At 42.6% G+C, this 70,987-nt stretch overlaps 3 protein-coding genes and 1 pseudogene across 5 annotated transcripts in view; 1 reads left to right on the forward strand and 3 right to left on the reverse strand.

The window, feature by feature from the left end:
* The window catches only part of LOC120060423 (apoptosis-stimulating of p53 protein 1-like), a 43,076-nt gene extending 22,896 nt beyond the window's left edge, over window positions 1-20,180 (reverse strand). Inside the window, exons 1-4 of one of the 2 annotated variants that reach the window (XM_039009735.1) lie at window positions 19,794-20,180; window positions 11,754-11,901; window positions 9,033-9,152; window positions 6,644-6,714 (exon numbers count right to left, since the gene is read on the reverse strand). In XM_039009735.1, the coding sequence (XP_038865663.1) occupies window positions 6,644-6,714; window positions 9,033-9,152; window positions 11,754-11,901; window positions 19,794-19,802 (348 nt within the window). In that variant the 5' untranslated portion in view covers window positions 19,803-20,180. Of the gene's footprint in view, window positions 1-2,246; window positions 2,785-6,643; window positions 6,715-9,032; window positions 9,153-11,753; window positions 11,902-19,793 lie in introns of those variants that run through there. The other variant, XM_039009736.1, reaches the window with a different exon arrangement.
* A 6,332-nt stretch (window positions 20,181-26,512) lies between these two features.
* Window positions 26,513-29,279, reverse strand: LOC120059925 (annotated as a pseudogene).
* A 3,826-nt stretch (window positions 29,280-33,105) lies between these two features.
* On the forward strand, window positions 33,106-33,915 carry LOC120060042 (gap junction beta-4 protein-like). The gene has a single exon (XM_039009104.1). It carries the CDS (start codon window positions 33,106-33,108, stop codon window positions 33,913-33,915), a length of 810 nt encoding a protein of 269 aa, XP_038865032.1.
* Window positions 33,916-45,138: 11,223 nt separating this feature from the next.
* LOC120060425 (zinc finger MYM-type protein 4-like) lies at window positions 45,139-60,408 on the reverse strand. Of its 2 annotated transcripts, none has more exons than XM_039009740.1 (26): window positions 60,355-60,408; window positions 58,392-58,878; window positions 57,999-58,082; window positions 57,798-57,847; window positions 57,427-57,591; window positions 56,911-57,278; window positions 56,555-56,732; window positions 56,199-56,411; window positions 55,765-55,912; window positions 55,346-55,461; window positions 54,683-55,048; window positions 54,361-54,511; window positions 54,064-54,224; window positions 53,606-53,768; window positions 53,358-53,474; window positions 53,047-53,238; window positions 52,539-52,684; window positions 52,131-52,260; window positions 51,692-51,868; window positions 50,611-50,705; window positions 50,209-50,365; window positions 49,807-49,958; window positions 49,402-49,516; window positions 47,675-47,908; window positions 47,379-47,502; window positions 45,139-47,205 (listed from the first exon to the last, which is right to left on the reverse strand). In XM_039009740.1, exons 1-26 carry the CDS (start codon window positions 60,388-60,390, stop codon window positions 46,974-46,976), a joined length of 4,557 nt encoding a protein of 1,518 aa, XP_038865668.1. In that variant the 5' UTR covers window positions 60,391-60,408; the 3' UTR covers window positions 45,139-46,973. The 2 variants fall into 2 exon arrangements, with proteins under 2 accessions (XP_038865668.1, XP_038865667.1); XM_039009739.1 differs by having other exon boundaries at window positions 52,095-52,260.
* Window positions 60,409-70,987: the final 10,579 nt, after the last annotated feature.

A 70,987-nucleotide genomic window follows, 5' to 3' on the forward strand; every position in this document is an offset into this window, starting at 1 on the left:
GGACGGACAGCTGATCGTCCTCGCAATGGCAGACCACATGTAACAGCACCTGCACAGGATTGGTAATCCAAACATCACACCTGCGGGACAGGTACAGGATGGCAACAGCAACTGCCCTAGTTACACCAGGAACGCACAATCCCTCCATCAGTGCTCAGACTGTCCTCAATAGGCTGAGAGAGGCTGGACTGATGACTTGTAGGCCTGTTGTAAGGCAGATCCTCACCAGACATCACCGGCAACAACGTCGCCTATGGGCACAAACCCACCGTCGCTTGACCAGACTGGACTGGCAAAAAGTGCTCTTCACTAACGAGTCGCAGTTTTGTCTGACCAGGGGTGATGGTCTGATTCGCGTTTATCATCGAAGGAATGAGCATTACATCAAGGCCTGTACTCTGGAGCGGGATCAATTTGGAGGTGGAGGGTCCGTCATGGTCTGGGGCGGTGTGTCACAGCATCATCGCACTGAACTTGTTGTCATTGCAGGCAATCTCAACGCTGTGCATTACAGGGAAGACATCCTCCTCCCTCATGTGGTTTCCTTCCTGCAGGCTCATCGTGACATGACCCTCCAGCATGACAATGCCACCAGCCATACTGCTCGTTCTGTGCGTGATTTCCTGCAAGACAGGAATGTCAGTGTTCTGCCATGGCCAACGAAGAGCCCAGATCTCAATCCCATTGAGCATGTCTGGGACCTGTTGGATTGGAGGGTGAGGGCTAGGGCCATTCCCCCAAGAAATGTCCGGGAACGTGCAGGTGCCTTGGTGGAAGAGTGGGGTAACATCTCACAGCAAGAACTGGCAAATCTGGTGCAGTCCATGAGGAGGAGATGCACTGCGGTACTTAATGCAGCTGGTGGCCACACCAGATACTGACTGTTACTTTTGATTTTGACCCCCCCTTTGTTTAGGGACACATTATTCCATTTCTGTTAGTCACATGTCTATGGAACTTGTTCACTTTATGTCTCAGTTGTTGAATCTTGTTATGTTCATACAAATATTTACACATGTTAAGTTTGCTGAAAATAAATGCAGTTGACAGTGAGAGGATGTTTCTTTTTTTGCTGAGTTTATAACTAGGAATAAAGTGACAGATAATAAACAGTAGCAGCAGAATACATGATGAGTCAAAAATTTTGTGCAAAAGGGTCAATACAGAAAGTCCGAGTAGCTATTTGGTTGACTATTTAACGAACTATTTGGCAGTCTTAAGGCGTTGGGTAGAAGCTGTTTAGGGTCCTGTTGGTTCCAGAGCATCGGTACCGCTAGCCGTGTGGTAGCAGAGAAAACAGTCTATGACTTGGGTAGCTAGAGTCTTTGACCATTTTTAGGGCCTTCCTCTGACACCCCCTTGTATAGAGGTCCTGGATACCGTACGCACTACCCTCTGTAGCGCCTTGCTGTCGAATGCCAAGCAGTCGCCATACCAAGCGGTGATACAGCCAGTCAAGACGTTCTCAATGGTGCAGCAGTATAACTTTTTAAGATTCTGAGGGCCCATGCCAAATCTTTTCAGCCCCCTGAAGGGGAAGAGGTGTTGTCGTGCCCCCTTCACGACTGTGTTGGTTGTGTGCTCCACTACAGTGAATGGGGGCGTGCTTGGCCCTATATTTCCTGTAGTCCACAATCAGCTCATTTGTCTTGCTGACATTGAGGGAGAGGTTGTTGTCCTGGCAACACACTGCCAGGTCTCTGACCTCCTCCCTATAGGCTGTCTCATCATCATCATAGGTATGACTATAGCACTAGCTTAAATCATATGTCGTTTTAATCACACCCCACATGAATGGGGATCCTAAAGAAAAAGATGTAGGCTATAGAACATGTCTTACATATTTCAATTACACACACTAACGGGCAGCTATTTTTTAAATCAGTGCCATTTTACAATAATTAATTTAATTATGCAATTATGACATATTGCATGATCAGTAAAATCCAGAAAAATGCTGATATTCAAACATGTAATAGCCTAATCATCAGGGATTTGGGCATATCTTTATTCTTGCCTAGTTAAATAAAGATTAAATAAAATTAAATCAATTATATTATTAGCTTTTTATGCATGCCTTATGTTACCATTCCTAGCCTTTATAGCCTATTTGGCATACAATGAAATGCTATACAAACCAATAAAAACACATGAAAACATATAGGCAGACAATATGTGACCTGCCCGGAGAAACTTTACACCATGACAAAACATCACAGAGATCTAATTTAAATTGGTTTTATTACCTGGTGGGCGTCCCAGGTAATTCTGCAAGATCGCACCTTAATTTTGCTGCATTGTCCTTCAACTGTAAATTCCTGTACAGCCTCAACATGTTTCCACTCCATTTTTTTCAATCAAATCGTTCCTCTACTCATCCAGCCAACGTAGCCCCGGTCACCGAGCCAATGAATGACAATGCACCGATTCCTATCGCAACTTTCGCACTTGTCCGATGCGGTGATTTACGAGTCTCTTCCTATGGCTCAAGGAGCACGGTTTGTTATTCCCCTCGTGTCACGTTAGAACATGTAAACCAGCGTGCGCATTCCGTAAACAGGGAGGGCAAATCAAGTCCGTGACTCAGTTGGGATGAGATGGACCGGTATAGTTGTCACATCCATTTAGCCTGGCGAGTAACGGGTCACACTATATGTTCCTACAACAAACACCCCTAGCTACCTTTAAAAAAAATGTACGTTGGTTATAAGAACATCTCAAACATGTTTCAAAAGCGCCCATTCTTCGTCGCTGACGTGACTTTGTGACTGCGTAAGTTTTTCTCCCCTGTGAGGGATTTGTCCAATTTTGACGTGCCAGCAGTTCTTTTCACTCTCCCTCTCTCGCTCCTCCTCTCCTCTCTATGCTGCTGGAGCCGGACTGCAGCACGAGAACATCCCCTCCCTTTCCCATGCTCCTGCTGCCATAAAGTCTCTGCGCCACAGCTGTCTCCCGGACAGGTGCTGGGACCCTCCTGATAATGCACTTAATGGAAATTTAGGGGAAACAAAACCTTGTATTAATCTCGTGCCAATCATTCCAGCGCTTTCATGCATCATATTCTAAAATTGCTGTGATCTCAGAAATACAGATTACACTTCTTGCATAATAAATGTCATTCTCAATAGAACCTCAGAGTCAGTCTCAAACATAAATGGTATGTACAGTTGCTGCTTGCGCCACACACAAATCCCAATTCTAAGGACCTAATCATTATGACACCTAAACTGTCTTCAGTTTTGATTCCCCCACCCCCCCAACAAATGTACAATGGAAAAATAGCAGATAATAATCTTTATCAACAAACCCTTGACCTGTTTTGACATAATCAAAGTTATTCCCTAACCCAGCTGTTATTTCTATAATTACACACAGTTGTGCAAACAAAGGTGTCAGTGTCATGTCAGCCATAAGGGTCCATCCAACCACTGCTGCCTGAGCCTTGCTCTGTTGTAGCCACAGCTCACTCCCTTACAACACATCCAGTAGCAGGAGCATGTGAGGGTGGAGGCAGCACACTTCATGTCTAGGAGAAAGGGAGGAAGGAAATGAACATACAGAGAGATGTAGAGAGGGAGGATAAAGAAGAGGAGGAAAAGACACTGACAGACAATGAGATCAGCACAATGTGCTGGCGTAGGCAACTTCTGTTTCTCCCAAAGTTGCCTCTGTCTCCACACTGAACTTTCAACTTTCAGTGTGGTCGAGTTGTAACGCTCTAGACTCTGGACCACATATGCCCATCCACAGGGTTCGGGTCTCGGCTTAGCCCTTCCTACCAGTCATTCATCCTTCATTGTCTCCCCCCTAACATCTGCCTATACTGTCTGAAAACCCATAAAAAGATCAAAGGACGTTCAAATCTCCAATCTCCTTAAAAAAAAAGGATCGCTTGGATTGAGTTGGCCTACATATAACTGATAAGACACACACTTTCCTGACAGTGAACTACTCCACCCTGTGAAGACAATGACGCACAGAGAGATATGAGGTTGCTAAGAATCAACATAGTACAGTAGACTATACTGTCATTTTTTTTTTAAATAAACCACTGACAGCCAACCACGACAAGCCCATGGGTTGCAGCTTGAGTGCCCCTTGATCAGAAAGAGACACCATGCTACATGTTATCAATTAACCGTAGTCCTGAGTGTCTCAGTTGCTAGATCATAGTGCTGCAATGTCAGGATTCCAGTTGTGGCCACCCATACAAAAATGTTGCTTTGGATAAAAGTGTCTGCGAAATGGCATATTATTTATACACTATATATTCAAAAGTATGTGGACACCCTCTCAAAAGAGTGGATTCGGCTATTTCAGCCACACCCATTGCTGACAGGTATATAAAATCCAGCAGACACCCATGCAATCTCCATAGACAAACATTGTCAGTAGAATGGCTTTAATGATTGACTTTCAACGTGGAATCGTCATAGGATACCACCTTTCCAACAAGTCAGTTCGTCAAATTTCTGCCCTGCTAGAGCTGCCCCGGTCAACTGTACGTGCTGTTATTGTGAAGTGGAAACGTCTAGGAGCAACAACGGCTCAGCCGCGAAGTGGTAGGCCACACAAGCTCACAGAACAGGACCGCCGAGTGCTGATGCACGTAGCACGTAAAAATCGTCTGTCCTCAGTTGGAACTACTCACTACTGAGTTCCAAACTGCCTCTGGAAGCAACGTCAGAATAGGAACTGTACGTCGGGAGCTTCATGAAGTTGGTTTCCAAGGCCGAGCAGCCACACACAAACCTAAGATCACCATGCGCAATGCCAAGCGTCGGCTGGAGTGGTGTAAAGCTCGCCGCCATTGGACTCTGGAGGAGTGGAAAAGCGTTCTCTGGAGTGATGTATCACACTTCACCATCTGGCAGTCTGACGAATCTGGGTTTGGCGGATGCCAGGAGAACGCTACCTGCCCCAATGCATAGTGCCAACTGTAAACTGTAAAGTTTGGTGGAGGAGGAATAATGGTCCGGGGATGTTTTTCATGGTTTGGGCTAGGCCCCTTAGTTCCAGTGAAGGGAAATCTAAACGCTACAGCATACAACGACATTCTAGACGATTCTGTGCTTCCAACTTTGTGGCAACAGTTTGGAGAAGGCCCTTTCTTGTTTCAGCATGATAATGCCCCCGTGCACAAAGCGAGGTCCAAACAGAAATGGTTTGTCGAGATCGGTGTGGAAGAACTTGCCTGGCCTGCACAGAGCCCTGACCTCAAACCCATCGAACACCTTTGAGATGAATTGGAACGCCGACTGAGAGCCAGGCCTAATCACCCAACATCAGTGCCCGACTTCACTAATGCTCTTGTGTCTGAATGGAAGCAAGCCCCCGCAGCAATGGTTCCAACATCTTGTGGAAAGCCTTTCCAGAAGAGTGGAAGATGTTATAGCAGCAAAGGGGGGACCAACTCCATATTAATGCCTATGATTTTGGAATGAGATGTTCGATGAGCAGGTGTGCAGATACTTTTGGTTATGTAGTGTATTTACAGTAACCCCACCCCAGTAACTGTAACCTCAGCACACACACACACACACACACACACACACACACACACACACACACACACACACACACACACACACACACACACACACACACACACACACACACACACACACACACAAGTGAGAATCAGCCCCCCAAAATTATCTTAAAACAGTTATTTCATGAGATTGTTGTAATCCATCAGGACTGACTGATTAAGAGAACCAGTCCTGAATAAAAGCACTCACAACTAAAGGTAGATGCACTGTCGCTAAACGTGTTAAGTTACTAAGCTAAATTATATACAAGGTTATCTGCCTCTTTTAATACATTCATGGCGGAATCTGAACTTGAAGATGTGCGCATGTAACTCAAATCAAATTCAACTTTATTTGTCACATTCACCGAATACAACAAGTGTAGACCTTACCGTGAAATGCTTACTTACAAGACCTTAACCAACTGGCTGTCAATGAAGGACATAAGTGAACGTTTGAGTGACAGATGAGTATCTCAGATCATAAACTGTGAAACTAAATGCAATTGCTTTTGAGCACTGCCTGGGGACAGCATCTAGGGGAAATTGTTGATATGTGACACAAAAATAATAGCCAAAGAAAGCAGTCAGGATTCCAGCCTGGGTCAGAGATGCCAGACCGTAGTAAGTTGAGCTTTATCTCCTGTTTTCACATGGACAAACTCTGAGGGAACTGTAATCATGCCTGTCACTAAGCCTTCTTCTAATCCTCTGTACTCTACAAACAAAAACACACACACACACACACACACACTTACTTGAGCACACTAACACACACACCCACAGTCGCACAATCGAGCATACACACACACACACACACACACAAACACAGCAATGCACTCTCTGCCTCTCTCTCACAGTTAAAGACCCACTAAGAAAATCTCTTAAAGAGAGTGACCGAGGAAGTCCTTGGCATTACAGTAAAAACATTTTTTTTGGCCCTATGGATAGGAATTATTAAGACTTGAAATGCTAAATCATGACGCCCTACAGCTTTCCTTCCCATTCACAAAGCTAATGAGCAGGCAGGCATTATGCCAGGAAGTGTGTTTGTTTACTGCAGTGTGTGAATGTGTGCGTTTTGTGTGTGTGTGTTGTGTTGTGAGGACTTACCCTGTCCTCACAAGGCTGGTCTGAGCTCCCTCTACTGCCTTTGCTGGACTGGTCCTGAGAGAGCTGGCTCCCTGAATAGCAAAGAAGGACATTACATCAGACAACAGTGCACATAACCAGTCACTAACACAGTAGCGCAGTACAGCGTTAACAATATAGATTACAATGACCAATCAAGAATCTAGATCACACATGACTCAATAAGGAAACGCAGAGGTCTACAAATCATGAGGAGAAAAACACATTCCTAACAAAATGACGTTGACATACACCTACTACACAGGATAACAATTGCTTCAGGATACAGCCCAGGACAAATCTATCACGAGTCAGACATCTGATCACTATCACCACAGCCATACCTTCTAGGACAACTCACTGCATTGCGGTCTCCTAACCAACTTCCAAACTCCCCTGTCACACTAGTCTCAGACTGGATAAGAGCAGATGCCCGGCACGGAACAGTATAGTACAGCCCCCACAGAGCCCTCAGTCAGATAGTGATCTGGTCTAATGAGTCCAAACACTGAGCCAGAGCTGTCCAGGATCCAGTATTAAGTCTAATTATCATTGGTTGGTTCTCCACTGGGCCGGCGCGCCGTGCCATGTGACTCCAGTCCAGAGTCATAAGGGAGGGGCGTTTGTCCTTAACCGTGTGATCCCAAACGGTTCGTTTACCCAACCGTCCCTCCCTCAGGCACTCAGTCCAGTGTCCTGGACTCTCTATTCTCTTTGGTGAAACAGCCCCCCCCCCCCCCCCAACTGTGTCATCTATAAATAGCTAGATGTTTAATTCCCTAAATCCTGGGCCTGAATCACTATGTGGGTAATCCTGTCAGTCAGCTGCAAATACCTCAACCTCAATGGGCCGGTCCTCATTACAATGCCCCTCAGGCAGGGCTATAGGAGGTTCAACGTTAATGGGCCAGTCCTCATTACACTATCCCCCAGGCAGGGCCTTAACATGTTCATCCTCAATGGGCCGACTTGTGCTAATTACAGTACAATGCCCCCCAGGCAGGGCCTTAGTACAGTATGTTCAACACGGATGGGTTTCTCTGTACTTGACTTCAACCTCAATGGGCCAGACCTGTCCTCATTGCAATGCCCACCAGGCAGGCCTGTAATTAGGAATGTTCTCCTGCAACAGGGTAATCAAATTAAGATCCTACATCTGTAGCATGTTCCACATGGCTGGATTTCTCTTGCCTTGACTGTACTGTACCTCCCCCTCTCTCTGTTTGAAGATGGGCTGGGAGCCTCTGATACCTTATCCTCCCCTCTCAGGAAGTCAGTCTACAGTATAGATAGCTAACATGATAAGAACTAGTGAACAGTGGTAAAGCTCCTCTCTTTACTTAAGGCTAGTTCCAACTTCCCAGGCCTTTTTTCCACCCCTGGTTAGGCCCCAGTTCCCCAGCCCTCCACCCCTGGTCAGGTCCCAGTAAGGCATCAGTCCCCCTGCCCTCCACCACAGGTCAGGTCCCAGTCAGGCACCAGTCCCCTGCCCTCCACCCCTGGCCAGGCCTCCACCCTCCTTAACCCTGCAGGCCTGGGTGTCTCTCTCTCTCTGATCCATCTCAGGTGCACCGGTCAGAGGAGGTCACAGGCGAGGAGACCAATTAGCCACAAAAGAGATTAGTTACATAAAAGCCAGTCAGGCAGGCAGGCAGGCCAACCATTCAGAGCCATCACACACACACACGCACACAAACACTCAGCCACGTGGAAAGGGACAGACAGAGCCAGTTATGTGTCATGGAAAAACAGGATTGAGAGCTCTAACAGGAACTCGGGAGTCAAAACAGAAACACACCTTCCTGTTCAAAGAAACAAAACAAAAGCACAGAGTATGTCCCAAATGGCATTCTATTCCATTTATAATGCACTACTTTTGAGTACTTTTGACCAGAGCCCTATGGGCACTGGTCAAAAGTAGTGCAGTATTTAGGGAATAGGTTGCCACTTGGGACACAAAATTGAGCTGTTCCAGAATTGAGAGAATATACTGCTTTTCATGACAACCTTCTTTATGATAATGGCTTCTCAGTGAATGTCTGGTTTATATTATCTGATCTGTTACTAGCTAACTGAGAAACAGAATAAGTCTGCGTCAGAAATGGCACCCTATGTTCTATATGGAATAGGGTGCCTCTGTCCAAAAGTAGTGCACTCTATAATGAATAGTTTCACTTCAGGTACAAAGGTAGCATACTATACAGGGAATAGGGTGCCATTTAAGATGTAGCCTAAGTCATGGGTCAAGCCTGAATGTGCTGTTATAACTCCATGTCACTCATTGTCATGTTTGGCTTGACAATGACAGCAATGGTGTTGGCAAGAGCATAAACCGATCTGGGACCAGGCCTGGCGAGGGCCAGTCACCCACCCTGGTTTCTGCTCTCTGAGGGGGAGTCTTCGTGTCTCAGGTAGAACCTGACCTCCATCCTCCTAGAACCCCACTTCTGCAGGTGCTCATACATCAGGTAGTCAAAGGGGATCACTCTCTCTGAGGAGGACAAGGAGAACAGAGTTATACTGTAGTTATAATATATACAACACTAATGAGAGGATCACTCTATGGGAGGGAGAAGAAAAGAGGAGTTGTTGTTAGACACATAGACTTGGGTAATTATCTATTGGTGATTGTAAAGTGACATGGTGGGTTGATTGCCCCTCAGCCCTGATGATCATTAGAGATTAACTAAGTACTTTCTATTAATAGAATAGGATAAACCACATAAGCCCCCACAGCTATACTCTGGCACTGACGCACTGTATTGGATCGCGATGAAGAGAAATACCTGTCTTCGGTAAAGAACCCATGAAAGTCAGGCCAACCTTATTGAGACTGTAGCTAGCTACTCTATTTTCCCTCACTAGGGCATGTGTTCATGCGCTCCCTGGCCTGTGCAGCCGGGTTTGGGCTGTGAAAACATTGAAATAGAATTACGATTCCATTCAAGTCAACATTCTGTAATGGGTGGACCGGCGGCCATATTGAGTGTACCCATGAGTGTACTGTCAAATTGCTGTCTGCAGTCTGAGCTTCAAAAACAAAACTGCTGTGGTCTGAGGTGCTTTTTCTGTTCCAGTAATTCTATTTCTACGTGACGACAGGCCCACAGGCTATGTATGTAAACAAGCACCAGAGCCTGGAGGGTCATAGAGAGACATCCTGACCCACTTTCTATCCCGCCTCACTGTCTGTCTGGGACGTACAGGCTGCCTGAGACAAGAACATCATTGTTGTATGTCAGGGGCAGACCACCACTGCTTTTGTTCAGGGAGGGGAGAGGAGAGGGTCATTAGCCAAGTCAAATTTCTCAATGATGGCTGGCTGTCAATGTCTGTTTCCACATTTTGTTGTGTTACAGCCTGAATTTAAAATGTATTAAATTGAGATATTTTGGTCACTGGCCTACACACAATACTTTATTAATTGTTACAAATGAATACAAATGAAAAGCAGTCTTGAGTTAGTAAGCATTCAACCCCATTTGTTATGACAAGAATAAATACATTCAGGAGTAAAACTTTGCTTAAAAAGTCACATAATAAGTTGCATGGACTCTGGGTGTTTAACATTATTTTTTAACCTCATCTCTGTACCCCACACATACAATTATCTGTAAGGTCCCTCAGCCGAGCAGTGAATTTCAAACACAGATTCAACCACAAAGACCAGTGAGGTTTTCCAATGCCTCTCAAAGTAGGGCACCTTTTGGTAGATGGGTAAAAAGAAATAGACATTGAATTCCCTTTGAGCATGGTGAAGTCATTAATTACACTTTGGATGGTGTATTAATGCACCCAGTCACTACAACGATACAGGTGTCCTTCCTAACACAGTTGCCAGAGAGAAAGGAAACCACTCAGGAGGCCAATAATGACTTTAAAGAGTTACAGAGTTTAATGGTTGCGATAGGAGAAAACTGAGGATGGATCAACAACATTGTAGTTTCTCCACAATCCTAGTGGAATGAAAAGAAGGAAGCCTGTACAGAATAAAAATATTCTAAAACATGCATCCTGTTTGCAACAAGGCACTAAAGTAATACTGCAAAACAAATTGCAAAGCAATTCACTTTTTGTCCTGAATACAAAGTGTTATGTTTGGGGCAAATCCAAAACAACACATTACTGAGTAACACTCTCCATATTTTCAATCATAGTGGTAGCTGCATCATTTTATGGTTATGCTTGTAATCGTTAAGGACTGGGGAGTTTTTCAGGATAAAAAGAAATGGAATGGAGCTAAGCACAAGCAAAATCCTAGAGGAAAACCTGGTTCAGTCAGCTTTCAACCAGACACTGGGAGATTAATTCACCTTTCAGCAGGACAATAACCTTAAACACAAATCTACACTGGTGTTGCTTACCAAGAAGACAGTGAATGTTCCTGAGTGGCCGAGTTACAGTTTTGATTTAAATCTATGTCAAGACCTGAAAATTTGTTGTCTAGCACTGATCAACAACCAATTTGACAGTGCTTGAAGAATTGTGAAAAGAATAATGGCCAAATGTTGATCATTGCTATCCAGGTGTGGAAAGCTCTTAGAGACTTACCCAGAAGGACTCACAGCTGTAATCACTGACAAATGTGATTCTAACATGTATTGACTCAGGGTGTTGAATACTTATCTAATCAAGATATATTAGTGTTTTATTTTTCATATTTCTTTTACAAATGTAAGAATGTTTCTTTAGAGTATTTTGTGTAGATCGTTGACAAAAAAAAGACAATTAAATACATTTTATTCCCAGTTTGCAACACAACAAAATGTCGAAAAAGTCAAGGCACTGTATATCAAGACATTCAGTTGAATAGATTCATGCAAAACTTGGAAGAAATCACTATAAGTTAATTTTAAGAAAGTCATGAAGCAGAGACCAACTATAAAAAAATACAGTGCTTTGCTAAATATCTGTAAAGCTAAGATTTTCAACTTGTCACTTTGCTCAGTGCATTTAGAGCTTGTGACAAAGCTCAAAACCAGTCAGTCAGTGTAGCAATAAACCAGTCAGTTAGTTAATCCCAGAGGTTAGGGGTTGAATATTAGGTTAGATAGGTTAGAGGTCAGAGGCTAAAGATGAAAGCATCACTTACCTTTTCCCTTCCAGACCTCAGCCAGGTGACACCCGTTCTCTCCGGCCTCCTTACAGAACTCAACCACATTCTTACAAGTGGTCTCTGGGGTGATGGGCACCTCTGTCAGCATCTGCTGGCTGTCACTCAGGTACACTGTCAGGATCATCTGCATGAGGGAGACATAGAGAAATAGCTTGTTAAACGTACTATGTATCTCTGACAAAGCATAGCCTGGGCTCATACTGTATATGCCTTAGCAAACTCTTATATCGTAGTCATGAAGAGTTGGCTACAGCACATACATACCTGGGATCAAGCTACTGACTGGGATCAGACTACTGGTAATATCTACACAACGTACATATGCCAGGAATTTGAATGCATGTAACCCAGGGAGGAAAGCTCTTGAATTACAGGAAATGTCCCCTTAGCTCCGGTTGCCCTCTAACCTAAATACATTTCCATCAAATGCTTTGCCTTAAAGACAGAGGCACTCAGGAGGGAGAGAGAGAGACTATTGAAGACTGAGCTGAGCTATAAACATTAGAGGAGAGATATTACAAGCGCAAAGATATTACAGGCAGACTGCCAAACCAACATGCTTAAAGTAAGAGTGATTTGGTGGCATCATGACAAGTTTGCTTCCGTTAGTGCCTACAACCTATTGGTAAATAAAAACAAGATCGGTTATTGAAATTCCTAGCACAAAAAAAAAGAGGCAACACAAAGGTGTGTGTGTGTGTGTGTGCGTGCCTGTAATACAGTATTTGCTCTCAATAAAGAGTACTGAGAAACCACATATATAAATAGGATTTCCTGGTAAAATGAGAGGTGACGTCCTCATTTCCAGATTGACAATCTGTAGTAAACGGAAATGGGGGATAATCTGCTAAATTTAGGATTAATCTGCAAATTTGGGTTGCGGAATCCAAATATGTTCCTCTCTAAATGTCATACCCCCCTTCCTGCTGCAGCGGATACTTCCACTATAGGATTGACATAGACAGAGGTGCTTGACACTGGTCCCTTGGCCTGTATAAACCATCTGTATAAACCCTCTGCCTCCACTCTATAGTGGCTCAGCCCAGCCCCATAAACATGTCTAAACCACAGACACACCGACCGAGACAAGCCCTGCAACGGGGCCGCACGTCCAGTCCAAGATGTAAGGTAATCTCTCACTGCCAGAGCACACGCACAGACACGGACAGATAGATTGAGAGGAGGAATTCTGTAAGGCGCAGATTACAACATAGAGAGCACTATAATAATGAGATTATAAACATGTGTATGTCTGTGTCCACGGGGTGACAAGTGAAAACATATACCGAGAGAGAGAGAGAGAGAGAGAGAGAGAGAGAGAGAGAGAGAGAGAGAGAGAGAGAGAGAGAGAGAGAGAGAGAGAGAGAGAGAGAGAGAGAGAGAGAGAGAGAGAGAGAGAGAGAGAGAGAGAGAGAGAGAGAGCAAAAACAAATCCAGGAAGGGAAGGTTATTGTAGGGGGAAAAGGAGAAACTATGTTTTTCTCCGTAGGGATTGGCCTGTAGTAGTATCGACTATACAGAGAAAAAACATTCTATCAAACAAGAACCAACCAACCAACAAGGTTGAGAAAACCCAAACCAGTCCTGAACTCATCATCGGTGCTAAATATTCTCTTGACACACAGGAACGTGTTTGCCAACACGCATGCATCTGTGATCTACTCTGTCCTGCATCTCTTAATCTGCCCAGAGATGCTGTTATCTCTCAATGAAAGGTCAGAAACCAGACAGAAAAAAAGCTAAAAGAGGGGCTAAACCTACCTCTGCCTAATAGTATTAAACACTCACACTGAGCAGCCTACTACACGTTAGTTCTGCATAGGAGAGCCAGCCAGCCACACACAGTAACATGTTAACATTCATAATAAACTTTCACACAGTCAAGTAACATTGTATATCTACAAAAAGAAACCACACATACGCCTAACACCTAGAATCGAATCCCCTTGAAAATTATGTGCAAAAAGATACAATACACATTCATATGCATCAGCAACATTCTGTACTCAACCACATACATACTGTGCCTTTCCTGTCTCCTGTCTCCTCACCCGAACTACACTCATTCACTAACAAAAACATCAACAGCCCACCAACCTCTTAAACTTGCACAAACACTTAACATACAAGCACACTCTCCAGCTTCCGAAAATGACTCCTAGCCAGCTGTGAATGCCTTTTGCTATTTTAAGCAGCAGCACATGTGTACCGTCAGAGTCAGACTCAAAGCTGGACAGGACAGAACAGCGGCAGCGCCCACCTCCCAGTCAGCTCCAGCCAGTCCAGTGCTACAGCTATAACCCTGTGTCTGTCTGTCTGTCCGTCCGTCTGTCGGTTCACCTTAGCCGCCCTGCATGGTGTCTTCCTGCCCTGGTTTCTCAGCTGCTGTGGCTGCGGCCCGGGACGGACCCTCTGGAGCCAGGCCTTGTCCTTGTCCTTGGTTACACTAACCAGACTGTGCAGCACCATGCTGAAGAACTTCTTCATAGAGCCGGAGGGAGAAGACTCACACAGGCAGACAGATGGACAGGAGGGCAGGCAGGGCTGAGAGAGACTCACTGCGTGTCTGTCTGTGTGCACGGGTCTCCAAGTGTGTGCGTGTGGGTGACACCAGGCACAAGGCAGGAGAAGGGTAGGGGTGGGGGTGTCAGTGACTGAACGTGAGGAGCGTAGTCAAGGTGGGGGTGGTGATAAATGCAGCCAGAGCCAGGGCCAGGCAAGGGGTAGGAGTAATATAACGTGGCCGGCCCCCTTCAGAATGAGATTCCCTAGGAACAGGAACAGCCGTAGGGCTGAGAGAGATAAGAGGCGCCTGGTGACACTAACCAGACCAGGCTGTCACTGTCACAGGGCATCAATAGGAGGAACAGGACACTCAGTGACCACAGACACATAATCATCCAGCTAAACAACACACAGAAGCATCCAGGCTGTATCACAACCGGCCGTGATTGGGAGTCCCGTAGGGCGGAGCACAATTGGCCCAACGTCGTCGGGTTTGGCCGGTGTAGGCCGTCATTGTAAATAAGAATTTGTCCTTAACTGACTTGCCTAGTTAAATAAAGGTTATGTCAAATTCAATTAAATTAAACACACACACAGAGGCACACACATTCTGACTGTTCAAACGTTCAAATGTTCCAGCAGCTACATAACTTTTTATTTTTTATTTAACCTTAATTTAACTAGGCTAGTCAGTTAAGAACAAAATCTTAATTACAATGACGACCTACCCTTAAACTTAAACCTGCTGAGAGGACAAAACTACAATAATTCCATTTGTTAGAGAACAAATGATCCCATCCCATCTCATATTTTCTTTCTCTATTCTCATTCACTTGATTTTTGTCTGAAGAAGGGCAGAATGGATTTCCTGACTGATTTCCATGAAGCCCAAATCTAATGGTTGTGCCAGCAGCATCCCGGGCCTTGTCAATAATAAATCTGAGGACACAAAGCAGGTGTTGTCGCAGTGGGCCTGGAGCTGGGCTGACTGATGAACCACTGCCTGGAAACAAATCCCTGTGATGCACAGTTTACCCTGTTACTCAGACCTCATCTACCAGGCAGAGAGAGATAGAAAGTGAGTGTGAGTGTGTGTGCGCGTGCGTGTGTGTGCAAAACCCTTCTAACATCCACTTCTGATTCAGAGGCAGTCCTATGGGGCAAGATGTTTATAAACAACGTGTCTTAAGCTCCTTAAAAGGAATACCCCCGAGGCATCAAACGAACCACATGAAAAGTATAACAAATCATTAGAGAGATTTGAGATACAGTATCTCCTTATCAGTGGATGGATTTGCAACATGTCTGATTGGTGGAAGACATAGTGTGTGTGCACTACTTTTAACCAGGTCCCAGGACAGACAACAGAGATAAGAACACAAAATGCAGACAGACAGTGTGAGGTTTCAGAGTCAGACACATTGGGACTGACCCGGACCAACCAACCGACACCTGATTTAGTGTCCTGGCTGGCTCCCCTGTGCAGCACAGAACAGAACAGTCAATAAAGTCTCCATAGCAACCACTGTGTCTGTGGAAACACGCTTGCCTGGCACCCCTAGAAAAGATCCCAGACAGACAGTCCTGTTCTTCTTGAGATTGTGGAAGTTAAACACAGGACATGACTGTAAACAACACTCTCCATCCTCAGTCTATTCAATGGAGCTGACAGCCTCCCATTCACACAGCTGACATACATGCCTAGTGGGTTAGCACATTGACGCGGGACTGGGGGGGAGTGTTTACCATTAAGTCAAGAGGTTGAATGGAAGGTTCCGTTTTTATAAGGTGAGGATCTGAACCTAGTTTGTTTTGGTTCGGATGTATAGCTTTCTCTGTGATAGAACCCTGCCTTGGAGCAGCTGACATAGACTAGCATTGTTTGCTCCATGTTCTGCTACAAACAGAAATGTACTTTATCCTCTAGTTGGCGAGATCACGGTTGGGTTGAATTCCATTTCAATTCAGTCAGTTCAGCAAGTAAACAGAATTTCCAAATCCAATTTTCCTCTGTGATTTCCCCCCCAATTTGAATTGGGATTTCACTTTACTTCCTTAATGGACTGAATTGAAATGGTATTGACCCCAAACCTGAGAGAGAAGCATCAATACAAATGGCACATGGCAGGGCAGGAGTCATAACAACGACAGCTCCCTGCAGCTCCACTACACAGAGCTCGACTACACAGTGATGTCATGCGTCACTTACACTAATGAGAGCTGAGGAGGAGATTTTTAGACTCTGCCCTGATATGATCGAGGAAGAGAAGGAGGGGGACTCTCACTATAACAACAACAGTAAGTCAGTAAATTAAACAGGTTAAGTCTGTAAGCCTACAACTGGCTACTGGTCAAGTCATGTGATGAGATGAGAGCGTACAAAATGGCTCACGATCAAAATCAGCCAGTTAACTACTAGAGGGCTCTGAACTTCATATTTGGCTTGTAACACTGCCATTGTAGTAGGTTATATGCTATTGGTTGTGATGTTTATAATACTCAAACTCCCAATGATAATTCATGTACAACCCAGTCAATTTTCCATGGAGGTTCAGCAGCTCAAAATAAGACTTATGATAATACTCAGTCCACTAGCAGCTTGTCTTTTCTGACTATTCCACCCAAATGGTAAATTCCGCTGTCTGTTTAAAAGCTATGAGAGGGGTTGTAAATCTGGGTGGAAATAAAGGGAATAGGGAGGGAGTACAGTTGAAGTCGGAAGTTTACATACACTTTAGCCAAATACATTTAAACTCAGTTTTTCACAATTCCTGACATTTAATCCTAGTAAACATTCCCTGTCTTAGGTCAATTTGGATCACCACTTTATTTTAAGAACATGAAATGTCAGAATAATAGCAGAGAGAATGATTTATTTCAGCTTTTATTTCTTTCATCACATTCCCAGTGGGTCAGAAGTTTACATACACTCAATTAGTATTTGGTAGCATTGCCTTTAAATTGTTTAACTTGGGTCAAACGTTTTGGGTAGCCTTCCACAAGCTTCCCACAATGAGTTGGTTGAATTTTGGCCCATTCCTCCTGACAGAGCTGGTGTAACTGAGTCAGGTTTGTAGGCCTCCTTGCTCGCACATGCTTTTTCAGCTCTGCCCACAAATTTTCTATAGGATTGAGGTCAGGGCTTTGTGATGGCCACTCCAATACCTTGACTTTGTTGTTCTTAAGCCATTTTGCCAGAACTTTGGATATATACTTGGGGTCATTGTCCATTTGGAAGACCCATTTGCGACCAAGCTTTAACTTCCTGACTGATGTCTTGAGATGTTGCTTCAATATATCCACATAATTTTCCTACCTCATGATGCCATCTATTTTGTGAAGTGCACCAGTCCCTCCTGCAGCAAAGCACCCCCACAATATGATGCTGCCACCCCCGTCCTTCACGGTTGGGATGGTGTTCTTCGGCTTGCAAGCCGCCCCCTTTTTCCTCCAAACATAATGATGGTCATTCTGGCCAAACAGTTCTATTTTTGTTTCATCAGACCAGAGGACATTTCTCCAAAAAGTACAATCTGTCCCCATGTGCAGTTGCAAACCGTAGTCTGGCTTTTTTATGGAGGTTTTGGAGAAGTGGCTTCTCCTTGCTGAGCGGCCTTTCAGTTTATGTCGATATAGGACTTGTTTTACTGTGGATATCGATACTTTTGTACCTGTTTCCTCCAGCCTCTTCACAAGGTCCTTTGCTGTTGTTCTGGGAAAGTACGTTCATCTCTAGGAGACAGAACTCATCTCCTTCCTGAGTGGTTTGACGGCTGCGTGGTCCCATGGTGTTTATACTTGCGTACTATTGTTTGTACAGATGAACGTGGTACCTTCAGGCATTTGGAAATTGCTCCCAAGGATGAACCAGACTTGTGGAGGTCTACAATTTTTTTTCGGAGGTCTTGGCTGATTTCTTTTGATTTTCCCATGATGTCAAACAAAGAGGCACTGAGTTTGAATATAGGCCTTGAAATACATCCACAGGTACACCTCCAATTGACTCAAATGATGTCAATTAGCCTATCAGAAACTTCTAAAGCCTTGACATCATTTTCAGGAATTTTCCAAGCTGTTTAAAGGCCCAGTCAACTTAGTGTATGTAAACTTCTGACTCACTGGAATTGTGATACAGTTAATTATAAGTGAAATAATCTGTCTGTAAACAATTGTTGGAAAAATGTATTGTGTCATGCACAAAGTAGATGTCCTAACCGACTTGTCAAAACTATAGTTTGTTAACAAGAAATGTGTGGAGTGGTTGAAAAAGAGTTTTAATGACTCCAACCTAAGTGTATGTAAACTTCGGATTTCAACTGTAATTGTAAGGGAGAGATAGGAGGACTACCTTAGCAGTCGGACTATAGGGGCGAGCGAGATGGGCTTGTGCAGAGCTGAAAGCTCATCTGGTGTGGGAAATTACCCAGAAATTCAGCCATCTCACCCAACCTCTGTGACGCACAGCGAGGCTGTCCCAGACCATCACAATCCACAGGCTAATCCCTTCCGTCATTCAAACAGCAACTGACTGACTCTCTCTCTCCAGCCTGGTCTCCTCTCCACGCAGCCGCAGGAGGGTAAATTGATAAAGCCCACTCTAACCTCCATGTCAACTTGTTTTGACATTGCATTGTTGTTTTTAGCTGTATACATTATGTATTTTGGATGTTTCCAGTGTATTTGGATTACTTTCAGACAATGCGATTAATTGCACAATTTTTTGTTGTTGCAAAAGTAGCTATGCAATTCTGAACTTTCAACCCACTTCCCTGCCTCGCTAATTATATAAGTAAAAAATTGCTCAAAGAGCAAAAGCCAATTAGCAGGCATGAGGAGAGCCTTGTTGCAACCGGGTGTGTGTGTGTGTGTGTGTGTGTGTGTGTGTGTGTGTGTGTGTGTGTGTGTGTGTGTGTGTTCTTTCTTACACTGACATCAGCTACTGGTGGACTGACACTGACAGGGAGGTTACAGGTCATGGTGAATGTGCGTCACTGTGTGGGTGATCACCAGAATTGCCTGTCTGTCACTGTTGTGTGGGGATCTTACATCGGCTACCCTAAAAGTCTGCCTTACTCCCCTTAATGTTCACTCTCTCTCTGTGTAGTTGTATAGGCAGGCAGAGAGTTGAGAATATGCATAGATCAGTGGTCTATCAAGTGATGTTTAATCATAGTAAAAAAAAAACTGATATTGCAGTGATTTGTCTCATTCACCGCCTGCTCACACTCTCTCACACACACAAACACACACCACTCAAACACAAAAGGTGGATGAAAGGACAAAAAAAGTACATTGTAATTGATGGGAGTACTGTAGCTCATCCACCACTCAAATTTGCAGACTCACAATCCATATGTAGCCTAAAGTTAATTATATATTTTTTTATTAGAGCTCATTTGTTCCAAGCTATTCATTCCACAGGCATTTATTAATTAAATCCACAATCTATTTCCAAGACCTCTCAAAGTTAAAAAATTATATATTCTCTTCTATCTGATTACTTTTACTTACCGGCATCATGACTGCAGTGAAACAATAAATATGTTTATTCCAGCCAATCTCTTGGAGTAACACACTCCTCTGTCTGCCTTCTTTGCCTCCCCTAGCCTATGTTGCCGGACAGGCCGGTCCGAATAACCGGTCGGTAGAATCTGCGTCGCGCTCCAGAATCAGATATAATCGTCCTAAAGCAACGATGCTTGATCCCACAGAGACGCACACAGACGCTGAAGGCGAAGTGTGTCACTGCACGCAATAGTCACAGAACATCACACAGCCTAGTTTGGTGGCATGTTGTTTCAGGGAATTTGCTGCTAAGCGTTACGCTGTAATGACAGTGATTGAACGAGTGCACACCACAAATAATTCGCCGATTGCCTTTACACGATTCGACTGCCCTCCCGCGTGCTCTAATATGTAGGATAATCCAAGGACAGGACACGGACTGGGACAGACCAAGTCCGCCCTCCCCAAAAAATGAACAAAGACTATTGCTCTGATCTTGGTTATCCGTGAGATAGTAGCCAATTAAAAATGTTGACCCAAACTCTCTAACGTAGACTTAATATCAAGGAAAAAAATTGACATGTCAAACCACAACAACGTTAGTTTGACTTTCAAGCCCAGACTGGTCTCATAGACTAGACGTAACATAGTAAATGTAAATCCGAGACACTGACATTAGTATATGTTACGCTTAGTGTGGTTACATAACATGGAAGGTTACTTAACGCAAAAACGAAAGGATGGTGGTTCGGTAGGAGTATAACATGAACATCTAGCAACCCAAAGGTTGATTGTTCGAATGTCATCACGGACAACTTTAGCATTTTAGCTAATTAGCAACTTTGCAACTATTTAATAATTTCTTGCTACTTTGCAACTACTAGTCCTCGTTGATGTGACAAAGAAAATCTATATAGAACAGAACTAACTGTTTTAAATGCACAAGATAATGCAACCCACTCTCCATTAGCAGGGGACAAACGTCAGTGACAGGCATGCTTCACACAGAGAGAGGAATGATAACATTGTACTATTTTGAGGTTGATGCAAAAAAATATATACTGATTAACCTCATAAAATAGGCTGCCAGAGTATTTGTCCTTTAGTTCAGTTGTTTTAACTCTAAACCAAGTTTATCTGCATGAGAGCAGTTTCAAAACAAGGATGGTGCAGATTTAAATGGAACTTCAGTGTCATCTTGTGTCCATACTGTGAAATTAGTTGCTTGCAAGGATGTGTCTAAATGAAGCAGCCTAAACAAATAGTTAGCCCTTTATCTATAGTTAGTTGCAGGGAAGGGGAAACAATTTATTGGATTCAATAAACCGTCATTGTTAAGTAACATAGTAGATGCAGTGAACAGTTGGGAGCTGTGAGTTGATGGTTCGGATTACGGGATGCCAAGGTCATATTTTCTGATATTCTGGTCCAGTTAAAGGGTTGTTCAGATTCACTTAGATCTGTGGACCATACTTTCGGTCAGAATATGAGCTTTTCAAAAGTTGTTTATATATTATAGAGATCAGTCCTTTTGGGAGCCCAGATACTTTAGTTATAAATCCCATCATTAGATGGTTTGGTAGTTGGGTTTCCCAAGGGACTCCATAGGCCAGCATAGCTGACCTAAGTTTTAAATATAGAAAAAAGGAGTTGCCTGGTAATGTGCATGTGTCTTTCAAATCTTGGAATGTTCTCACACCATTACTGTCCATGATATCGGCAAGGGTACGGATTCCACATTTGTACAATTGGGAGGATGCAAATGGCCGCCCTCCAGATCGCAAGGCATTATTGTGAAATAATGGAGTATGGGCATGCTATTATGATTTCCAATTACATCGTTTTTCAATTTTGCGCCAAAATAGAAATTGTGTGAGCAGTAATAGGACGAAAGCATAGTTATTATTGTTTAAGGGACATTCAGTGAAGACCACCTCTTCCAGGGCAATTGGAGACACCATATATCTCTGTTCTCAGCCAGGGGGCGGAAGAATCATGTCTAAACCAATTTAGGATGGGGCGAAATGCTAGAGCCTGAAAATACAATTTAAAGTTTGATACAAATAGTCCTCCTACATATTTCCCTCTTTGTAAGTTTTTTAATTGTATCAGAGATCGCTTACCTTGGCATATACATTTTTAAGCCGCAGCAGGCATTTTATCCCAATAGCCAAAAGGGAAAGACATGGGAAGCATTAAACTACATTGCCTATTTTGACAATAGATATTCTGCCGGTTAAAGCAACTGGGATATTAGTCCATCTACTGAGGTCGGATTGAATTGATGTGAGCTTTCTGTTAAAGTTTCTGCCAATGGTTTGATCTAAGGAAGGAAATACACTATACAGTGCCTTTGGAAAGTATTCAGACCCCTTGACCTTTTCCACATTTTGTTACGTTACAGCCTTATTCTAAAATGGATTAAATAAAACAAAATCCTCATCAATCTACACACCATACCCCAGAATGGCAAAGCAAAAACAGGTTTTTAGAAATGTTTGCTAATTTATACAAAATTCAAAACAGAAATATCTTATTTACATAATTATATGAGACTCAAAATTGAGCTCAGGTGCATCCTGTTTCCATTGATCATCCTTGAGATGTTTTTACAACTTGATTGGATTTGGAAAGGAACACACCTGTCTATTTAAGGTCCCACAGTTGATAATGCATGTTAGAGCAAAAGCCAAGCCATTAGGTCAAAGGAATTGTCCGTAGAGCTCTGAGACAGGATTGTGTCGAGGCACAGATCTGGGAAGGGTACCAAAACATTTTTGCAGCATTGAAGGTCCCCAAGAACACAGTGGCCTCCATCATTCTAAAATGGAAGAAGTTTGGAACCACCAATACTCTTCCTAGAGCTGGCCGCCCGGCCAAACCGAGCAATCGGAGGAGAAGGGCCTTGGTCTGGGAGGTGACCAAGAACGCGATGGTCACTCTGACAGAGTTCCTCTGTGGGGATGGGAGAACCTTCCAGAAGGTCAACCATCTCTGCAGCACTCCACCAATCAGGCCTTTATGGTACAGTGGCCAGACGGAAGACACTCCTCAGTAAAAGGCACATGGCACCAAACGGCACCTAAAGACTCTCTTTACCATTCCTTTAATTAACTTATGGGATACAATTTTCTTAAAATGGAGTTATCAATGGTTGTAATTCACATTTTCTTTGTTATTTTAATTTAACCGGCAGTGTTGTTTTTTACGCATGTGAGTTGTGTCAAAAGGGAAGAAGTGTATTGTTGTTGTTTTGTTTTTGTCTTTCTTCAATACAAATCTCACCAGATTCGGTCTGCTGGATGGTCTGGATTTCTCCCTAAGGATTAGCCCTCCATCTCCCTGACCCTGTAACCCTGCGGTGAGCATGCCAAGATTATAGGGGAGTACAAGCAAATTTGAAGGAAAAAATGGTTTCAACTGTGTTGTTATTCTCTTTGACATTTGTCTTAGAAATCTGTATTAAGAATGTTGTTTATCATACAGTGAATAATTTGTCTGGATTTGTTGAATCAGAAATGCACAAAACTAAACTGTTGTTCTGGTCTGTCCTCTCTCGAGGTTATGGCGAAGGTGACCACAGATGGTATCTAGAAGTAAGGGGGAAAGGATCATTCGACCGAGAACAGCGTGAGCCTCACCCCCTCTAACCGGCTGAAGTAATGGCGACAATGGTGTTCACTATGGTCCTTCACCTGAGTCCGAGACAGCAACCTGTACACAGCATCCAGTCGAAGCTATCTACTGCCTTTTCTCTCATGCCTTTTCTCTCAGGAGTGCGACATGAGTCCACGTGGAGTGAGTATAGAGAGATCCCATCCAAACTTCTCTCATGCTGCTGGTGTACTAGTAAGAAAATGGACAAAGACATAATGGACCGTAAATGACAGGTGAGCAATTCGTCTGCTTGGGGAAATCTGATTATTACCCAGATATTGAAATCGGGATATTATCAAGGGCCTTCCACTTTGAACATGTGCCATTGGGAGGAAAAACTGTAAAGCTATCTGAATAAGAAAATGAACTTCTTACTGATCATTGGGACACTAGCGTCCCACCTCGACAACATCCGGTGAAATTGCAGAGCGCGAAATTCAAATGACAAAAATCGTAATATTAAACATTCATGAAAATACAAGTGTCATACATCATTTAAAAGCTTAACTTCTTGTTAATCCAGCCGCGTTGTCAGATTTCAAAAACGCTTTACGGCGAAAGCACACCATGCGATTATCTGAGGACAGCGCCCCGCGCACAAAAGCATATACACTTCCAACCAAGCAGAGGCTCACGAAAGTCAGAAATAGCGATAAAATAAATCACTTACCTCTGAAGAGCTTCATCTGGTTGCAATCACATGGGTCCCAGCTACATAACAAATGGTCATTTTGTTCGATAAAGTCCTTCTTTATATCCCAAAAAAGTCAGTTTCATTGGTGCGCTTGATTCAGTAATCCACCGGTTTCCCTCGTTCAAAATGCATACATATGAATCCCGTAAGTTATCAATAAACTTCTTCCAAACATATCAAACAACATTCCTAATCAATCCCCAGGTACCCTAATATGTAAATAAACAATCAAATTTAAGACGGAGAATACCGGGGACCATTAGCGGAGATAAATAACAAAGTACGTGCCCTCACCGGAATGCGCAACAAACACTACAGCCAAAATGGGAGCCACTTACTAAAACTACAAATTCTAGCTCATTTTTCAAAAAACAAGCCTGAAACTCTTTCTAAAGACTGTTGACATCTAGTGGAAGCCCTAGGAACTGCAATCTGGGAGGTATTCCTTTTATATTCCCATTCCCAGCCATTGTAATGAGTGGTGAGCTGAAAAAAATAAACTATAATCTAATGCTTACCTTAAAATGTAACGATTATTATCACAGAATTGATAAGAGGGAATGTGAAGGAACATTTTATGTTTGTGCTTTTCTAATAACCAATTTTAATGGGTTCATGCAAGTGACTGATTGATCGTGCCAGGGAGGGATCCTCATGATCAGTATCTTCAATTTGGCAGTACACCCAGAACATTGTTTTGAGAATGGAAAGGGATATCTCAGTTTCAAGGTCTTAGCTTGGAGAGAAGAGGCTTCATGAGGTATTGGTCTGTCTCATGCATTAACCAAATGTTAGTGATGAATTCATTATGAATAAGCTAAATCATGCAAATGTAACTTGTCTGTGTAAACAGTATATAAGAGAACTAACAGGACTGCCCCGGTGGAGCTCACTTCAGACCAGTACTTTATGCATCTAAGTTTGACTGTGACCGCTGGTGGTAATTTCCACAACAATCTCTACAAGGTAAAGAAACTTAAGCAGGAATACAATCTTTTACTTTTGAAGAGAACCAAAAACTACAGGTTAAACTCAAATAAAGTTTACTACTTAATGGCAAATAAACCTGTTAAATATCTCACAGCACTCACAAAACAAATACATGCTACTGCCAGTTATAATTTAAAAAGAATAAGATACAAAAGAGGTCATGAGAAACAACAAAGCAAGTGACAATTTTAAAAGCTTCCATGAAATGATATATACAGTGCCATCAGAAATTATTCAGACCCCTTAACTTTTTCCACATTGTTACATTACATCCTTTTCTAAAAATTGATTACTTAAAAAAAAAAATATTCTCAGCAATCTACAAGCAATATCCCATAATGACAGAGCTCCAGAGTTCCTCTGTGGAGATGGTTGTCCTTCTGGAAGGTTCTCTCATCTCTGCAGTGCTCCACCAATCAGGCATTTATGGTAGAGTGGCCAGACGGAAGCCACTCCTCAGTAAAAGGTAAATGACAGCCCACTTGGAGTTTGCCAAAAGGCACCTAGACTCTCAGACCATGAGAAACAAGATCCCTTTGTTATGGCATTCCAAAATATGTTCAGGATTAAAAAATGTACGTAACAAGTCAAATAAGTTGCATGGACTCACTGTGTACAATAAAAATTACTATTTTCATTATGCCCTTTTTCACCAGATTTGACCTTTAACCCTTGAAAATTTCCTTAAAAATCCAAATGTAACATGTCATCAGGCCTACCTTTGTGTATCATCCCATCATTGTTTGATCTAGCATGGATGACAGCCTTCAACAAGCAAAAACAAAAGCAAGCACTTTTTCCAGGTTGCCTGCTCTACTACAATGTAATGAAACAGGCAGGGAGTGCGCTCAAGTCCTCAACCTTCTAGCCCGTAGCCCTGCGCGCCATCGACTATGCCACAAAAGCATGCTCATATGGCAGTCAATAACCAAGCTCATAAACCAAGGATCGTTACAGTATTTACTCTGAAATGACATGGTAAAATCGTGATAATAACTATAGGCCTAAATTACATTTCCCGACTAGGCACCATTTGGTACCAGGCAGTTACCCAAATATGTTGAGATAATTGACTTTTTGAAATATTTACCAGAAAATAGAATACACAATTTCATAGAACGTATGTGGGAAATACAGTATTTGTGCTCATGCCTTCATGATAATGTTTTGAATAACAATAAAGGCTGTTAGACTTATTAAATACACTTATTTTAGCCTTTGCAAAACTTACACATTAGCCTTTGCAAAACTACCACCAACAACTAGTAACAATTTAAAAATGTTTCTTTAATGATTCACAACTACAGTAGTTGAGGAAAATATCAGAATGTTTACTTTAATCAAATTCAATTTGACTATTTAGACTGTTTTCTTGAGTATTTTTTGTTGCTTTGACTATAACCAATAACTGTTCTTATAGCAATCAGTTTCCTTTTTGAGTAAATCTTGACAATACCGCTCATCTTCTAACTGGATGCAGCAATTTTGCCCATTAGCATCTATAAGCGGAGACACATCTTGGGTTTGTAGTTTGAGGTACATTAGTTGTTTTGAGTTGAAGGCCCCACGTCTCTTTCTGAGAGAAGAAAAAAGGATGGCATTTTGATGGCAATCATTATGTATTTGAATGATTTGGCTTTCTGATGGCACTTTGAATGTCATATTGAAAGACTATTCTGGAATCAGCTCATCATAACTTATACCATCTTCATTTTTAAATCACACTAGCAAGAAGATTTGATCTAAAGTAGTGATGACAATGGTTGAAATTTCACAATATGATCAATGGAGAGAACTTACTGATTATAAAGTGAACAGCATCTTCATATTCCATCCCACACTCAATCAATGCCAACACTACCAGGACTGGGGCTCTGGAGAGAAATGATATCAATTATATCAAGTGTAATGTAGAGATGAGAAAGTTGATGTGTAATATATAACACAACAAATTTGAGAATTAAATTATCATTATTCATAAACTATTCCGTACACACTGCTTTTGCTATGAGTCCCAATGTGTTGGTGGCTAGCAGACATTCTAAGGAAGAAGATACAATAGGCAAATAGATTGAACTTTTATGCAGACAACTCACCGACCCAACCCCGCCACACAATGCACTGCAATGCAACAACCGGGTTCGTCTCGGAATTTACACTTGAGGAGGTTGAACCAGTCATCAACGACATGTTCAAGTGGGGGAAGAACCATCGTCAAAGGGCCAATCCTGTTTGAGGAAAACATATGGTTGGTTTTAGGCTCCATTAATGGATACATTTATTAGGTAGCGTAATTGATAGACCTAACGCTTTCATGCAAACTCCATTATTAGGAAAAAGATAGACCTAGATGTCATGTAGATACAGTGGACAATTGGAACCAGAATGCCTGAAGGTCTCTGATGGGTTAACATCATGGCAGAAGAGAACAAAAGTTGTCTTACCACAACAGTGATGCCTTCCTGCTCCACAGGGGTTTGGTCGTAAGTGGCATTACATACTCTAACTAGTGTCTGCACACCAAAAGCATTGAGGTCCTGATTATAAATGAAATGAAGTGTTTTAGGTTAGTAATCAAGACATTGTCTGTTTTTCAGTACATTCCAATCTGGCTTGACAAAAGAAAACACTATAAACTCAAATAACACAATGCTTCATGTGAATACAAAGCATATGGGGATATGTATTATAGGAGTTAATACTGTACCTCTATAAATTTCACCAGCTGGGAGTTGGTGGGGTTGTGGGTGATCAGAAACTTCATACACTCATAGGTGAACTCAACAGGGGCGGGGCGATTCATCTTGACAGACAGTTGGAGAAGGCAGTCTTCCAGGAGAGGGTGAACAGTCCAGCAGTAGAGAAAAATACTCCAAAATCTGTGATAGATTGGGTATAAAAGGTGGTTATTGGAAGATATAGGCTATGGAGAACGGGGTGGAAGTAAATAAAAAGTGGAATATGAAAAGGAAACAAAACATTCAGAAATGGTTTATTGGTTGCTAAACGGCTGGATTAACTCAATCGAAGCCATATACTTGGAGAAATATCAGCCTCTCTCTCTCTCCAGGAGTACTGGTCGACTTCAGGTGGGGTATTTATTCATATGTTTGGCTAAAGGCAGCTTACTTGTCCACAATGACCAGGTGCTGGTGCTGTGCCTGGCAGAAGTCTCCACAGTTCCTCACCCTCACAAACGCCATAAATGTGCAGCCTAGAAAACACATTGATCACAGGAAGATAACAGTCACAGGGAGACATGGCTTTAGCAGCAACACAGCCCAAGTAAAACATATAGACTAGCTGTAGAACTAAATCAGATAGAATACAGCACAAGTAAAACATATAGACTAGCTGTAGAACTAAATAAGATAGAATACAGCACAAGTAAAACATATAGACTAGCTGTAGAACTAAATCAGATAGAATACAGCACAAGTAAAACATATAGACTAGCTGTAGAACTAAATCAGATAGAATACAGCACAAGTAAAACATATAGACTAGCTGTAGAACTAAATAAGATAGAATACAGCACAAGTAAAACATATAGACTAGCTGTAGAACTAAATCAGATAGAATACAGCACAAGTAAAACATATAGACTAGCTGTAGAACTAAATCAGATAGAATACAGCACAAGCAATTCAGGCTATATAAGTCCAACAGAGGTCGTGTGTGTCACGTTGTATTACATGTGTCATGTAACATTGATTTGCAACAATAAAATAGGCCTACATGGTAAAAAAAAACAATGAGAAAATCTATGAGTGAAACAAACCAACCGTTGTGTGCTGAGTAACGTTGAGTTCATCCAGTGTGCACAAGGTGGTGTGACAACTCTGCACACCATTGATTCTTCTCTCTACAATGGCTCAGCCTAGGGCTCCTGCTGCTCACAAAGGGCTCCTGACCTGGCTAAAACATAGCTTAAAAAATACCAGTTAAGGAAAAATGCTGTGTAACGTTAGCCTAGTAAGAATATAATACATTTTACATTCCATGAATGTTTCATTCAGCTCATAGAAGAGGTACAATACAATTTATTTACACTGAAGAAGAAGAAAAAACACAACATGCAATGAAATCAGTCAATTGATATAAATTAATTTGGCCCTAATCTACGAATTTCACATGACTGGGAATACAGATATGCATCTGTTGGTCACAGACACCTTTAAAAAAAGGTAGGGGCGTGGATCAGAAAACCAGTCAGTATCTGGTGTGACCACCATTTGCCTCATGCAGCACAACACATCTCCTTCGCATAGAGTTGATCAGGCTGTTGACTATGGCCTGTGGAATGTTGTCCCACTCCTCTTCAATGGCTGTGCGAAGTTCCTGGATATTGACGGGAACTGGAACATGCTGTCGTACACGTCGATCCAGAGCATCCCAAACATGCTCAATGTCTGACATGTTTTCACAATTTATGCAGAAATTCTTCGATTGTGCAAACCCAGTTTCATCAGCTGTCCGGGTGGCTGGTTTCAGACGATCCTGCAGGTGAAGAAGCCGGATGCCGTGGTTACACGTGGTCTGCGGTTGTTAGGCCGGTTGGACGTACTACCAAATTCTCTAAAATGTCATTGGAGGCGGCTTATGGACATTCAATTCTCTGGCAACAGCTCTGGTGGACATTCCTGCAGTCAACATGACAATTGCACACTCCGTCAAAACTTGAGACATCTGTGGCATTGTGTGACAAAACTGCACATTTTAGAGTGGCCCTTTATTGTCCGCAGCACAAGGCACACCTGTGTAATGATCATGTGGTTTAATCAGTTTCTTGATATGCCACACCTGTCAGGTGTATTGTTTATCTGGGCAAAAGATAAATGCTCACTAACAGGGATGAAAATGAATGTGTGCACAAAACATGAGAGAAAAGCTTTCTGTGCATATGGAACATTTCTTGTACCTTTTTTTTTTTTTTACAGTTCACAAAACCAACACTTTACATGTTGCGTTTATATTTTAGTTCAGTGTACAAACATTACAGCTCTTTATCACTATCAGTCTGTCTCTGAGTGGGTATTGTTTGTGGAACGTTCCAACAGGAATCTGCTCCAAAAACATCGCCAAGTGCAACGTTGCCAAACGCATACAAGTAGCACGATCAATTCACCTAGCTAACTAGCTGCAGAAAAGGCATCAACTCACCACGTAGCTTATTCTTAATGTCTGTCCATAGGCTACCAGAGTGAGGACAGACATTTTCGGAATAAACGTGGTGAGTGAAACAATTTGAAATAGCACACTTCCTACCCGGTATCTTATTCGGCCGCTATACAACTTTGTAACGTTATGCGTTGTTTGTTGGCAACCTTGTTATTTTCGAAGTTTTTGGAACAGATTCCTGTTGGAACGATCCACATATTATACCTACTCTTTGTCTCTCCATCAAGTCTCCCCGTCTGTACTAGCATAAATAGTACAATACAGTTTATGCAATAATATTGATATACGTAACTAACTATTGCAGAAGCACTTGCATTTAACCACCATAATTATCTAGCTATAAGCTAATATTTGGGAGTCAAGCTAACACGTTAGAAACGCAGCAAATCTAGCTAGTAAATATATGTGTAGTTAACTAGCTAGTTATTTACAAAAAGCTGTTGAATAAAGTATAGCAATGACAATTCGGTGAAAGACAGGTTGACAAAAGCAACGTATCCGTTTGTTGACAGCGGTGCTAAACAGTTTTAGCTTCTAGCGGCTTGGTGTATACCACGTGACTAACGTGACGTCAATGTTTGCGCTGGAAAAACAATACATTGAGCATTTTCATTCATATTCTCAACACTAGAGGGAGTCATTGACCCACAGTTTAGTAACATTGATTTTGGGGGAAAATACATCGTTTTTTAAATTATTTCATGTTATTTCAATGATAGACATTGGTGATGAAACATGATATTGAATGTTTGCCCAATTCTAACGGCAGACACCCATTTAAAAAAAAACATTTTACCTTGACAAGAAACCTAGTAGACGCATGAATTGCCATAGAGGTTATTCAGTCCTCATTCAGTGTTATATGTTAGGCCTACATAAAGTAATTGCAGTTTCATTAACATGGATACCACAGGTGTGAAATGCTACTATTACTCTTACTTCTTACAGTAAGCCTACAGCACACAGCCATACTCTCTCGTTGAGGTTGGGTGGGCTTGTAACAACATGTCTGGTCTTGTGTGGTTTCCTCATGAATAGATAAACACACACCCACACCCTCTGATCAACAGGTAGAAAAACGACACCACTGGCAATAGCATACACTCCTCATCACTCACTCATCACACACCTGGGGCAGGTAGGCTAGGCTGTTTGCGCTCTGTAGTTTTCCAGGTGACAACAGGCTAAGCCTTTGATCAGGTTTGACGGGATTTCTGAAGTGGAACAGGAAGCTACTTGATAGAAGCTTCCTGCTGTGTTTGTTCTGCAGTAATATTTCCATATTCATATTCCAGGTAAGGTCATTTTGAGTCTACTTTAAGAAACACATGCCTTAACTATATTATCTTAGGGAAATGGGGGTAAATAAGCTTTAAAATTCAGAACTGGAGGTAGGCCTACCACAGTATACGCTCTGTACAATATAACCACTCCTGTTTCCATACCTGTCTCCCAAGTATGTTTATAATCTCTACACATTAGGTGTTCTATACACAAGGTGCTTAACATGTCTTTAATAATAATAATACATTTTATTTGACAGACGCCTTTCAGGACACTCAAGGATACCATCCTTTAGCAGTACATAAAATCAAATGCATCAATCAATAGGTGTAATTTAAAGTAATACGGTTTAACACTCGTTAACACTTACTGTCACAAAAGTATTGTTTTAGAACCTGTTTAAAACGGATGAGGGACAGAATGTCGGACTAATACATGTCTTACAAGAGTAAAGATGCTACAATAACTATGGTCGGAGCAGTAACTTCAACACCTTGTAATAAAATTTGCCATTTGTTCTATTGTTACTCCTATCAAATGTGTACATCTCCATTGGCTTTTTTCAATGAGATGAACTGCTTTGTCATACTTTTATTTTAAAACATCTTTACACCGTCTGTTTGTTCAGTGAATGTTGCTTGTTTAGACTAATGTTGATTAGAGCCCGGTGATGTGTTGTGAATGTAGAGAGAACATACTTTTGCTTTCTACAAAACATAGAAATACCTCTGTACACATTTAAATTACAATTTACTGGCAAGTACTGTTGTTGCAAAGACTTCAGTAAAAATAAATCATTCAATCAAATATAATCATGATCTGGAATACTGAATAGTTGTCAAATGCTCTCTAACAGTTAATAGTTTGAGTGGATGTTGGAGGCATACAATACAGTGGAATAGTTTTACATCATTACTGACATTATGGAAAAGTAGGCGTTCCATTTTACATTTCTCTAAGGCCTTTAGTTTCAAAATTGATTGCTGTGCTTCGGAGCTCTAAAAGCATTTAGAGCTGATAAATCCTATCAGAAGGTAGATTAGTTTAATCTCCATGGACTAATTATATATGATGTAACACAAAAACTGATACACATACCATATCCCATTTAGATCTAGTTTTATTTAGGCTTCCAATTCATGATGGATGAAATGATGTGTCAAGAATACAATTCTCTCATTTCTTTTCATCAAGAGTTTTTGAATAAATATACTTCCTGTATTGCAAATGGGGTGTGGTTTCTTCATTTAGTAACCTTGTTTCCTGGACTGCTTTGTGGAAGACTCACAAAGTAGCAAGCGAGAGCTAATGCCATCACCAATGCCATCATAGTCTATTTTACAGCACTGAAAAGGATGGACGATTGGCTGTGTCAGTGTCTTTGTGGCCAGGTTAAGTCTATTTATTGAATTGATGACAGACGGATTGTAACCCTGTGTGTGACCATTTTGCCTTGTGACTGACTTCTAACTCTCTCTGTGTTCATGGTGCCTGTGTTGACAGTCCGCAGGGATGAACTGGTCAGCACTAGAGAGCCTCCTTAGCGGGGTCAACAAGTACTCCACAGTGTTCGGCCGTGTGTGGCTGTCCATGGTATTTGTGTTTCGTGTCATGGTGTTCGTGGTGGCCGCCCAGCCCGTGTGGGGAGACGAGAACAAGGACTTTGTGTGCAACACCAGGCAGCCCGGCTGCACCAACGTCTGCTACGACAGCATCTTCCCCATCTCACACATCCGCCTGTGGGCCCTACAGCTCATTTTCGTCACCTGTCCCTCTCTCATGGTGGTGGCGCACGTCAAGTACCGCGAGGGGAAGGATTCAAAGTATACTGCCCAACACCAGGGCTCTCACCTGTACGCCAACCCAGGGAAGAAACGTGGAGGCCTGTGGTGGACCTACCTGGTCAGCCTGATCTTCAAGGCCGGGTTTGATGTAGCCTTCCTCTACATTCTCTACTATATCTACCACGGGTATGACATGCCACGTCTCTACAAGTGTGCCCTGGAGCCTTGCCCCAACACAGTGGACTGCTACATCTCCAGGCCCATGGAGAAGAAGATCTTCACCATCTTCATGGTGGTCTCCTCAGCCCTCTGCGTCTTCATGTGCATACTGGAGATGTTCTATCTGGTGGGTATGCGCTTACAGAAGGTGCTCAAAGTATGGCAGGCCAACGAGAGACTGCTCTTTGCTGAGCACAATAAGGTCACCAACATCGCTCTGCCGAGGTCATCGTACATCAGGGTAGATCCAACTATTGGGAGCCAGCAGAACATCAACAGACAGAAGAAGGCAGAGGAGGCTGCTGCCACAGGCCTGTAGCCCTGATTTGTATGATTTTGGTGCATATTGGGACTATGCAAGAATCATGAAGAACAGAAGTACCTTACAAAGGAATAAGAAGCTTTATAAATGGACTCCTACATGTACAGATAACTGTGGTGTGTGTCTGCTTGTGGTTCGTTGTGTTTTTTGTTTACTTTTGTTTGTTTACTTCTGTTGCCGTTTGTTTACATAGCTTACAATTGTTCATCTATTTTTTTATGTTTCAGCACTGTAGCACTAATTATGTAGTACTTATATGATATTATGTCCTATTCATATTTTTGTTTTAGCCATTTCATTGACTTGAAGAGTATTTCAAATCCCCAACCTAGTCAAGATAGAATTATATTACAGAACATCAACGTACATTTTAAATAGCTTTCCCAATATTTAACGTCCAGAGATTTAAGGGTTTATAGTAAAATGGCAAAAAATACAGACTTTTTGCACAGTAATGTTTTAGAAATGTTTAATATTCAAGAACCGTGTGAATTTTTGTCTTTTGTTTCAATTCTTTACAGATCACTTATAGATCTTGTATTTCGGCAAGTAAAAGTCTGTATACGTGAAATAAATTACTGTATTTTTAAAGATTGAAAATATATATATTCACTTCTAACTCTTCAACCAAACAGTATTTGCATTGCCACCACAAACAACTCATTATTACTTTTCCTACTGCATGCGTACATGATTCAAAGACAACCACCTTTATACAATTCACAAAGCTACCACCATTTTTACACGATTCAAAGGTTACAACAACAATCGTTAGAAATATACATTCAAAAGCTCTACTTTTTCTGAAACCGTCTTTTTACTCTCGCTCTCTCTCTCTTGCAGGTTCTGAAGCCACATTCCACACGGCTTCTGTCTCTCTCTCTCTCTCAGATAAAGCATCTTTTAAAATAGCACACACCATCCGCAGCACAGTGCCCGCCTGCCCAGAACATTAGCATTTACATAACGTTACATAAGCGACACCTCTTGAACTTTTACTTGTACTTCCCTCCTACCATTCTACCTATCCATTATCCTCAGACCCTCTCCCTCACTCTCGAGTTCTATTCTTCCCTTTGTCATCTAACCACAATAACACTTCCCTCTTGTGCTTTCTCGTTGCCATGACTTACACAGCTTATTGTCCCTCATTCATTTATCGGGGAATCTTTCTGTTATTCAAACATCAATTGACAGCAGCTGATAAGTAAGAGCGAGGATGTCAGATGTAGCATAATATCAGCGTTTTTTGCTTTTCATCTCAGTCAATCTGACCAGCAAGCAATGGCAGATATTCTGCTGCATGATTCACCCACTCAGCTACACCCACGCATGCAGCGTCCTAGCTGGCTACATTTCACACATACATACAGTACAATCAAGAACACAGACAGCATGCACTCCCACACACTCCCCTGTCAAACAATGCAGGACCACATTTTTTTTTTATACCAAAATCTACAGAAAAGATAAATATGTTTAGTCTGAAACATGTTCATATCTGTATTCTCCAATGAGAATAACGATGATGATACATAGATGTAGTGAGTGTCAGTTTGTTTGTGCTAAAATGCAAACTCCCTGTCAATCACTGTCATGCCAAACATGTTTGGCTTGACAATGACAGCAAATCAAATTGTATTGGTCGCGTACACATATTTTACAGATGTAATCGCAGGTGCAGTGAAATACTTATGTTTGTAGCTCCAACAGTGTAGTATACACTATACAGTTGAAGTCGGAAGTTTACATACACGTAGGTTGGAGTCATTAAAACTCGTTTTTCAACCACTCCACAAATTTCTTGTTAACGAACTATAGTTTTGGCAAGTAGGTTAGGACATCTAATTTGTGCATGACACAAGTCATTTTTACAACAATTGTTAGACAGATTATTTCACTTATAACTCACTGTATTACAATTCCAGTGGGTCAGAAGTTTACATACACTAAGTTGACTGTGCCTTTAAACAGCTTGGAAAATTCCCGAAAATGATTTCATGGCTTTAGAAGCTTCTGATAGGCCAATTGACATCATTTGAGTCAATTGTAGGTGTACCTGTGGATGTATTTCAAGGCCTACCTTCAAACTCACTGCCTCTTTGCTTGACATCATGGGAAAATCAAAATAAATCAGCCAAGACCTCAGAAAGCAATTGTAGACCTCCACAAGTCTGGTTCATCCTTGGGAGCAATTTCCAAATGCCTGAAGGTACCACGTTCATCTGTACAAACAATAGTATGCAAGTATAAACACCATGGGACCACGCAGCCGTCATACCGCTCAGGAAGGAGACGTGTTCTGTCTCCTAGAGATGAACGTACTTTGGTGCGAAAAGTGCAAATCGATCCCAGAACAGCAAAGGACCTTGTGAAGATGCTGGAGGAAACAGGTACAAAAGTATCTATATCCACAGTAAAACGAGTCCTATGTCGACATAACCTGAAAGGCCGCTCAGCAAGGAAGAAGCCACTGCTCCAAAACCGCCATAAAAAGGCCAGACTACGGTTTGCAACTGCACATGGGGACAAAGTTTGTACTTTTTGGAGAAATGTCCTCTGGTCTGCTGAAACAAAAATAGAACTGTTTGGCCATAATGACCATTGTTATGTTTGGAGAAAGCCAAAGAACACCATCCCAACCATGAAACACGGGGGTGGCAGCATCATGTTGTTGGGGTGCTTTGCTGCAGGAGGGACTGGTGCACTTCACAAAATAGATGGCATCATGAGGTAGGAAAATGATGTGGATATATTGAAGCAACATCTCAAGACATCAGTCAGGAAGTTAAAGCTTGGTCGCAAATGGGTCTTCCAAATGGACAATGACTCCAAGCCTACTTCCAAAGTTGTGGCAAAATGTCTTAAGGACAACAAAGTCAAGGTATTGGAAAGGCCATCACAAAGCCCTGACCTCAATCCTATAGAAAATTTGTGGGCAGAACTGAAAAAGCGTGTGCGAGCGAGGAGGCCTACAAACCTGACTCAGTTACACCAGCTCTGTCAGGAGGAATGGGCCAAAATTCACACAACTCATTGTGGGAAGCTTGTGGAAGGCTACCCGAGACGTTTGACCCAAGTTAAACAATTTAAAGGCAATGCTACCAAAATACTAATTGAGTGTATGTAAACTTCTGACCCACTGGGAATGTGATGAAAGAAATAAAAGCTGAATTAAATCATTCTCTCTACTATTATTCTGACATTTCACATTCTTAAAATAAAGTGGTGATCCTAACTGACCTAAGACAGGACATTTTTACTTGGATTAAATGTCAGGAATTGTGAAAAACTGAGTTTAAATGTATTTTGCTAAGGTGTATGTAAACTTCCGACTTCAACTGTATATACAAAAGTATGTGGACACCCCTTCAAATTAGAGGATTCTGCTATTTCAGCCACACCTGTTGCTGACAGTTGCATACAATTGAGCACACAGCCATGCAATCCCCATAGACAAACATTGGCATTAAAATGGCCTTACTGAAGAGCTCAGTGACTTTCAACAATACACAGTCATAGGATGTCACCTATCCAACAAGTCCGTTTGTCAAATTTCTGCCCTACTAGAGCTGCCCCGGTCAACTGTAAGTGCTGTTATTGTGAAGTGGAAACGACTGTTTTTCTTGGTTCGGGCTTGGCCCTTTAGTTCCAGTGAAGGGAAATCTTAACACTACAGCATACATACATTCTAGATGATTCTCTGCTTCCAACTATGTGGCAACATTTTGTGGAAGGCCCTTTCTTGTTTCAGCATCACAATGCCCCCGTGCACAAAGCGAGGTTCATACAGAAATGGCTTATCGAGATCGGCGTGGAAGAACTTGACTGGCCTGCACAGAGCCCTGACCTCAACCCCATCGAACACCTTTGGGATGAATTGGAACGCCGACTGCGAGCCAGGGCTAATCGCCCAACATCAGTGCCCGACCTCACTTATGCTCTTGTGGCTGAATGGAAGCAAGTCCCCACAGCAATGTTCCAACATCTAGTGGAAAGCCTTCCCAGAAGAGTGGAGGGGCGACCAACTCCATATTAATGCCCATGAATTTGGAATGAGATGTTCAACGAGCATACTTTTGGCCATCTAGTAGTGTACCTAACAATACAAAACAATACACACAAATCCCCCAAAAAATTTAAAGAAAGAAACTTTGAAATATCAGAACGAGCAATGTCAAAGTTCAGAATATAAATATACTGTATATGTATATAATCGTGTGTATAGACAGTATGGCTAGTATATGAATAGGAAAAGTGTGTACAGCATAAGTTATATAGGATGAGCCTTGACTTGAATACAGCATACAGACCGCTTGACTTTTTCCACATTTTGTTACACTACAGCCTTATTCTAAGATGGATAACATGTATTTTTTTCCTCAGCAATCTACACACAATACCCCACAATGACAAAGCAAAAACAGAACAGAAATACCTTATTTACATAAGTATTCAGACTTTGTTATGAGACTCATAATTGAGCTCAGGTGCATCCTGTTTCCGTTGATCATCCTTGAGATGTTTCTACAACTTGATCGCAGTCCACCTGTGGTAAATTCAATTGATTGGACATTTGGAAAGACACACACCTGTCTATATAAGGTCCCACAGTTGACAGTGCTTATCAGAGCAAAAACAAAGCCATGAGGTCGAAGGAATTGTCCGTAGAGCTCCGAGACAGGATTGTGTCAAGGCACAGATCTGGGGAAGGGTACCAAAAAATGTCTGCAGCAATGAAGGTCCCTAATAACACAGTGGCCTCCATCAATCTTAAATGAAAGAAGTTTGGAACCACCAAGACTCTTCCTTGAGCTGGCCGTCCAGCCAAATTGAGCAATCAGGGGAGAAGGTCCTTGGTCAGGGAGGTGACCAAAAACCCGATGGTCACTCTGACAGAGCTCTAGAGTTCCTCTGTGGAGATGAGAGAACCTTCCAGAAGGACAACCATCTCTGCAGCACTCCACCAATCAGGCCTTTAAAGTAGCGTGGCCAGACGAAAGCTACTCCTCAGTGAAAGGCACATGACAGCACGCTTGGTGTTTGCCAAAGACACTTAAAGATTCTCAGACCATGAGAAACAAGATTATCTGGTCTAATGAAACCAAGATTGAACTCTTTGGCCTGAATGCCAAGCGTCACGTCTGGAGGAAACCTGGTACCATCCCTACAGTGAAGTATGGTAGTGGCAGCATCATGCCGAGGGAATCTTTTTCAGCGGCAGGGACTGGGAGACTAGTCAGGATCGAGGAAAAGATGAATGGAGCAAATACAGAGAGATCCTTAATAAAAACCTGCTCCAGAGTGCTCAGGACCTCAGACTGGGGCAAAGGTTCACCTTCCAACAAGACAACGCTAAGCACACAGCCAAGACAACACAGGAGTGGCTTCGGGACAAGTCTCTGAATGTCCTTGAGTGGCCCAGCCAGAGCCCGGACTTGAACCCGATCTAACATCTCTGGAGAGACCTGAAAATAGCTGTGCAGCAACTCTCCCCATCCAACCTGACAGAGCTTGAGAGGATCTGCAGAGAAGAATGTGAGAAACTTCCCAATACAGGTGTGCCAAATTTGTAGCGTCATACCCAAGAAGACTCGAGGCTGTAACCGCTGCCAAAGGTGCTCCAACAAATTAAGTAAAGGGTCTGAATACTTTCTTTTTATTTTTAATACATTTGCAAAAAAACATGTTTTTGCTTTGTCAACAATTTCATCTATTTTAGAATAAGGCTGTAACGTAACAACATGTGGAAAAAGTCAAGGGGTCTGAATACTTTCCGAATGCACTGTATACATATGAAGTGGGTAAAACAGAATGTAAACATATCAAAGTGTTCAATGACTAGGTACATAGGGCAGCAGGGTAGAGTACCGGGTGGTAGCCGACTAGTAACAGTGACTAAGTTCAGGGCAGGGTACAGTCTGATGGCCTGGCGATAGAAGCTGTTTATCGGTCTCTCTATCCAGGCTTTGATGCACCTGTACGGTTTCCGCCTTCTAGATGGTAGCGGGGTGAACAGGCCGTGGCTCGGGTGGCTGAGGTCCTTGATGATCTTCTAGATGGTAGCGGGGTGAACAGGACGTGGCTCGGGTGGCTGAGGTCCTTGATGATCTCCAAGATGGTAGCGGGTGAACAGACCATGGCTCGGGTGGCTGAGGTCCTTGATGATCGTCTTGACCTTCCTGTGACACCGGGCTCTGTAGATGTCCTGGAGGGTGGGCAAACTTGATGATTGAGTTGGAGATGTGCGGGGCCATGCAGTCATGGGTGAACAGGGAGTACAGGATAGGGCTGAGTGCGCACCCTTGTGGGGGCAATGGAGTTGGCAAGAGCACAAACAGATCTGGGACCAGGCTAATATATAATTAATATTCACAATAATAATCTTCAGCGGAATCAATCAATTATGCAATAACCTCGACTGGTGTGTTTGAAGTACCCCGAAGAAACAATCTGCATGCCTCTGCAAGATCGTCATAGCATGAACCAGCCGCTAAAACAAAAGGTAGATGTCATCTGTGTCATTCAATGCTCCAGAGCTCAATATCAACTGTGACACTTACTTGGGTTAGGGTAAGCAGCGAAAATGTTTCTTTCTGCAACAACAACAAAAAACTGTGGCGCATATAGTGAGTGACACAGTAATGGTATTGGGAGATTAGTCACCCAGACACACTGTGGTGATGATGAAAGACCACTGATGTACTACTAACCTGGGTACTAGTCTGTTTGTGCTATCATGCTCAGACACAAACACAACAGTTCGTCTGTCAGCCTCCTCAGACAATGTGTGTATTGATTCTCATGTGAAATATAGCTGACAATTTAGCTATCAATTACAGCCCCCCACCACACACACACCTACTGCCACCTCTCTGGCCTTGTTCACAACGATCTAATTAATTTGTACAGAAATAGACTGAGCCCTACATTTCTGCAAAAACAGTTCGGCCTTGGATGTATCTACGATGTAATACACAGAAGTCACAGTTTCTATTTTATAGGAAAATAAAAATATGAGACAGATGAAGAGCACAAGTAAAAATTGAAACAGACAAAATGCTGAAAATCTACTGTAAGGGGATGATGGCCAACACTTACAGTAGTAAAATAAAAATGTTGGGGAAAAAATATTGTGGGGCTTACTTTTCCCAATAGACAAAATGCAGGTGACACAGAATCACCAAGTTAAAATATTTATTTTCACATTTATGCATTTCAACAACAAGTCCTCATAATTGCACACAAAAGCTTTACAATAGATCCCTCCATACGCATCACTTAGTATTATTCACCATCAAAAACCAAGCAAGGTAGGCTACTGTAGATCAATAGTTAATTTCATCAAGACATCTTCAGGATTTCATAGCTTTACAATGCTAAATTAATTTCAGAGCACGTTATTATTTGGCAATGATCAAATATACCACATTCACTCATCATTTTCATACAACAACCAATCAACACTTTTCATAAATGAAATATATAACAAATGTGTCGCTTAAATTCAGAACCTTTCATTCTAACAATCAGAAGAAACAAATACTGTAGATGAAAATCCAACAGAATTTCCATATCAATCAACTTGACAAAGTATATATATGTAACTTATTTGATGCAACAAAAAATACATTAAATAAAGAAACTGTAGAAGGAGAATTCTTACATGTTGCTCATATGCTAATATAAATCGATGAATTAAGCTGTAATTAAGGTAGCATTTACTGGGACTATCTTTACTGAAATTAAGCATGGATACCATAGTATATGACAGAAATTGGTAATTGTGTTAACCTAAAAACTAATTTGTAATTTAATCAAAGCAAAGGCTGTCATAATCAATGTGAGATCAACAACTATGAGGCAGACTCCCTCTGGGTGTATCCCAAATGGCACCCTATTCCATATGGGCCCTGGTCTAAAGTAGTGCACTATATGGGGAATAGGGCGCCATTTGAGATGCACACAGTGTCTCTCCTCTCACACCTCTGTGTGGGTTGAGGAGTGTGAAGAGGATGAAGAGGAAGATGAAGAGGATAACGTGTCTTTTTTACTCGTCTGACGAGTGGAACCTTCAGCGGCCCTGAACTGCCAGGTAACCTTCCTCGGTTGCTCGGTTACAGGGACTGGAACTTCCTCTGTCACTGGCTCGGTCACTGGCTTCACTTCCTCACAGAATAGATAAGGTAACACCTCCTGCTCTAGCTCCTTCCACAGATCCCATGTTGGTTGTTTGATTGGTTTAGATTTGGCCTTAGGACCAGACTCGGACTCATCAGAATCCCAGTCACTGTCTCCAACCATGGAGCCGAGTACAAAGTCCACTCCGGACCCGCTGTCATCAGAGGAGTTAGACTCCTTGGAACTACCAAGGAAAGAAGAGTGGCCTTCTGTTGCGAGCCGGTGACACTCAGGACCTGCTAGGTAAACAAAGCTATCTGTTGAGAGGAAGTCACTTTCCTCAACGTTGGGGCAGAGGTGTTTGGAGAGGGAGGTTGGGGGTGTAGACTCAGTCAGAGAAGGGAGAGAGGGGCGCTCCTCCTGTGCTGATGAGACAGCAGGGGGCACAGACACAGCCAGGTATACAAAACTATCTGTAGTAACAAACGGATCCAGGTCACTGCTGTCCAGGCCTGATTTATTCTGTGGTATCTCATGTCTGGAGGGGGATAAGGGGAGTGGGGAGTCAATGCCAGAAATTATTTGAACACTCTTGTTGCTCGGTGTCAATTCTGCCTGGTTTTCAAGGGTGGAACCATCATATAGATCTGGATTATCAGGCCCTTCATTGCTGGTGGACTGCAACTCACCCATTTCAGTTTCTTTCATCAAAGGTGATTCTTCCTCAAACCCATCCCCCTCACAGTGAGAGGAGCTCTTTAAGAGTGATGGGTAGCACCACTGGAGCTCTGTGCTCTCCTCCCTCCCCCAGTCTTTAAATGCCACCTCGTCTTTATCCTGGTCCAAAGATGTGTTGCTCCCCAAGTCTGACTCAGTCAAGGGTCTGTCACTACCATCTGAGGCGTTGTCCTCCTGGCTGGTCTGACTGGGGTTCGACATGAAGACTCCACTTGAGTCTGACTCCAAGGTCAGGTTGGAATCAGGCGAACCGTCTTCCTTGAGATTTTTTGTTGTCCCTGTTGAACACCCCATGGCAAGGAGTTCCAGGCTGGGCTGGGTACTGATCTGCTTAGGTTCAGAGACCCTTACAGAAACATCAGATTGCTCTGCTGTGATCTGTGAAGCTTTCTTTCTCAGAGAATCTGTCAGACATTGTTGTGCCACAAGTTCACTCTCTACTTCCTTGGCCCTTCTCTCCAGCTCCAGGAGGGAGAGTTCAGAAGCAGCACTAGAGGGTGGGTGAGATCCTCCAAACCCAGAAGGGGGTTTGAGCAGAGGCCAGTGCCTCAGAGAGCCAGTGTAAGACTCTGTGTCCCCCCAGCCTTCATCCCACAGTGTGTTCACCATACCGAGCACTACGTCCCACTCCTCCACCTCCTCCCCCTCTGCACCACCACATCCTGCTCCACCCTCCTCGCTTTCTGGATCTCCCTCCTTCACACTTGACTCAGCACCATCGCTGCTTTTACATTCTGGCTCCTCTCCTTCTTCCCCTTCCTTCTCTGGTTTCTGGAGAGTTTTCTTTGCAGAGTAGACCCTCCAATTTTCCAGGTTTTGCTCCTTCAAGGAGTAACCCACCCTACCTACCAATTTACCCTGGTGCTCAGAAAAAGGGGTGAGGCGAGGAAGATTTTTTCTCTCCATGGCACTGAGAACCACCAGGGAGGGCAGAGGGGGAAGGATAGGGAGGTTATGGATTGCACCGCCTTGTCTAACAGTTCTCTTCCTTACAATCAGCCTGCGAGGCCAGGTGGATTCCATAGGCTGGGGGCTCACAGCACGAGCAGGAGCAGGTCCTGGGGAAATCTGATCGAGCATGAGGGGGGTAGTGTCACGGGTTGGCTCTGGGGAGAAGGGAGAATCATTGTCAATGGCTGAGTCCAGTGCCTTGGTCCTGGGCGTAAACCCAAAAACCCCAACATTCTCCTCTTGAGACATTGAGCCCACTGAGTGGGACACCTCCCTTTTTTTCTCAATCTCTACGCCTTTCTCTTTCTTTCTTTCTCGATCTCTTTCTCCTATCCTTCTGAGATCCTCTTGAACACATTGGAGGGCTGTCACAGAGAGCTGGGAGAGAGGGGGTTTGGGAGGCGGGTGACGAGGCTGAGAGGGGGGTGATTCTTCGAAGATGAAGCTATGCTGCTGAAACGGCAGGGGTTTGGCTGGGGATAAGAACACAGGGGTGTGACAGCCTGAGGAGAGGGGTGACCCAGAGAAGGGTGAGATGAGAGGGGAGGTCATGCTGTGTTGTAGGTAGAGAGGATTTAAGAAATTCTTCTCCATTACGTCACCAGATGATAGTTCTAGATGCTCAAGATTCTTGGGGGGTGTCAGGACTTTCCAGGACTGCCGGCAGTTGTCCCCTCTCTTGCTGCTATCATGCTGGTGTTGATGTCTCTTGCCACTGGAAGAGGAAGTTCCCTCAGGGGCTGACATCATGGAGACACTGGGGGACACTGACCTGCCCCCAAACCCCCCTGGGGACCGGCTGCTCTGGCCAGCTTCAACCAGCTTTAGCTGGTCAAAGATCACCCTTTCATCCAGCCTTCTACCTACAGAAGGTATGGGAGTCGTGGATCGTGATCGTGCCTCGAATGTGATCATGTCCACGCAGGCACCTGCTCCCAACCCTAGGTTGCCATTGCTGGAGAAGTTGTTGTCCTGGCCTCCCCTGGAGGTTATTGTGTTCTGAGCAGAGCCATGGTCAATATGTTCATTGATACACATTGTGTCGTAGATGGAGCGCTGGGGGATGTAACCGTCCTCATTATAGCCATCCCCGTCTACACTCTTCTCCAGGCAGCAGGAGCTCTGCCTGCAGCAACCCGGTCGACTAAGAGGCTTCCCCATAGTGTTCTTTCCACTACCAGCAAAAATTGAGTTTTTTTTCTCAATAGTCCAAAAAGAGATCGTAATTCAAATATACTAGATACACGAGAGGTGCAGGGAGACAACTTAAAAATGTCTAAGATGTACGTCAGCTCATTCCTTTTGATCATGCAATAGTCAACTGTAAATATGAGAAATATTCAGATTGAGGAGTGCCATCTGTAAAATCTGTCAACACAGTCTCCTCTCAATAATAACAGTAGAGGAGCTTGGGAATTTATTTTTAGTCATACATACAGGAATATTAAAGAACAATTTTGCTCGCTTCCTGTGACTGCAGCCAACTACACAAAAACAGAGGAATTTAATAGTTGCAGCTTCAAAAAATAACACGACTTCAACAACATGATGCCGGGTAACTCACTGCTCTCTCTGTGCTGGTCCATTCAGAACCCCCAAAGCATTTCTCGTCTATCTCTGCATTGGTTTCTCCTCATACTTGTCTCTGCTGTCATCTACTTCCATTGTGCCCATCAATAAAGAAGTCAGATGCCAAACACTTGTTATTGCCATAGCAGCTGATCAATACATCCCCTTTCTTGCTTGCGCTCCTGAATAAAGCATTTCTGAAATGAAGAAATTCAGGTTTAGGAAACCATGTAAATCATCCTTGTCTGCTCACAGGCACTGATTATTTGACAAATATTTCAACACCAACGCAAACCGCCCCCCTCCTCTCTCTCACGCTCTCCATCTCTCACACACACACACAGATTCCCCTCCCCCATGTTTCTAAGGCTGCTTCAGGGCTTAAGAGGTTTGGAGCTGTTAAAGACTAACTTTGCCTCTTCTCTCTGTCCCCTATTCTCTCCATTTAGGTTTGACCGCCATGGGCTTTGATTTCCTCTCCAGACATAAATCAGCAGGGGAAAATCAGACGTTTCTAAAGAGGTGAAAAGGAGTCACAGCTTTGCGATCTTCATCTTATGTGACACTGACAATGATATCCTTGAAATTACATCATTTGAAACAAATCAGAAAATGGTATAGAAAACAAAACACGTCGTTATACAACCAGTTTCAATGTGCTTGGCTGAGAGATGCAGGAGGATAAAAATTCAGCCTGCAGTTTGATCTTTTATCCATCTGCCTCCTCTCTCCCACACAAACTCTTCTTCGCTCAACACTCAATCCCTCAGTACCACTTCTCTCAGTACAGTCCCCTTTCCTCCCACTCATGCCCTTTCGCACATGCAACGAGAACATGGTCTGACTATCTTTTCTATTTGTTCATCAATATATCATGTACTGTACTACAACATGACTCTGCACTGCTAAAGCAGGAGCATCACAACACAGATACATAACCCCACCTTGAACCATCAGTCAGTAAATCATACACTGAGGCAGATGAAAGCGACTCTTCAGCTCCACTCATTTTGCATACAGGACCAGGTGCAATTTACCATATCATTATTCAAATCTAAATGCTGATGACTTTCACAGTGAAGGAACATTTTCAATCGGTTTCTGAGTTTTATTCTCAGAGTCAGAGTTTTTTTTTTTTATCCCTTCAGAGAACAAACAGCAGAGCAGACAGAAGTGTCCTTTGCATAATCATGTTGCTTATTCAAGTCCATAACAGAGGGATCCATACAAAAAAAAAACGATGTACAATATTACGCGATCACCTTGGTTTAGTTGGTAGTGTGGATGATCGAGACTATGGAATTAGTTGTGTGGGCCCTTAGAATAAAAGGCAGATTAGTATAGCTATAGCAACAACTTAGAAAAACAAACGGACACTAATGTAACATTAACAGTATTTTTATGTTTCGTTAACAATGATTCCATTCATCCTCTAAAACTAGAATCTAGAAACAAAGACATTATGAAAGACTAAATGAAGTGTCAGAAAAGTATCTTATCGTAGTGTCTTTACATGATTGTGGATGTTTTTGCAACATGTCCATGTTGGTCTGAAATGGCACCCTATCCCCTATATAGTTCACTACCTTTGACCAAAGCCCTATGGGCCCTGTTCAAAAGCAGTGCACTGCACTATATAGGGAATAGGGTGCCATTCCATGAGTCTGTTATATCCACTACGAGCTATCATCGTTGTCGTCTGTGGAGGCTGATGAAGCTTCAGTAGAGTGATGATGCAGTGGAGGCTCATCCAGATGGACCTCCCGTACAGCCAGGATGCGTGTTAGCATGCTCTCCAGTGCAGCGCCTTCTAGTTGCTGGCCAGAGTACCACAGCGAGCTGTTGGAGAGGCATGAAAGCTCTGGCTGCAAGTAGAACAGGCCTGTCCTATTCTTCACAGACTCCGAGCTGGAGGAAAAAGAGGATTATATAATGAATCGATAGGCAGCCATTACAGAAACATTCTCTTTTTAGACTGCAAAACATTGAGGCATTAAAATGTTGTCAATATCTAAAACAAGTCATATGTACAGTAACAGAGTGAAATATAACAGGAATAAACATGTTTTATGTAATCTCACCATTTGGAGATGTAGAACTCGTAGAGTCTGACAGGGCAGCGTAGTGGGTTCTCAGTGTTCTCAGGCATCTCCATGTCACCATCCTGTTCATCCAGCTTCCTCTTGGCAGGCAAAGCTAGCAGCTCTGGATACACATACAAAGAGAAACAAATCAACCTACAACCTAGCGCATTATGGAGCTTGTGGAGGATGTTATTGCTTGGGATATGGCAATGCATTTCTTAATTGCTACTAATGGGATAAATAAAGTATAATATAATGTGATAGCCTTCAACACCATTGAGGTTGGAACTCACCGGCAGTGTCCTGACAAGGCCTAAACCTCAGGAAGGCGCTCTTGCCGTTCTTAGTGACCCTGGTACAGTGGGTGAAGTTGGCGAAGGACAAACGTCTGTGTTGGCTCTGGGTCTTGAACTGGAACAGCTTGGTTCCAAAGAAGAGCAAGGTGTTGAGCAGCACGAAGGGGGAGTGGGCCCCCAGCTGCTTACAGTCCCACAGGTATTCCTCCTCCACACGGGAATGCAGGTAGCCTAGAGACAGACAGTGGAGGGAGGGTCAGAGGTATGGGTCATCATTTTTTATGCATTTCAAATGTCCCAGCGATATTAAAAAGGGATATGACAGGCGTATAAAAAGAAACGTAGGGATGGCCCCCTTTTCCCCCCAATTTTCACCTAAAATGACATACCCAAATCTAACTGCCTGTAGCAAGGATATGCATATTCTTTGTACCATTTGAAAGGAAACACTTTGAAGTTTGTGGAAATGTGAATTGAATGTAGGAGAATATAACATAATAGTAGAAGAAAATACAAAGAAAAAAACAACAGTTTTTCCCCCCCTACCACCATCTTTGAAATGCAACAGAAAGGTCCCAAATCTAGCCATCACTCTGGTTGTAATTCCAATGGTGTCCACAAGATAGCAGTAGTGTATGTGCAAAGTTTCAGACGGATATCTTGAAGTATGAGCAAACTACATGACATTTAGTGTGAAGTCACCCAGGTACATTTGGGCAAATCGTGAAGGAGACATTTACATGACATTTTTCTGCAAGAGTATTGTCAAATCTGTATACTTGGACTTTGATTTAGCTTTTCTAGTATTAGTAGCCATGTTATAAGTTCAACATTTGCAAAACACCCAGTTTTCATAACACTCCATATTCTTGTATTTTTTGTCCAAAAGGAAAAGGCTTAGGTTAAGGTTAACAGCAACATTTTGCGCCAGATACAGGGTTTCCGTCCAGCTTATTGGCTATCTAGCTAGCTTTGTTTGACCCCGATTGGTACTTATTTGACAAAGTTACAGTCAATCAAGTGAAGACCGCCCATGTCATCAGCGCGCCATGAAGGCGTCGCTCTCTGACCAAATCTGGTGTCCTAAAGGATATACTACTCCCCTAATGATATAGTGAAGTCTGGTTACGTTCTAGAATCTGAGGAATAAATACGAACGTGATTTGACTGGTTGAAACAAAGGGTTAGAGGGTTAGGGTTAGATTTTCACAAAATTCCTTTCTATGCAAATTGAACAAGTGGCAATACAAAATCGATCGTGCATGTTATATGGACCTTTTTAGGATTTTAAAAAGATTTTAATTTCATCAAACAAAACGACACTTCATGTTATCTCTGGGACTCTTTGGATGATAAATCAGAGCAAGATTTCAGAATGTAAGTACACATTTCACCTTCAGAGGTGAATTTATCAAACCTTTCGCGGTGAAAAAAGTGTTTAGTTGTTAGGAGCTCTCCTCAAACAATAGCATGGCATTTTTTCGCAGTAATAGCTACTGTAAATTGGACAGTGCAATTATATTAACAAGAATTTAAGCTTTCAGCCGATACAAGACACTTATATGTACCGACATTTGTTGTTTCTCTAAAATCTGCGATTGTGACACATGGAGCTGCATGATTTACAACTGCCCTGTTTGGCGGGACGCCTATTCCTAAGAAGTTTTAAAGGGATACGACAGGCGTAGAAGAAGAAACTTATAGAAGACTAGAAATATTCTTACCGCTAGGCAGCAGGGTAGGTCTCCAGAAATGTAGCATCATAGTAATCTCCATGGTGAACTTGTGGTAGAGCACATCAGTGAAGATATTCTCTATCCTTCCATTCTCAAATAGATACTGGTGAGCCAAATGAGAGATGGTGAGGGAGAGAGGCATTAGGCACTGTATATCATATTTGGCAGAGGGGCAAGTACAATTTGATGTTACTGCCCCTGGGGAAGTTGCTATAGGAAAAGTCCAGATAATATTGATGGTAATAGTCTGCAAACAGTATTAGCTGCGATCACATCAGTATAACTGGGGCTTTAGACTGAACCGTATTTTAAGTATGGCCACTGACAGACAGAAAAGGTGGTACCACAGTGAATAACATAGTACGGAATAAGATAAACATGGAGGTTCAATACCTGCTGTATGCCCAGACAGAGGTAGAAGATGCTGTCAGCAGGGTAGGCCTGACCGTTGGGGCGACGGACCTCACTGATGAAGCGACAGAGGCCATAACTAAGCTCAGAGGAGTTACACTGCAACACGTCCTCCTTCAAAACCATGGACTTAGCTGCCGTAGGAGAGACAAGGGCACAGAAAACCAGATGAGAGAACCATGGATTTAGCTGCCATAGCGAGAAAGATGGCCACTGAACACCACAGAGGTACTATACATAAATACCGCTAGCATATTTTAAACTCATCTGGGCATGGCATCTGAGATGTTGCAAGGCACTTTAATTAACAAATCAATTCAAATCAATCAATCTACATGACAAGCAAAGACCTAAAAATTGCATGTGCAGTTAGAATTGACTCACAGGGATCTTTGGCAAATTCACAGTCAAACCGCTTGTTCCTCTGCAGGACCCAATTCTTCCAGGCTTTCACCCCGTACTCGTGGTGGAGTTTTGATCTGGCAGGAGGGAGTGAAACAGTTTGCTCCACCATGTCCATAGTCCCACTTTGCTTACGACTCTGCAATACAGAAAGGGAAAGGGGAAAAAGGTTTGGACCAACAACGTAGTGGAAGGAGAAAGGACTTGCTTTTACTGTATAATATCTCTGATATCATTATCTAATAATGAAATCCTATTGCAGTCAATAGTAATAATGGTGCTGATGTGACCTAACTAGTTATGTTACCTATAGCGTTAGACCAGTAACCCCACTATAAAATAAATAGGGTACCGTTTGGGACGCACACTACAGTATAGACATACCCGTTTTCTGGGAGGGAAGCCATCTTTGGGTCTCTTGTGTCTTGTGGCCTGTACAGTCAGCCTCTGTACCTTCACTGCAGCACGATCAAACGACTCTGAAACAGCATTGAATACACAGTTACACAGGGGATACAAATGTGATCTGTGGGAATTGGCAAGTTCATCATTAACCACGTTTCCATCTACAGTTTTTATGCGAGTATCGTATAAAAATAAATCACGACAGCTGTGATGGAAACAGGAAGTGTCGGTGTAATTTTACAAATGCCGACATAATTTGTTCGTTCGACACGGTGGGATCTTTTTGTGTCTGTTAAATTAATTGCCGGGGAATGTTGGTGGAAACGCCATTATGCGCAAATACTGATAAAATAACCATCATATCGAAGTAAACTTGGGAGTCACGCCCATGATATGGTGTGGAGTCCTCCCACTACGACTCGGGAAACCATGCAGTTAGGCTATAGATGAAATAAGTTATGATGAACTTCACAGGGTGGTGAACGTACACGGTGATGAGGTTGACGCCGCTTTCCAATATATATTGAGGGTTATATTCTGGTGACATGATGATCGATGCTTGACTGCAGTTTATCCATAATAATCTCATGTAGACTAGACAACCCGCACGGCCTACCCGCACTGTATCTGAGAGATGTTAGCTAGAGAGCAGGTGCCAAGACCAGAAGAGACATATTTGCTATTTAACGCAACAACTTGTGACAAAACTATCGGTAGAGTTGAAAATGGGATGAAAACACAAACTTTTGATTTTTATTCGGTGCATGAAAACTTAAGCGAAAAATACATTGTGTGTGCACTACGTCATCATGCACTAATTGTTTCCACAACAAGTAAACTTGGTAGAAACATACAACTGGTGGGAAAATGTGCATATTTTCTATAAGCAGTTTCTAGAATATTCGCATGAAAATCTGTCGCAAATTGAATGGAAACCTAGCTAGTGCAACTATAATTTATTCTTAACTGGATAAATAAAGGATGAATAAATATTTTTCACCTAATAAAAAACTTTGGAACATAAATGTAGCTATGTTGTTATTCTCAGAGCCTTTCTCACCAGGGGGGTAGTCAGCCTCTAGGTCCAACATGCTGGGGGAGGATGTTGTGCTGGGGGGGTCGACAGGACCCTCTGCCCCTCTCTGGGGGTTGGATGTGGACTCATCCTCTCCACCCCAGCTGTGGGGGGTGGACACAGCCTCAGACTCCAGGTCTCCACTGTAGGCGCTGCCTTGGTCTGTGGATAAACACCACACAGACAGACACCATGTTATCTAACCCTTCAGTAAGATCCTCCACCAGAGTGATTTTCATTTAAAAGGTTGCTTTTCTAAAAGAGTGTTTATCTATTAATACAGGTTAGTCTAAATATTGAGATAAATGCAAGAGAGACCCGTTCAAGAAAGCAGCAGTCAGCTGATGTGCCAAGCAAGAAAGTTAGACAGTCACGTTCTCATACATACACAGCCGCAGCTCAGAGTACAAACGTTTCTCTTCACCTCCATGGGAGACAGGTTTGTCTTTCTCCTCTTCCTCCTGCTCGGCCATGGTTTGAGATGCGACACCATCTTTCTTGTCCTTGAGCTCTGAACGGCTTAATGAGGGGGGTATTACCATGGGCACTGGCACCTGGACAGAGGGCAGAGAACAAAACATGGTTTAACCAGCCAAGTTAACCAACCATTAAAAGAACAGACAATGAAACATGGTGGGGGTATTAGTAGGGTCCTCAGAAGAATAACAATCCAAAACACGAGGGTGTGTGGGGGGGCATGTGAGTGTTTAGGCCACCAAGGATGGGTACTTCCTGGTAATTCCCTTTGAAAAGTGGAAAATAAAGTATCTATTAAAGGCATTTAAAGAGAAAATTGATGTAGGCATGAGAAGAGGATGCAGAGCAAACGTACAGGCACGGGGATACCCATGGGCACAGGAGTGTACTGGGTGTACAGGTTCATGGGCACTGGGATGAAGACTGGCACAGGAACGGGCATCACAACCACCCGTACTTTCTCCCCGTTCTCTGTGTACGTGAACCCAGTCTCTGTGAACCCTACAACAACAACGAGAGAGAGAGAGACTATTATTTAACCTTTATTTAAAGTCAGTTAAGAACAAATTCTTATTTACAATGACGGCCTACAATCAGAGATCCTTACTAACCCTTTAAACCAAGTGGTCGTACTATGAACATGTAGTGGAAGGTCTGATTTACAAATTCAGTGGAAGGGTGGGGCCATTGAAATATAATGAAGATATTAATAATACCTTTATGGACGGGACATCTTAAAAAGTAGCTAGTTTGTTCCAAAAATATAAAAATAATTTAAAGAATCAAGATATAGAAATCGCTGAGTTGGCATCAGCGACTAGGTTAGCATTTCTGATGTTTCGGATGTCAATTTGTTGTTTTACCCATGGGTGCCATTGGTTTCTCTGCTGTCTGCATCTGAATCAGGCAGCTGGTTTCCTGGTCCAGCATGAGGGGTTTACAGATGATGGCCTTGTTCTTCATGATCCGACGGCGGGCTGAGATCCTCATGGCGTCCGTCTGGGTGCTGGCATCGCCAAGGCTCTTGCCGTGAGAGTTAGACGTCGGAAGAGCACCTATAAGCAAAACAAAAAACAGTCTGAACTACAAAAGCTTAAATTAGTCGACCACTTCTTCACAAATGTCTTAACCGTGCTCGGTGTTAGCCAGTGTTCTCAATGAGTGTACTAGCTACCTGTCAGGGCAGTGGCAGCCGTAGCATGGGGCTGGCCAGCAGGAGAGGTGGCCAACGAGACAACATCAGCAATGACAGGAGCTGGCTTGGAGAGGGAGAACAGAGGTTGGGACGGAGCTACAGGGGGAGAAAGAAGGGGAGACATGTTGAGTAGTAGACCTAAGGCAGTCATTAAACTGAGATGCAGAGATAGGTCATCCAACCAGGTAGTCGTTTTCAAGAGAAACGTGTATATAATTTAGTAGTACCCTGTGTAGTAGTGGTGCCGTTGCTAGTCCGAGGGTGCAGCTGGAAGGTCTGATAGCAGTACTGAATAACACACTCCAGGTTACAGAAGTGCCTAATTGCCCCAAAACACTTCAGTTGCTCTATCATCTTCCCTTGACGTCTGCAGCACTCACACTTAGCCATCTGGGTAGGGGAAGGACAACAAACAGTTCAGCAATTCAAAGGGCTTCAGCCATTTGTGAACTACATATATATGTCCTAGGAAGTGGTTGTAAGGTAATCAAATCAAGAGTGAGAGATCAGGGCATGTATTCATAAAGCGACTCAGAGTAGGAGTCCTAATCTGGAATCAGGTCCCTGCAGTCTTATTCATTGTCGTCTTAATGCAAATGTTTATCCCAAATCAGCACTCCTACTCAGATGCTTGCTACATACAGCCCCAGAGGTCAACATGCATAAAGATTATTCTGGCTCTGACCTCATAGAAGAGAACAGTATAGTTGGACATGCACGCGTCCCTGCAGAACTCTTGCATCCTGCCACCAAAGTGGTTGTGGATCATCTTGGGGCTGATGTCGGCACAATAGGCACACGTCCGCCATGGCCCCTTCATGTCGTGCTTGAAGAGCAGCTTACAGCCTGTTACAACACCCACACACAGACAGGTTAATGTACAATATTATACTCAAAACAAATTATTACATCATTGTTATATTTATGGCATAAATTGTCAAAAAGGACTAGGAGAAAGAGAGAAAGGGTCTTTGGTACTCACTCTCACTGCAGAAGGGCCGGTCGATGAGGTCATATCTGATGACTTCTTTGACCACCTTCTCCAGTTTGCAGTATTCACACCTCACTTTGATATTACTCCGTTTCTTAAACTCAACACAGCACAGTTTACAACAGAACTGCATGGTGCGACCCTGAAAGAACACAACACAAGCCCAGGAGGACAAACAGCATTAGAGATAAAACTACAACCCCCATCGCAAAAGCATTATTAGACAAAACTACAATACCTATCACAAAACGACCATTCCCAGAACACCTCAAATGTAATAAACAAGGTACAGGATCAAGAGAGAGGTACTTACATTGTACTCATAGAGCTCAGGTTTCCAGCGGAACTGCTGAGGACACTGATGGCAGGAGAGTTTCACAGGTCCACTGGGGGCGGAGGTAAAGGAGGAGGGTGCCATGGGCGGCCCTGGTTGATGCTGCCCCACCCCGTAGGCCCTAGCCAAGCCTGGGGCGGCTCGAAAGGATAGAGGTGCAGCAGAGGTCTGGGTTGGTGGGTACGGGCGGCCAGTGGTGTGGACCCAGGACGGGGGGTAAGGATGGGAGTAGCCCTGAGGTGGTGCTGGAGGGGTGTGGAGGTACGGAGACACCATGGGAGGAGCAGTGGATGAGGAGCCGTTCATCTGGCCCAGTTGGGGGGGAAGCTGGCTGCCTTCAGCCTCCTACCACATTACATCAAAGGAGAACACATTCAAAAACATGATGTATTCTGTACAATCCATTATATATAGGCTGATTGGTATCTTTTCAATTTGACCTGTATTGTATGCATTGCGTTTTTTATGTTTGGTACAATTGTCAAATAAACCTGAACCTAAATGCATGCTGAAAAACACAAAATCCCTCTCAAATTTACCTAACTGAGAATGAACAGTCTCTAATATGCACACACAGAAAGCACAGATCATATGTAACATACAGTCTGTTTTGATCCATTTAGCCAATTAATCAACGAATACCCGGAAAGTCTTGACGCAGGTGTAAGAGCAGAAGTTGCGGATGCTGCCGTCTACCATGGCCAGGTGGTACTGAGAGACAGCCTTCACTTTGCAGTAGGTACAAGGGAATGCCGTTCCTGTGTGTGACAACTTTTTTTAATACCACTGCAAATAAAAATGTTAAACCAATTTCATGGCAAAATATTGGTTGAAACACGAAATTGTTTGCTGGCTAGCGGAAAATAAATCCCGACCGAATCCACTGCAGGGTTTTTTCCACTCTCTGAGTAATAATTATTGGACTAAATCGACATGCAGATGCATCCCAGAAAAAATTATAGCAGTCAAAAACATATTTCAAACAACATATGGCCTACAATATTGATCAATGAAAACACATTTGTAGACTTCCGCTTATACAATGGTAAAGTCAATGCTACCTGACAGGTCGTTCTGTGGCCGGCTGTTATTGACACAGATGGAATTGCAGAAGAGCTCCACCTTGCCATCCATATCGGTGCTCTCCACCATGTCAGACATGAGTCTCAGATTACGACAGTGACCGCACGGCATCACCTTGGTGGTCGTCTATCATACAGGAACAATGGGAAAGAGTTGATAAGAAGAAGAGATTTGATGATGGCGGAGGTGGGACAGGGGGACTCAGTGAGACAAATGTGTATAATATCAATAATGTATTCATAGAAACTCATTGAGAGAAACAAGACTCGGAGGGGAGGCCCATCCTCCACTGAATATACCTGATAGAAGTTAAGAGTACATATGACCATCAAGGCCAGACCGTTTTTAAAAGTGGACTCCAGTTTCTATGGAGGACTGTCTGTGTGTGTACTACCTGACTGTGCATACTTACCCGTTTAAAAGTGCTAATGCAGGTTAGACTGCAGAACTTCATGGTGACGCCCTCTACTCGGAGCGACCGGCAGTTCCTGTCAGTACTGGCGCAGTACTCGCCACAGCTCTCACACACATTTATGACCAGGTTGTGGGAGGAGCGGAAGCGCATGAAACACTCATCGCTACACAGTTTGTGCAAGGAGCCCTGGTGAGTCACTTCGTGCTGAATCTGAGATGGGGGGGGGGGGGGGTTATCAAATCAGGCAGGATGATAAAGTCAAATCAAACATTTCCTCATGTAACTTCACCTGAGGTTGACTTAGAAATGAGAGTGAACTAGTCAAACCAGTGGTTGTCTGTTTTCTCCCTTACCGTGTCGCTCTTCTTGCACATACTGCACATCGGGGCGGTGGGCTCTTGGAAAGAAGGCATGGAAATAGTCCCTGGTTTCCTCTTGCGGTTGAACACAGAGAGGCAGAACTGGCTACAGAAATCCTTCAGGTTATTGTCTGTAATCACACTGATTACATCCTTGGGGTCCTCGATCTCCCTGAAGAAATGAAATGTTATAAACGAGTTATAGACAGATTAAATAGTTATAAACATCAATACAGCTATGAGCAACGGGGGAAGTTATTTGGTGCACCCCCACAGTAACTCCAGGAATCAGATGATAGCAGAACGATTGAAAATTGAAGTTGAGGTGAGTCAGTAGCCGAGTGACTCACTTTAGGCACTGGTAGCAGGTTCTCAGTTTGATGGGAGGCAGGGTGAACCCAGTGAGGCAGACAGTGGAGCAGAAGAGCTGGGTGGATCCTTTCCGTTGGAAGGCAGTCTGACCGCGCAGCAGGATCTTAGAGCAGCCTGAGCAGGACACACGCACTGCGTTGGCTGGGTTGGAGCCACTAGGGGGCTGGGGCTGGGGAGGGGGTGGCTGGGGCACTGGAGCCAGGCTCCTGAGGGTTATCGTTGGCCCCTGTGGAACTAGACTTCTTCCTGGTCCAAATATGGAGGTGGGGGTCTGGGGAGCAGCAGTGGGCGAGCCATACGCATTTCCTCCACCAACAGAAAAAACAGAACTGATCCTCAGCACCTCCTGTAACATACAACAAATAAGAACAAAGAATTAATAATGATAATAATAATAATAATAATATAGCAGCAATAATATAGCATAACAGAATCATCATATCCATATGTTGTAAAAGGGGACATTAAGGCAGGGCATGGGAGCCTTTGCTGACCTCAGGAGCTGTGTTGTCCAGCTCCTCCTTGATACTCCGTGTTGAGGGTAGAAGGGCGCAGTCATATCCTTCATCTATAGGCTCATCCTTGATGTTCATGAGGGGAGAGATGGGTGGCTGTTCTCTGTTCCCTACCACTGGGTTCTGGAACACACTCTCTGACCTCTGGAGGTCAGGGCAAAGGAACGAAATAGATGAATGAAGGCGACACAAAAAATAAATAATGTTCATAACAGCATTCCGCAAAAGGGAATTATCCTGAAATCTCTCGCGCTCTCTGCCAGTTCTTTCTTGCTGCCCCTCTCCACTTACACTACCGGTATACTAAAGTCATACACTACTGGTATACTAAAGTCATACACTATACAGACCTCTTGACGGCTGGATCCCCCAGCAATAGACCGATTCTGTCTTACTCCATCTGACAGAAATGGAGAAAAGGCCATTTAATGGAATCATCACAGCTCTAATAATGTGCATACCATGTGCATGAAGTGTAAAAATGTCCCATATCATGTTCTTTATTGAAACTATAGTTATAACTAGCAGGACAAGTTTGCTTGCAGTCTTACCCAAGCTGTTATCTGGTGAAGGGGACTGAGATAGGTTAGTTGAAAGATGGCTTTCTCCTTGCATTTGACTAGCCACCTCAGAAGCTGCCAAAAGAATGACTGTTGTTAAGCAATGCACAAGAAGTAGGCCTAAGTTCAAGGGAAATGCCACAAAAAAAACTATATTTTTGTTATTTGTTTCATTAGTCCACTGTTGATACAGTTTGCATAAAACATTCTGGGAATGTATCAACAGTGGATTAATGAAACAAATACAACGTTTTTGAGTGGAATTTTCCTTTAAGTAGTAAGAAACGTAAGTAAGAAAAATTATATTGGTGATAAGAAGTAAGAAATGCATGAGGAGTAACATCACAGGCAAACTCAGACTAGGCATCATGTTTTCATTCTAACCTGTTCTAATATTGGAAAGTGAGACTGCATCAAGGAATCTGTCAGTGGAATTTTGATCATCCTGAGTCTCTGCACGTCGTGTGTCAGGCGATCCAGCCGGCCGTCCGCCTGACTCTCTGTCAGACTCTACATCACCCAGTGCCACCTTGGGCAGGGCTATGTCCCACTCCTCCTCCTCATCTGCCCCAAACACAGGAACCCCATCCAGCTCATCCTCTGGCTGGCCCACCCCCAGACCAGCCAGGGAGAAGGTGGTACTGGTAGGATGAGAGATGTGAGGGAATACATTCCCCTCATCGTCACTGCTAAAATCATGGTCGACGTCAGGCCGTCCGACTGGTTCTGGTGCTCCAAAGACTGGTCCGGTTGAGATGCTGCTCCAAAGAGATCTTGTTGACAGGGGAGTGTGTTGTCGCTGGGACTCACCAGCCGTGGGGGCTGAGAGCTTCACCGCCTCATCAAAAGCCTTGGACAGCCGGAGTTCATGCTGTGGGAGGAGACAACTGGTTAAAAAATGTGGTCTTGGGGCCTCCTGAGAGGCGCAGTGGTCTAAGGTAATGCTAGCTGTGCCACTAGAGATCCTGGTTCGAGTCCAGGCTCTGTCATAGCCGGCCACGACCAGGAGACCCATGGGGCGGCGCACAATTGGCCTAGCGTCGCCAGGTGTTAGGGGAGGGTTTGGCCGGCAGGGACGTTCTTGTCCCATCGCGCAATAGCGACTCCTGTGGCGGGCCGGGCGCAATGCACGCTCCCCAGGTGTACTGTGTTTCCTCCGACACATTGGTGCGGCCGGCTTTCAAAGTTAAGGGGCGTTGTGTCAAGAAGCAGTGCGGCTTGGCTGGGTTGTGTTTCGGAGGACGCACGGCTCTCAACCTTCGCCTCTCCCGAGTCCGTACGGGAGTTGCAGCAATGGGACAAGACTAACTACCAATTGAATACCACGAAATTGGGGAGAAAATAGGGTATAAAAAAATACAAATAAAAAGTGTGGTCTTCTCTAGCTCAGTTGGTAGAGCATGGCGCTTGCAACACCAGGATAGCATGTTCGATTCCTGGGACCACCCATAAGGGAAAAAATGATCCATGCATGACAGTCACTTTGGATAAAAGCTTCTGCTAAATAGCATATATTCAAGCAATATGGCCCAAGGGGGTGTGGTATATGGCCAATATACTACAGCTAAAGGCTGTTCTTAAGCACGACTGAACGCAGAGTGCCTGGATACAGCCCTTAGCCATGGTATTTTGGCCATATACCACACCCCCTCGAGGTTCCTTATTGCTATTATACATTGGTTACCAACGTAATTATAACACTAAACAGAAATGTTTTGTCATACCCGTGGTATACGGTCTGATTTACCACGGCTGTTAGTCAATCAGCATTTAGGTCTCGAACCACCCAGTTAATAATTACATTTTAACCAGCGTAGAAAGCTATGACATTATTCGTACTAGTGCAGCAATAGAGGGGGAATCGTCTGGTTAGGATTTGAACCAGAAACCATATTTCATACAGAGCAAACACACTCCTGCCTGTGCCATGAAGGCTCAGACCTCTGGACAGTGCTGTAGTAGCTACACAAACAGCCGCAATGGGCCTTGGTTGAACCAGCGACCCTGGCCTGCCATACCGTTTCGGACATAAGCCGTTACACTCACACAGGGACGCAAACGCATAATACTTTTGACAGAACTGTGATATATTATTTTCACTGGAGCCCCTTATTGATATGAGGGTTGATTATTCTACGAACACTACTAGCTAGCTAGCTTAAAATAGCTAACCTAGCTACATGGCTAGCTAGCTCTAACTACTGTAACGTTAAGCTACATAGTCATGCACTTGAGGAAAATCTAGCAAGATAGCCAGGAAGCTAGCTGCAACAAGGCTGGGCAGAAAGAGATGGGTAACTAGTTAATAAGATAATAATGCCTTCATTATTTGCAAACATATTTTCACCTGAGATTTTTGTTTAGCCTCCTCTGACTCCGCCATGTTTTGGTCGCGCGCTGTTCTTCTCGGAAGGGGGGTGGGTTTCTTTTGCAACTAACGTTAGCTAGCTAGATAACTAGCTAGGATGCACTGCACACAATGTTATTGTTAAAGACAGTGCAAAAGCGACTTCACGATGTGCATGAAAATATATGATTTGCAGAATGTGTATGAAATAATTGTCATTGAGGTGGCATTCTAATTTGTGTTTAAGTAGCTGCTAGCTTTTCAATGGGAAATAGCATGCACATCGAACTATCCCTTTCTGCTGGTATGGCTGTACCGTAAAGTTCCATAGATAGGCGCATACTCTGTCTGTGTTCGTGGGTAATTTGATTCAGTAACGCAATACATTAAATGTAACAAATCAGTATATACACATTGTACATATTATCTGAATTCGTTCTCTTTTCTATAGGTAGATAGCCAATGTTGACACCTCATTACGTTTTCCCAGTAAAGATCAATTCTAATCTCTCGCCCATATTTGGATTAGTTCGGTACCCTTCTAGTTTGAACGTTGCAGATAGAAATGTACAGTAGATTGGCAAACCCAGTGGGTCTGGGTAGTGATGGGCATTCCGAGTATTTTCGGTGAGCCGGCTCATTTGGCTCCGTTGACGTAATAGAGCCGGCTCATTTGGCTCCCAAATGGCTCTTCGTTCAAAATGCTTAAAAATCGACATAAAACCATGAACATTTTTCTAAAATCCAGTGTAAAACCCAAAAGAGAGGCTGCCATTATGTCAGATTGTGAAATAATTGTGGACCAGATTGACTGATCTCCTCAATGTTTATACTTTCTGCAGTGAGGATTCGCCCTCTTTAGAGAATGATTTTGTAATTTATTTGCAGAAAAACGTTTAAGCTCAAAAAGCAGTAGATGCACTATGCAAATCAGGGAGACAAATGAGCGGCTTTTTCGCCGATGCGATTCGGTCCCGATGTTCACCTAAAATATCCGTTCAAAAAGAGCCGTTCGTTCGCGAACGATCCATCACTAGGGCCGGGGTTTATGCGTGTCAGTTGTACTATGTCGTTTATTTCTAACTGCATCGTTCAACGTTTCATACAGGTCAAATGACAAGGATCAAATAGTCAAGAAGAATACGGAAAGGAGACTCGACATTGTCAAAGATTGTCTATTATATTGACAATATATTTGAGTTACTGCTCTAACAATGGAAAAACATGTCATCAAATATGGAAAGCAGGAGGGAGGAGGAGAGATCAGGTGGGACCATTCTAGCCAATGAGATGGCAGATAGGGGCGTGACCAACAGGCCATAGAGATATATAGAGGACTCAACTTTGTATCTGTGCATTATACCGTCTGTGGCAGCATGGGCAGCGTCATTGTGGCTATCTCCATTTTAAAGTAGTACATTTTCTCCTTCATCCTTCATTCATCGGCTGATTGCCCCACCCAGTGACTACTTTAAAATGGGGAAGGCCCCGAATGGCCACGTCCATAAGAGCGTTGGATTGGGGGTGGATTGAATCCTGGAGCTGACAAGGTAAAAATCTGTCGTTCTGCCCCTGAGCAAGGCAGTTAACCCACTGTTCCCCGGGCGCTGAAGATGTGGATGTCGATTAAGGCAGTCTCCGCACCTCTGATTCAGAGAAGTTGGGTTAAATGCGGAAGACACATTTCAGTTGAATACATTCAGTTGGACAACTGACTAGGTATTTCCTCCCTTTCCATGCTAAAATAGGGTTTATCCATGATGAGTACTCGGTCTATCTCTATCACAACAGGCACAACTCCGATATAAAGTCGTTTTTTGTAAAGTTGACGAAATTGCACATGTCCACTTATATCAGTACATTTGTAACAACCTAACCGTTACGAAATATATATTCGATCATATAAGCCTCACAATTAGCAATATTATAATTGCAAACCAACATGAAGTTAAGGCCACCAAAAGTAGAGAAGACATGATGAGGAATAAAGTTCCACATAGAAGTGTGTCTTCTTAGCAATTGTTTTATCCAATTGATCTTAAAAGTATTATTTAAGGTAGTAAAGTCCAGAAAATACAGCCCACCATACTCATAAGTGTTCATTACAACAGTTTTCCTAATGTAATGGGTATGGTTTCTCCACAGAAAGTTGAAAAGCACCTGGTCTATCTCTTTGCTTATTTTACCGTCAAGATATAAAGATAGAGCGGCATATGTTAGTCTAGAGATACCTTCAGCCTTGGTTATTAGGATTCTTCCTTATAAAGATAAGTCCCTCTGTAGCCATTGATTTAGCTTCTTCTGGGGTTTTTTAATATGAGGGTTAAAATTTAGTAAGCCTCTAGACTTCTGATCCTTAGTAATGGTTATGCATAAATATGTAAGTTCTTCTTTCACTGGAAAATCATAATATGAGGGTGTCACACAATCGTTGACAGCCATGAGTTCACATTTATTAATGTTAAGACATTGACCAGATGCTTTGGAAAAGGATTCTATCACATTGATCGATATGGGAATCTGACTAGCGTCTTTCAGAAAAAGTGTAGTATCGTCAGCCAGCTGGCTTATAATAATATCTTTACCAGCTCTGGAAATACCTTGTACAGGACTATTATTTAAATAATTTGTAAGAAATTGGGTGATTAATAAAAACAGATACGGTGAGATAGGACAACCTTGCCTAATTCCTCTCTTCAACTCAAATCTAGGTGAGGTGCCATGTTTCAGTTTGATAGAGCTGTTACCATTCGTATAGTCTTAATAGCCTTACAGAAAAATCCCCAAAGCCAAATTTATCAAAGGAGTGGAGGAGGAACTGATGTTCCACTGTGTCACATGCTTTATAAAAATCTAAAAATAATATGAAGCTATCCACAGTTACGTCTGAGTAGTCAAGTATGTCTAATACTAGTCTGATATTGTTAGAAATATGTCTGTTCCTCATAAAGCCAGACTGGGTTTCATCAATGATTGCGTCCAGGACTTCTTTAATTATTTTTGCAAGTAGTAAGGCTAATATCTTATAGTCATTATTAAGAAGACGCGTTGGACGCTAGTTATTGATGAGCAGCACCTCTTTTTTAGGCTTAGGTATCAATGTTATTAACCCCGACTCATTGTAAGAGGTAGAACATTGTTTTTAATACTCTCTAAAAATACTTCAAGTAGGAAGGGAGCTTCTTTTTAAGAAAATAACTTGTACAATTCTGCCGTAATCCCATCAATACTGTCACGTCCTGACCATAGAGAGCTTTTATTTTCTATGGTGGAGTAGGTCAGGGCGTGGCTGTTCTAGTTTATTATTTCTATGTGGGGTTCTAGGTTTAATTTTCTATGTTGGTGATTTGTATGCTTCCCAATTAGAGGCAGCTGGTAATCGTTGTCTCTAATTGGAGATCATATTTAAGTAGTGTTTGTTCCCACCTGTGTTTGTGGGATATTGAATTTTGTATTTTGAGTAAGTGTATGTAGCACCGCTGTAGTCACAGTTCGTTTTGGTTAAAGTTTCACGTTTAATAAATTATGTGGAACTCAACATCCGCTGCGCCTTGGTCCGTTTCCACAAACAGCCGTGAGAAATACTTTACATTTTTTTACCTTTATTTAACTAGACACCTGATGATTTATTGATCTTTAGATGTCTGATAGACTTGATAATCTCTTCACCTATGATGGGTTTATCGCACTGTTTAGATTCTGTCACTGATAGAGTGAACATTATTCAGTGAGTCAAAAAACATCTGTCGATTCCTGAGAGTAGGTAGATCAATACAATTTCCTGTAAAAATTGCTACAGTAGTTAGCGATTCATTTTTGTATATCTGTAATAACACCATCAATGTTTAAATTATGGATAGTGTTATTTGTAGAGTGACATTTGTGGTTTGGAAATACAATGATATTCAAAAGGAGGCAAATAATTAGTAGGAAGATCTTTTGTCATCATTTTGATGTTGCCAGATTGACTTTAGATGCAGTATACGTTACCCAGCTAAAATTGAGTGGAGGCCACAGGACTTTAACTAGCTAACGTTAGCATTGCTAGCTATTTTTGATGAACTTTCTAGCTAATGACAACATTGCCATCTGTCTAAAGTAACTTTGATGACATAATGCTGGCAAAGTTGTTTAGTACTAAATATTTGACTACTTAAGCAATGTCATTGTATTTCCAGGCAATATAGTGTAAGTAGTTAGCCTCTGACCAGAATGACTGGGTTGATCACCTCTAGTATGGCCCCGCCAGTAGAGGGCGGCTTGAGAACGTTCATAACAATATTAATAATTTATTTTATTTTTATTTCACCTTAATTTAACCAGGTAGGCTAGTTGAGAACAAGTTCTCATTTGCAACTGCGACCTGGCCAAGATAAAGCAAAGCAGTTCGACACATACAACAACACAGAGTTACACATGGAATAAACAAACATAGTGTAACGACCCTGGGTTTATAAGCGCGGAAATCGACTCTGCCGACTCTTTTGCGACAGTCGATAGTGCGCCGGACTTCGGGCTAGAAGGTTGAGGGTTCGAGACCTGCTCCCCGCTGTTTCATTACAATCAATAGTACAGTAGAAAAATCTATATACAGCATGTGTGAATGAGGTAGGATAAGAGAGGTAAGGCAATGAATAGGCCATGATGGCGAAGTAATTACAATATAGCAATTACACACTGGAATGGTATAATGTGCCGAAGATGAATGTGCAAGTAGAGATACTGGGGTGCAAAGGAGAAAGATAAATACAGTATGGGGATGAGGTAGATTGGATTGGCTATTTACAGATGAGCTATGTACAGGTGCAGTGATCTGTGAACTGCTCTGACAGCTGGTGCTTAAAGCTAGTGAGGGAGATGTGAGTCTCCAGCTTCAGTGATTTTTGCAGTTCGTTCCAGTCATTGGCAGCAGAGAACTGGAAGGAGAGGCGGCCAAAGGAAGAATTGGCTTTGGGGGTGACCAGTGAGATATACCTGCTGGAGTGCGTGCTGCTATGGTGACCAGTGAGCTGAGATAAGGCGGGGCTTTGCCTAGCAGAGACTTGTAGATGACCTGGAGCCAGAGGGTTTGGCGACGAGTATGAAGCGATGGACAGCCAATGAGACGTACAGGTCGCAGTGGTGGGTAGTATATGGGGCTTTGGTGACAAAACGGATGGCACTGTGATAGACTGCATCCAATAAGTCACCTTGTCCTAGAGATTTATAGGGTTATTGCAAAGTCACGCCAGGGTGAGCCTACACGAAACACACCTTATTTTAATTGTTTCTCAAATCCGCTATTGGGGAAATTGAATGATGGAAAAAACGATTGGAACCATTTCATTGTTTAACCGCTGGGTTTTATGGGTATTATTCATACTGTGGTACCAAAGATTTTATAACTAAACCAAGGTAGACCACAGCCCGTCGTTTCAAATGGGAACAAATGAAGTCATAGTGGCAGAACAAGCAAGAAGGAGGACAGAGCCAAGCATGAGCTAGCGAGATCCTGTTGGCGCATTGCAGCATACATTTGAATATTTCCGTTAGGGAACGCCTACTCTGTGAAGTGCGCATGTGCAACAACTCAATTCGCCTTTGCACAATGCACTTTTTTTTTATTTTACTTTAGCAAAGGATAAAGTCTACAAGACTTAGTTCACTCTGTTCGTAACATAGTTTTGGGAACAGAAAACTGTATTAATATTAAATGTTTCATCGATGAGAATTGGCAGAATGTTGGCCAAAATCCATCTCGTTCCATCTTCTCACACTGCCGGACACTTGGCTTATTTGGTAGTGAGTGGAAATGCCAAGCGGATGCTTCACATTTATACATCCGGTGAAATATCGGTCTCATTGTTCTATCTGTGGAAAGAGAAATAGTGATGGTGTCTTTTTGTAGGCACTAACTCCTCCATTGTTCATTGGACAAAGCCTATGAGGAAAATGCATGTCGTTTTTGTAGGGCTTTTGGATAAACATCGACAATGAGGTCTGTGGTAAACACAGGCTTAGGAGAGCTTATACATTTTGTTTTATGAGATAATCTTCATCAGCAAATGTAACTTTTTGTGAATTTTGAAAAAATATATGTAATAATAAAAAACAAATCAAATAAAGGCTTCAAATTTCATAAAGTCATGTTACACTGAAAGCTAGTTCACAGAACAAACCGTATAAGATCTAAGCCTGTGAAATGATCAGATCTTATTTTCTGCGTTTATTCCAAAACTGTATTCTTTCCACATTCATTTTTCCCATAGGGACGGCTGAACGAACCAGAGATCATTTATTTCCTGGTTTTATGACCACAAGCTGGCGAGTTCTTAGCTACTGCACATGCAGCATCTACTCTTCCTGGGGTCCACATAAAACATACAAAAATATAAACACAACATGTAACCATTTCAACGATTTTACTGCGTTACAATTCATAGAAGGAAATCATTCAATTGAAATAAATTCATTAGGGCCTAATCTATGGATTTCACATGACTGGGCAGGGGTGAAGCCATGGGTGGGCCTGGGAGGGCATATATATCCACTCATAGGGGAGCCAGGCCCACCCACTGGGGAGCCAGGACCAGCCAATAAGAATGAGTTTTTACCCACAAAAGGGCTTTATTACATACCGAAATACTCTTCAGTTTCATCAGCTATCCGGGTGGCTGGTCTCAGACAATCCCACAGGTGAAGAATCTGGAAGTGGAGGTCCTGGGCTGGCGTGGTTACACATGGTCTGCGGCTGTGTGGCCGGTTGGACGTATTACCAAATTCTCTAAAATGACATTAGAGGCGGCTTATGGTAGAGAAACGAACATGAAATTATCTAGCAACAGCTCTGATGGACATTCCTGCAGTCAACATGCCAATTGCTCTCCCTCAACTTTAGACATCTGTGGCATTGTGTTGTGTGACAAAACTGCACATTTTATTGTCCCCAGCACAAGGTGAGAGTAGAGTATTACTTTATTAATCCCAGTTTGGGAATTGTTTTATCACAGCATGCAACATCAATGTCTTAGAATGACAGAACATGCAACAATGACCAACACATGATAGAAATAAGAAAAATGAATAAATAAAATAACACATTAAGACAAAGGCACACGCACTAACCATAGTATCCATAAAATAATAGTCTTATTCAAGTGCTGTTTTCTATCCTACTCTGGGGAAAACGGGCAACAACATTTTCCAATAGAATGACCTTATAACACAGTTAATTAATTACACTCATTAAAAAGCCTCATGGCTGTGGGTAAAATTGACTGTCTAAACCTCTCTGTGGAACATCTGGGCAGGATGAACCTGCTACTGAAGCTGCTCCCGTGTTGCATTAGAGTGCTGTGGAGTGTGTGTGTGTCACTGTCCATGATCGTGTGTGTTTTTACTTCCAGCCTTTTTATGAACATGTCCAGTATTGAATCCATGCTGCAGCCAATTGTAGCACTGGCTTTGTTAATGATTTTGTCAAGCTTGTTTAAGTCTTCCTTAGCTAAATTTCCCTTTCAACACACAATGGCATAGGTCACTACACTCGCCACTACACTGCTATAGAACATGCAAAGCATTTTGTCACATACACTAAAAGATCAACGCTTCCTTAATAAGTACAGTCTGGATTGGGCTTTCTTGTAGAGAATTATCCTTTCAGTTCAGTTTGTTGTCCACTATTACACCCAAGTTGTCACATCTGCTCCCACTACGCCCCCTTGTGTTCATCCGGTGTCATCTTAACCTGCAGTTCTCTCTCTCTCGATCTCTCTCTCTGACAGCAGGCATAGGTCATCTGCGAAGAGTAGACATTTAACTTCTGAATTGTGGAGACTAACACCAGGGGCTGAGGATTTTTCTAGAATAGTGGCCAATTCGTTAATGTACATATTGAAGAGTGCAGGGCTCAGATTGCAACCCTGGCGAAGGCCCCGCCCCTGGTTAAAGAATTCTGTTCTTTTCTTACCAATTTTAATGCTGCACGTATTGCCAGTATACATAGATTTAATTATGTCATATGTTTTACCCCCTACACCACTTTCAATAATTTTGTAGAACAGTCCTGTATGCCAAATAGAATCAAATGCTTTTTGGAAGTTGATAAAGCAAGCGTATATTTTGGTTGACATGTTTATCTAGCAGGGTGTGTAGGGTGTAAATATGATCAGTTGTGCGATGTTTTGGTATAAATCCAATTTGGCTTTTACTCAAGACATTGTGCTTATTAAGGAAGTTTAGAACTCTTACATTGATAATACTACAGAAAACTTTCCCAGGTTACTGTTCACACAAATGCCTCTGTAATTGTTAGGGTCAAATTTGTCTCCGTTCTTAAAGATTGGGGTTATGAGTCCTTGATTCCAGATGTCAGGGAAATAACCTACACTCAGGATCAAATTAAACAGTTTTAATATAGCCAATTGAAATTTTGCACTAGTGAGTTTGAGCATCTCATTTAGGATGCCATCAGGTCCGCATGCCTTTTTAAATTTGAGAGCCTGAAGTTTCTTATAGAGCTCCTGGTCAGTAATTGGGGAGTCCAGTGGATTTTGATTGTCCTTTATAGCTTTTTATAATCCATTCAACTTCTCATGAATTTGGCGTTCTGCATTTGTGTCAATTTGAACGGTGTTGTAGAGTGTTTTAAAATGGGTTGTCCATATGTCACCATTTTGTATCGCTAATTCCTCTTGTTTAGATTTTTTACGTTTTTTCCAATTTTGCCAGAAGTTGTTTGTGTTTATGAACTCCTCAATTAGTGTCAGCTGTTGTACTGTGCTTTTTTGGTTCTGAGTGTACGTTTATAGAGTTTCAAAGTCTCACAGTAATGAAGGCGTAGTTCACCATTATTCACCATTGTGCTTTTGGTTGGATAGTGTTAAGTTTTTTTTCCTTAATTTTACAATCTGCATCAAACCAGTTGTCATCTTTTTTTTTTTTATCAATTTCAATTGTGCTTCTTTTGCCGTTTGCCTGAATATATACATATACATATACATATACATACAGATACAGCTTACTGGGCTGTGAATGTGTGGTTGTTTCCATGTCTGTTCTTTTGAGGAACAACGTAATTTGGCTGTGATCTCTGTCTCTCTCGCTCTTATATTTATATTGTGTGGCTGGAGTCAGAGCAGACCTCTACAAATACTCATTCCTGCCACTTCTACTCTGCCAGATTGTAATCTCTGCTCATTACAGCTCTGTCGCTGGCTCCTGTACCACATCTCAACACCTTGCTCTGGACTTCACTCACCACCACTGCCTTGGATTCCTCTCCGGACCTGTTCAACTCAGTCAACTCCAACCTCACTCTACACTTCTGGGTTTTCTGCAACTTATCTGAGCTACTCCGGTTCTGCACTCCACATCTCTCTGTGTACAATAAACATTTTGGTTCATTCATCCCTGCTTCCGCATCTGAGTCCGCTCTTGGGTTCCCTTGTGTTCGCGCTGCGAAACACAAGTACTTATAAGAGTCAACAGGGCCAATCTCTTCACAATTAATAGAAATAGGATTAAAAACATCTTGGTGTGAGGCCAATTACTTGGACCTGAATGTACTGAAGATCAAGGAGCTAGTGCTTGGAAAAACAAAGGACTCTGTCATATCCCTGTGATGAGCATTGTCTCTTCTCATGACACAGCTTACTATAGCAGTCATCAGAGAATTTCTGTAAGTGGCTCAGTTCATTCTTGTGTGAAGTCATTTGTGTAAACAGAAAAGGTGACAGGACCGTCCTCTGCGGTGCAACTGTGTTTTTATATATCTGATACTACCTGGCTCAGTCTTACGAACTGTGGTCTATTGGTCAGGTAGTTCACAATCCATTTGATTGTGTGTGGATTTACATGAATGTCCTTGTAATGATTGTGCTGTGTAATGATGCACCTGTGTAATGATCATGCTGTTTAATCAGCTTCTTGATATGCCACACCTGCCAGGTGGATGGATTATCTTGGCAAAGTAGAAATACTCACTAATAGGGATGTAAACAAATTTGTGCACAACATTTGAGAAATAAGCTTTCTGTGCGTATGGAAAATTTATGGGATCTTTTATTTAAGCTCATGAAACATGGGACCAACACTAAACATGTTGCATTTATATTTTTGTTCAGTATACATGACAAAGTACAGAACGGTAGAATAAAAAAATTAAATAAGTTATATATAGGAAAGACAACAAAAATACTATTTACACACTATTCATGGTGGATTTTGCAAATATGGGCATGGTTGTTAAATGTTTTGAAAAATGAAACCTCCTGAAACTGCTTTTTATCTATCTGAACATTTTCTTCACTCAGTCTGGAAACAAGATCTAATAGTGGCTGAGACCTTACTACTTAAGAATATAAAGATTTTTATCAGTTTCCCCAAATACGAGAAATGTCAATACCACAAAATTTGCTATTTTAGTTGAAAAGGAAATTACAGATTGTGCCTATGGTATTTTATATAACATTTCACATTAATTGTATTTTTTCCATGTTTTTATTTTACTATTTGGAAGTTTTAATATGTATTCATCATTGTCATGTTTAAATGTCCATATATGCCTTGATGATACTCAAACATGTATTTACCACATCAAAATCTTAATATTTTACATTACTTTAGAAATTATCTTAAGAACCAGTATATAAGG

Source organism: Salvelinus namaycush, chromosome 15, assembly GCF_016432855.1.
Source record: "Salvelinus namaycush isolate Seneca chromosome 15, SaNama_1.0, whole genome shotgun sequence".
NCBI classification, from domain to species: domain Eukaryota; kingdom Metazoa; phylum Chordata; class Actinopteri; order Salmoniformes; family Salmonidae; genus Salvelinus; species Salvelinus namaycush.

Bases quoted from the DNA above. Each gene is read 5' to 3' on its own strand.
- LOC120060042 (XM_039009104.1), top strand. From the start codon at position 33,106: ATGAACTGGTCAGCACTAGAGAGCCTCCTTAGCGGGGTCAACAAGTAC.
- LOC120060425 (XM_039009739.1), bottom strand. From the start codon at position 60,390: ATGGCGGAGTCAGAGGAGGCTAAACAAAAATCTCAG. The intron at 52,261-52,538 runs GTACGTTTGCTC...CCCTCTGTCCAG, and splicing joins CCATGGGTATCCCCGTGCCT to GTGCCAGTGCCCATGGTAAT. The intron at 50,706-51,691 runs GTGAGAAAGGCT...ATGCTGTTTCAG, and splicing joins AGAGGCTGACTACCCCCCTG to AGTCGTTTGATCGTGCTGCA.